Source organism: Hordeum vulgare, chromosome 4H, assembly GCF_904849725.1.
Source record: "Hordeum vulgare subsp. vulgare chromosome 4H, MorexV3_pseudomolecules_assembly, whole genome shotgun sequence".
NCBI classification, from domain to species: domain Eukaryota; kingdom Viridiplantae; phylum Streptophyta; class Magnoliopsida; order Poales; family Poaceae; genus Hordeum; species Hordeum vulgare.
This window is the reverse complement of record NC_058521.1, coordinates 238169137-238241225: the sequence shown is the minus strand read 5'-3', so window position 1 is coordinate 238241225 and position 72089 is coordinate 238169137.

The following is a 72089-nucleotide window of genomic DNA, read 5'->3' as shown; positions in this document are numbered from 1 at the left end:
TCTTTCAAGCGGGATCTCAAGCAAGATGACCATTTCCCCAAATACCATTACTATCATTGCGATGCTAGTTTTTATCGTTTCTATCATTATGTCTCGCTCCCTACCACCTGTTAAATATCAGCCTCCCAACATTGCCATGAAAACCTTCAACCTGTTCACAACCTAGCAAACCACTAATTGGTTATGTTACCGCTTGCTTAACCATGTGTTAGTGTTCCTACTTGCAGGTGCAGTTGCTTCCATGTGATAACATGGGTTCCTTGTTATATCACCATATTATTGCTAATTAATTTATGCACCTATATACTTGGTAAAAGGTGGAAGGCTCGGCCTTTCTAGACTGGTGTTTTGTTCCACCTTTGCCCCCCTTAGTTTCCGCTACCGGTGTTATCTTCCATAACTGAGCGCTCCTAACACGATTGGGGTTGTTATGGGGACCCCCTTGATAATTCGTTTTAGATTAAGACTGGTCTGGCAAGGCACAACTTTGGTTCTATATTTTCCCAACATAATAATTCTGTTAATACTTAAAAGCATAGGGAGTTAGCGCTACCCGAGGAGTAATTTAACATAATACACGGGGGCAGTGCTGATGGTGTTGGTCCCAAATGGAATGCATGCGGGTCCATCACGAGGAAACTCGAGGTTTGGTTCTCGTAGCTTGTTCCATCCGGTTGTGTCCTGAGAACGAGATACGCGGATCCTATCGGGATCGTCGAGACGTCGGGCCGCCTTGCTGGATTAGTTTTACCTTTGACGGAATATCTTGTGCATCCGAATTCCGGTGAAACTTCGGGTAATCTTAGAGTTGAGGTTTTCCACTAAGGAGTCCGACGAGATCGCGAGTTTCATGATCGAGGATTTCTATGCGGTTGTGGTAATTTATGATGGACTAGTTGGAGCACCCCTGCAGGGTTAAATCTTTCGGAAAGCCGTGTCCGCGGTTATATGGCAACATGGAAACTTCGTTTAACACTGGTTCTAGACAACTTGGAGTTAACTTAATTAAAATATGCCAACTGAGTGTGTAACCGTGACTGTCTCTTTCGCGAGCTCCTTCTCCGATCGAGGACACGGTGGGGTTATGTCTGACGTAAGTAGGTGTTCAGGATCATTCTTTTGATCATCAGTAGTTTGCGTCCGCTATGCATAGATCATCCCACTCTTATTTCTTGTACTTGTAAGTTAGCCACCTCACATATGCTTAGTCACTTGTTGCAGCCTCACCACTTAACCATACCTCACCCATATGCTTTGCTAGTCTTGATACCTATGGAAATGAGATTGCTGAGTTCCCTGTGGCTCACAGATTACTACAACACTAGTCGCAGGTACAGGTAAAGGTTACCTGACGCGAGCGCGTTGATTGTGCATTTGGAGTTTCTTCGTCTTCATCATCAATCTAGGATGGGTTCCAGGCCGGCACCCTGGGATAGCAAGGATGGACGTCATTCTTTTCTCGTTTGTTTTCGTCCATAGTTCGACCCTGCTCTTCTTCGTGATATTTATGTATTGTACTGATGTGACTCTGATATAGCTTGTGGCGAGTGTAAGCCAATTCCATATACTATTTTGTTCAGTACATGTACTTGTAACGATATCCATTCTTGCGAAACGACGATATGCGCTTCTATCCCTGTCGAGGCCTTCGTGCCAAAATAAGGATAGGATTGCATCTTGGGCGTTACACTTCAAGACATCAAGAATAATCATGGATCAAAGATAAATGTTGACGAAGATGAAGATCATAGAGTTAACTCAAAGTTTGTCATCACACAAGCACAAATGATGTACCACCTGGGATCTTTTGGTATGGTAAGTAATTGTCAATTACACTTTGTGTACTAACCCATACCATGTGTTGTCTATGTTTATGAGGGTTAGGTAATTCTCATGGGCTCGCATCAAAAGAGATATTCCAATTGTCCATGAGAGGATAACATCAAGTGTTCATGATCATGTTTGACAAGGGCAAGTTCAAGATAACCATCCCTAAGGATTACATGCTTTAAGCTTGTGGACGTTCACATGATGGACAAGTGAAGATGAATACAAAGCAAGACTTTCCACATTATGTATGGGAGAGCTACTTGAAGAGTTCATCAATGTATTGCCTTCATATTGAGCCAAGAATAAACAATAACATCAAGCTCAAGTGAAAGGCTCGAATCAAAGGTATTAGTTACTTTAACGTTAGTGGTGTGGAGTGATGATCACCGAATAAACATATACACTAAAGAACGGATTGTCGATAGCTATGTAGTGTAGCTCTTTTATGATTCTTGAGTTATAGGGACCCCGCACTATTAAGAGGGGATCAAAGGGCTTTGTAATGGACTTGCTCAAGTCAACATCTTCTATACACAATTCCACTCCTATCATATATCCCAAAGTAAAACCGTTAGCTAAAAAGGGTTCCCCAAATTCTATACTCAAACCTTTGCATTTATTGCATCATCAATTTTGTTTGATATTGCGTGGTTCTCTACGTGAGGACCTAGAGCTTTTCAATAACTACAAAACGATCCCAAGATCATGAAAATCGGAGTTTGTATGTAAAAGTTATGCATGTATTACTATATGTATACTTGTTGTTTATTGGGGGCGAAAGTTCCGGGAAGGTTCCGAGGAAAGTCATGGGTTAAACAGAAGGTTTGCGAAAATCTAGCCCAAAGTGAGCCCGGATGTTCTGAGGGGCAGAAGTTCTGGGCAGGTTCCGGGGCAAGTTCTCGGCTAACAAGAAACTTTACATTGTGTGCCTCAATAGGGAGCCCGAAAGTTCTCAGCAAGCCAAGAAGTTTCGGGCTACATTTTTCTGTGCATAACGGGCATATTTGGTGGGGAACTATATAAGGTACCATTCTTCCCCAACGAGTTAGAGCTTTTGGATCTGATATTTCCCCATTGTTCTGAGCTCTCTCCTCCTCCCCAAACCCCAAAACTCCAGTCCATATGGGGGAAAACTATCCCATGGATCTAGGGTTCATTTGTTGACCTCCTCCATTGTTCCACTCCTCTTCCATCCCTCCATATCATTAGTTGCTTTTGGTGGGATTTTATAGAGATTGATTTGAGCGTTCTTGTCGTAAATCTTGAAGCGATTTCTGAGAGTTCTTGAGAGAGATTTCATCCAAGCATACATCACTCCTCCTCTCTCTTTTGACCAAAGCAATTTGTGATTTGGAAAAGTGTTGAGCATTTCCCCTTTGATCTTGTTACTCTTGGAGGTTGGAGACTCCTAGGCGGTAGGTGTGCTTTGGTGAGGAATCAACTTGTGGTTTGTCCCTCGAAAAGTTTGTGAAGGTTTGGAGGTTGTCTCAAGGTCTACCACTAGTGGTTGGGAATCGCCTTCGTGGTGATATCTCAAGGAGAATAGAGTGAGCCTTCGTGGCGTTGGTGTTCCTTCGTGGTAACATCCTCCTCTCTAACAGTGACTAGCTTCCCTCCCAGGAAGTGAACATCGGGATACATCCTCGTCTCCATAACTTCCGTTATCCCTAACCCTAAGTCCTTACTTGTGGTTTACTTTGGTTACTTGGGTGTACGTTCACTACATATTATTGTCCTCATTATATTCTGTTGGCTATTTTCCTGTAAATATTAATTATTTAGGCCTACGCTTTACATCCCGCAATTCATACTTGCTACTATTGATATATCTTGTGTTTAGTGTGAATTGCTAACTTGTGTCATACACTTACATATCTTGTGATATTGCTCAAGTAAGTTTGTGTAACTTACTTGTGCTTGTTAGTAATCTTGTTGTGTTCATCTTAGTAGAACAAGTTGTTGGTGCACTTAGTTGAGCCTGGTATATTTCGGCTTTGTGCTTGAAAAGTATCCTCTTAGTTTATTTCCGCATTAGGATAAAGCCAAATTCGTAGAAGTTTTTAAAGCGCCTATTCACCCCCCCCCTCTAGGCTACATCATGGTCCTTTCAATTGGTATGAGAGCAAGGTCTCTCCTTATTAGGATTCACCGCCTAGAGAGTATTGATGTCGAGTAATGGATTAGTTGTAACAACTAAGATGTGGCCCTTTCCTTATTTGGGGGCGAGGCCTCAAAAGGGGATAGAGGCGCATCTACGCGTTTCGCAAGCGAGATAACCATAACAATACAATAACTAAAAGAGTGACAAGTAGGGCATACAATTGCCATCTGATAAAGAACATAGTCTTACAGTCATACAGTCACACATTATTCAGAACATGGAATGGTCCGGCTACGTACAAGATAAACAGCAAAATCTATGATATCCCGCATGCTGGCCCCACGATCATGACCACGGCCTCTAGTCCTCTGGATAAGTCACGTACAGCCTGCCGCTATCCTCATCGAACTCCCACTTTAGCTGGCTATCATCGGGAACTCCTGCATCAGGGGTACATATACATGTGGGTGTTCGTAGTAAACCATGAGCCACGAGGACTCGGCAATCCTATGACCTTGGTATCGAATCTAACTAAGTTAAATTGGTGAGGAAGGTTAAGTGTATGAGTCTGCAGCAACCTAAGCTTTTATGGTGGCTATCTTACGATGAACAGACTTATCATATGTGGACTATACAAGACGGTCGATAACTAGATTGATCACTAAGTGATCCTGAACACCTACTTACGTCATTCATAGCCCCACCGTGTTCTCGATCAGAGAAGGAGCTCTGAAAGAGACAGTCACGATTATGCACTCAGTTGGCAAGTTTTATTAGCATTACTTTAAGTTGTCTAGAACCGGATGTTAACAAAATATCCAAGTTTTCCACATAACCACGGGCACGGCTTTCCGAAAAGATTAAACCCTGTAGGGGTGCTCCAACTAGTCCATCAAAAATTACCACAGACCGCATAGTAATCCTCTACCATGAAACTCGTGATCTCGTCGGATTCCTTGGAGGAAAACGTCAACTCTGAGAAGACCCAAAATCTCACCAGAATCCCAATGCGCAAGATATATCGCTAAGGTAAGACAAGTCCAGCAAGACCACCGGACGTGTCGACGAACCCGATAGGAGCCGCGTATCTCGTTCTCAGGCACGACGAATGGAACTAGCTACGGGAACCAAACCTCAAGTTTCCCCGCAATGGCCCCGCAGGTAGTCCATTTTGGACCAACACTCATGAGGAGCACTAGCCCGGGTGGTTTATTAATTCCTCGAGATAGCTATTCCCTATGCATTTTATTATTAAGTTATACTAGATTAACAACAAAGTTGGGTCCTGCCAGATAAGTCTTAACACTACACGATTTATCGAGGGGGTCCCCATAACAACCCCGAACGTGTTAGGAGCGTTCAGTTATGGAATAAAACACCGGTAGCCGAAACTAAGGCAGCAACAACGAAAAAATCACCCGGCAAAAGGCTAGGCCATCTGTTATTTACCAAATATATAGGTGCATTAATTAAATAGCAGTTAAACATAATGATATCAATCGCCCATGTTATCACATGGACAAGATCGCACCTGCAACTAGAAACGCTATCAATTAGTGGTTGAGCAAGCCTACTTAGCCAAACAATATTTGCTAGGAGGGGAGGTGTTTGAGGTTTCATGGCAAAGTTTGATGGCCTATATATCATGTGGTAGGCAGCGGAGATGTAATGACGAAACGTAACACTAAGCATAACAAAGCTAGAAATGGTGTCAAGGTCATGATCATCTTGCTTGTGATTTCTTCAGACCGGAACTACTCTTGTTCTTCCTGCACGAACTCTCCGGAATCCACGAACTCGTTCTCCGTTCCCGATGCTACCCAAAGTAAAATAACAGCAAATAAACACCAGAAAAACATAATGCAACAACCAATATGATACATGTCTGATGAAGAGGGCATGCATCACTATTCTAGTCACTTTCATGTGAATTAGTTGAGTTGTTTATAGTCTAGACAGAACCTCATGTTAAGTTATTTTGACATGCATGAACATGGCAGAATCATATGCATCACGAGAAAATGATGCTAAAACCTATAAGGAACGTCGTGAATGTAGTTTCGCTTCAACAGGAAACTACAAAACAAGTTACAAAGGTCTACGAAGTCAAAACAGCAACAAACATAATTATATGGGCACTCGCTGGTGAACCCAGGTTGCCATTGGAACAAGCACCAAATTCCAAGTGGGATGGTGTTAAAGAACACACAAAACCATCAACCATAGCTCACACAAAGCTCAAAACCAGTTTGACACACAATATGTTTTTAACAGCATCATATCACTTTGACCACAAGATCTATAGCAGCTACAGCCCTCTAATTAATTCAAACAAGACATAAAACTGAAGCCAAACAACAACATTACAACCTCTAAAAAGTATCCAAGGCAAAGGGGTCACACATCAAAACATATACAGCTCTAAACTTGGACAAAACATATCAGATTGGGACTTGGTGAAAATTACAGATATCACCAGCTCCTTATGCTCTAAAGCATTCTGGCAACCTCCAAAAGGATATCTACAGGAGGTATCTGGGCATGAAATTTGACCGTGAGCTAGACAAACATACGAGCAAACAAACATTAGTTTGTTGCTTGGGCTAATTCCCAACAGGAAAGCAAATACACTAAACACCACAGGAAGAGAAAATAACATGAGATCACCAAACTTAGTGAAAATTACAGCTTTTCACAATCTGTCATTTTCAACCAAGTGCCCACTTTGACAAGGTGTAAATCTAACATGCAAATTCCTATGAACAAAATTATGGCACCAAGTTGTAGAGGGGTTCACCCACTACCATTCCTTCCATTGGTGCAGCCTCAAAAGAACAACACCTCACTTGGAACCAAGCTCAAAACAGAGCATGAAATATTATCTTCAACACTTAGAAAAAAATATGCTAAGTCTGCACTGAGGAATCGACTGACAATAAATAAAGGTGCGGCACGGGGGGATCGAACCCATGATCAACTGCACTACACGCACACACGCTACCACTATGATATGCCATCGAGACTCAACAGAGGAGGGGGCGTTGCCTTTTTGGACAGGCCCCTCTAACTCTGCATCTACCACGGTGGCCGAAATAGGGGAGGCACACCGGAGACCACTCTGGCGCCTATCCGGCAAACTAACCACCGGCGAGGGATACAGGGTCCCTCGGGGATCCATTCCCGGGGATAACTCAGTGGGAGGTAGCCCACGATGGCGGCGCGACGGGGCTGCTGCGTTGGGCCAAGCAGAGCTTGACGTCGGCGACGAACACGCACAGAGAGGAGATGCTATGTGCGGGGAAGCAAGAGGAGGAGATGGTGCTCACCCTGGGGGGTTTCGGAGACGAGCTTGGGCGCCGAGAAGGGGAAGAAGATACGGGGCAGCCTGCGACGACCTGCTGCTTTGCTCCTGCGATGACGACGTGGAGGACACGTCAGAGCAGAGGATCCAGCTCCCTAGTGGCGGGAACGGATCGAGGGAGGATCCAACATCCTCCCTATCACCTTGGACTCCATGGAGGAGCACCGACGACGAGGGGGGGCGGCGTGACGACCTGCCGCTCTCAACCTAAACCTCACTTTCTCTGAAGCTTACCTATGAGGGAGAGGAAAGAAGGAGGCGAGGGAGAAGTGGTGTCTTCACGAAGGAGGAGGAAGAGAGCAAATGGAGAGGGCTAGGGTTGGAGATGGAGGGGGCTGCTCTTATGGTCCTCGGGATTAGCGCTTGGAGCCACTGGATCGAGGGGGAGAAGGGATCGGTGGTGCTCCTCTGATCGTACACGTGACGACAGCGAGAGGAGGGAGACGATCGCGCGTCGGGCCTGTTGGATGAGGAGATGGGCCACGGGGATGAAACCGGCCCAGAGCCTTTCTCTCTCACACAAAAAAATAGGCAGGCCCTTAAAATATAAATCCAAATCAGCTTGACTTAAAACCAGGAGAAAAGAAAAGATTTTCCCAAGGCATAAATTCATAGACATTTAAAAATGATCCCCCTATTTATAAAAATAGGTGGGGCATTTTTGAGCAAGCAAAATAATTAGGTTTAAGTGAAATTGGCCCTGGTTTAAAAATAAAAACAACGGAAGAATAATTCAAATAGGTGAGTGTTCCCACCCACAAATATTTAAAAGGTTTTATCAAAGATGTTGGACATTTCTAATGGGCCAAAACAGAAACTTAAATTATGCCTCAAGTTAGAAAAGAGCGAGGGGTTTATTTGGTCCATGGTGCAACTAAGATTTTTTGAAGGGCCCTTCTTGCACCCACACCACACTCCACAAGAACATCACAAGACACATGCAACCACATACACCAGGGTGGCACAACACCAAGAACAAAGACTAAGCAAAAGGATCTAGCAAGATATGCATGATTCATGAGATGCACATGAAATGATAAACCACACTTCAGCTCCATAACATTACCTCAGCATGGTTGCCACATATGGAAAATCTTACAGAAGGGGAAAGAAAGCAATTGGGCTGTTACATTAGTGCACAATGACACCTTTGGTTTTGATGGCACAAATTATCACTTGTGGAGAATTCGTATGATTTGTCACCTTCGGGCCATGGGTCCAAATGCTTTAAGAATTGTTCTTGTAGGGATTGCTTTTGCAAAGGATGAACCATCTCCATCTATAGATGACATGTATCTTGATTGTGAAGCCGCTCTTGCCATTCATCAAACTATAAGTCGTGAAGTGTTTAAGTCAATCTCGACTTGCAAGTTGGCTCATGAGGTTTGGACCAAACTAGAAGATATATATGGTGGGTCCAATCTTGATGAAGACAGTATTATGTTGAAGGAGTTGTTTGAGGAGCTCTCCACATTTTTCTATCATGAAGATCCATCCATTGCTTCCACCTCTGATTACTTGCACACTTCAACAACTTCCACTCCACCAACATGTGGCACGCCACAAGGTTATAACATGGTGAGTGAAGAAATATCTTGTGATGATGGTGTTAATCTCATTATTAATGAACTTGCTTGTGTTGATTCTAGTGTTGTATCTTCTATTGACTTGGGCATATCTAGCACCACAAATAGTATAAATTATTGAGTTGATAGTCCATGCACATCACCTAAGTATTCCTTGACAAATGTGTGTGATGATATGCTTGCTCTCCCGTGTTTCCATGATCAAAATGCTTTGGTTTCCTCTAGTTGTTCTATGACTAACCATTTATAGGAAATCAAGAAAAATGAGGCACTCTTGATTTATAAAGAACCTTATTCTCCAAAAGAATCATCATCAACCCCATTTGTCCACATGCGCCTCATGGCAAGAGGTAATGATGAGGTATCATCTTCTCTTAGTGATAACAATGATATTTGTAATGAGGATGATGATGATGACTTTACTAAAAATCTCTATGAGATTAGTAAAATTCTTCATAGAACAAAAAATAATGCTTATAGAAGGTTTCAAGATGTTCTTGCTTACTTTGAAAAATGCAATGATTTATTTATTAACGAGCAAGCTAAAAGTAAACAACTTGAACATGAACTTGATAAGGCCCATCAAACATGTAGAGACTTAAGATCTTCAAAAGGAGAGATTGAAGTTTCTCATGGTAAACTTAAAGAGGATTTTGAGCTCCTTCTCCTTGAATGCAATGATGTCAAGGGAGAGCTCATCAAAATGTCTAAGATTCATGAGGATCTTCAATATACTCATGAGAAGTCTCTAATTGCTACTTGCTCCTCTCATATTGCCGATGATACTTGTGCATCTAACTCTACCTCATGTGAAGCATCAACTTTGAAGGAGAATGTTGAGTCACGTGATCAACTTGATTTGCTAACCAACAACTATGGGAAATTGGAAGAAATTCATCAAAATCTCTGAATCACTCATGAGGATCTTCTAATCTCTCATAATGAGCTAAAGTTAGCACTTGAGACTATGGCCACAAACCTAAAATCTTGTGAGTCTCGTGTGAACATTAGAACATCTGAATGCTTTATTTCCATGTGCTAATCCTTGCAATTCATCCACCTCTCATATTATTACCAATCATGATGAATTGCTCGCATTGTCTTGTTGCTCCAACCATGAAGTTTCTACTTCCACTAGTCCTCTTGTTTCTATAGTTGAAACTAACCATGTACAAGAAATTAATGAGCTCAAGGCCCAAGTCACTAGTTTGAATAAAGACTTGGAAAAGTGTGATGATGGACATAGTTATCACTAGCATAAGAAGAAGTCAAACAAAAATAAAAGGGGACAATACCAAGCCACGAACAAGCCCAACATTTCTTGCTTTAAGTGCAAAAAGGTTGGGCATCACGTGAGATCTTGTCCATTGAAGATAAGGGCTTATAAAGATATGCTACATGGGAAGATGCCTCAAGCTCAATCTCGATCTCAACCTCATGTGCCATAAGGACCACTATTCATGATGAAACATGTTATTTCTTCCCAAGTTGAGAAAGTAAAGAATAAGAAGAGAAAGGGGAGTACATGTTGCTATATCTGTCGAAAGAAGGGGCACATAGCATGAACATGCCCCACTAGTAACATCTCTAAGCCTCCAATTATCAACGATCATTATTCTCTTGGGAAGGATATTTTTTGCAAATTGTTTGCCAAGTATGTTGGTGCCCAAAGTGGTTCGGAAGTGGATAAGATCATTTGGGTTGCCAAGCCTATTGTTACTAACTTCTTAGGACCCAACTTGGTTGGGGACCATAAATCTCAAACTTGATCAATAGGTGTGTGGAGGGCATTGAAGAATTGGCTAGTTCATGAATAAAAATTATTTTCACCATTTATTATAGTTCAAGCCAAGTCAAGAAGATTACCATCATATTTGTCGTTCCAATGCCTCTCCTGGCGGTAACTTGTATATATTCTCTACATTAAAAGCTACTAAGCCCATCTCATGTTTAGGTTTGGTACCTAGCATGTGATTGTATATGGTGTGCCTCCTAGTATGCTAGATTTATGTTATCTAGCATGTGCAGGTTGTTATGCATGTCATATAGTTGTGTGTGTAGTCTTGAGCCTTACTTGCATCTAGGTTGCACCTTATTGGGCTCTTTTGAGATAGTAATGGATCATCACATTATCGGGGAGTGTTATGCTATACGCACAATACAAACCTAAAATGTGTATATATTGGATACCACCTAGAATTTATAGTGCAAGATTATCTATTTACTATGTGGTATGTCAAGTTCATTTGAAGTTCAAATTCTCATCCATTGATCATGTTTAGTTGGATTTCAATTGCTTCTTGTGGAAAATACATGGATTATCACATTATGGGGGAGTGATATGCTTTGTGCATATCACAATCCTTGGTAATATGAACATTTGATGAATGCCACTTAGAATCTATTATTGATATTATTTTATATCTTTTTGGCTTGCTATGCTCAACACGTCTCTATTTGCATAATAATTATTTTGATGTTTCATTCCTTAGATGTGTGTGAGTATTACATTCTACTGCATTTTTATTCATGGCTTATCTTCCAAGTCATACTTAAAAGAAGGGTACATATGATGCAAGCCTTTCCAATTGTTTCTCTACATGATGATATAGCTAATTGGAATGTTAATAATATGGTATCTAAGCATTGTGATTATTGATAAACTCTCATATCATGCGTGCGTGAGTATAAATGACCTTGTGCTTATTTGGAATCTATCACTGAATGGTAAGTCTAAATACCATTATGTTCTCTTAGACATAGTATTCCTTGTATGGTAAAGTTTCATGGTCATCTTTATATCGGCTTTGCTTCTACTTGCATTTTATAACTAGCTGAGAAATTCATTTGCCGCCTGATAATCTCCCATGTTTCTGTTTGAGTTCATATTACTAGTTTTATGGTATTGTGGGAGTTATTATCTTATTACTCGTACTATAATATATCTACTTAAGTGAGATATGCACGTAAGAATATGTGCAATGCATGTCTTATATGCTCATTGGTTTTGCTTGGTTCATGTGTTGAAATTGGTGTTCTATCATATGTTGATTTGTCACTTTGATTTATTTTGGACAACATGAATGATTGGTGAGGTTATTGGAAGTATTAAGAGTTAAGTGTTCATTTGTCCAATTTGTATCTCTTTGGATTTTGGTAGGCTTGTGTAGGCATATTTACAATGTGTAAATTCTCATGCCTTGTTTACTTTAGTTTTGATCCATTGTATATATGGTAAATCCATCATATTCCTAAAAGATAAGATGTGCCTGAAATTGAAATTCATATCTATATGCACATAATTGAGTGGTTTTTGCCCTATATTTTGCAGTTAGACTAACTACTTCTGACCCAATAAGTTTGGGGACCATATTGTAATTAAAAGTGATCTAAGTACATTGGAGAAGCATTGTTGTCTTGTCTTATTCACAAAGAAGGTGGTGTCACCACGAGGAAATTAGAAGCCAAGAGTATATGACTCATTCATTACTACTCCATACCAATGCTTTCTCGGTAACAGGTATTTACTTCATGCATGTATATAAGTACAGTCAACCTTGTGTAGGTTTCGTCATATAGCATGTAATAATACTTATTGTATTTGTGTTTTCCTCCATGTTCTTGAAAACACTCTATTGCAATGGTTAGACAGTTGAGTAGAATCATCTAATGGGGGTCTATAAAATCATATTCAAGATGAATTCCATGTGATGAACAAGATATGATCTATGTGGATTTCGTTGAGGATCTCAGACATTCTTGTGCTTTGTCTTATGGTTTGAACCATGATGGATCAAGATCTTGAGAGAATAACTAAAGAGAATAATTTTACAATGTCTTGAAAATGGGTTCATGATGAGCTCATATGTTGAGCCATTGATAATTATGTCTTGAAGCAAGTAATTCAAGTGAAGAATTTATTGTGCCTGTGAAGAAAGTATGTTGTATCTTGAAGACGAGCAAGGTATAGCCAAAATGAGATTCATGGAGAAACTTGATATGGTCATGGTGAATTGAGATATTGGTAATCATCTCTTAAAGGAATGAAGCCTAATAAGAAATCAATATGACCTTCAAGACATCAAGATTAATCATGGATCAAAGATAAATGTTGAACAATATGAAGATCAAAGAGTTAACTCAAATTAGGTCCTCACACAAGCGCAAATGATGTACCACATGGGATCTTATGGTATGGTAAGTAATTGTCAATTGCACTTTGTGCACTAACCCATACTATGTGTTGTCTATGTTTATGAGGGTTAGGTAATTCTCATGGGATCGCATCAAGACACCGATTCCAAGTGTCCAGGAGAGGAAACCATCAAGTGTTCATGATCATGTTTGACAAGGGCCAGTTCAAGATAACCATCCCTAAGGATTACATGCTTGAAGCTTGTGGATGTTCACATAATGGACGAGTGAAGATGAATACAAAGCAAGGCTGTCCACATTGTGTATGGGCGAGCTACTTGAGGACTTCATCAATGTCTTGCCTTCAGACTGACCCAAGAAAAAACAATAGCATCAATCTCAAGTGAAAGGCTCGACACAAAGGTATTAGTTCCTTTGACATTAGTGATGTGGAGTGATGATCACCGAATAAACGTATACACTCAAGAATGGATTATCGATAGCTATGTAGTGTAGTTATTTTATGATTCTTGATTTATAGGGATCCCTAAACCCTATTAAGAGGTTATTGAAGGGTTTCGTAATGGACTTGCTCAAGTCAACATCTTCTATACACAATTCCACTCATATAACATATCTCAAAGTAAAACTGTTAGCTAAAAAGGGTTCCCCAAATTCCATACTCAAACATTTTCATTGATTTCATCATCCATTTTGTTTGATATTGGGTGGTTATCTATGTGAGGATGTGGAGATTTTCAATAGCTACAAAACGAGCCCAAGATCATCAAAATCTGAGTTTGTATGTAAAAGCTACGCATGTTTTACTATTGGTATGCTCGTTGTTTATTGGAGGGCAGAAGTTTCGGGAAGATTTTGGGGAAAGTTCCGAGCTAAACAGAAAGTTTGCGAAAATCTCGCCCAAAGGGAGCCCGGAAGTTGTGGGCCCTCCCGGAAGTTTCGGGGGCGAGAAGTTCCGGGCAGGTTCCGTGGCAACTTCCGGGCTAACCAGAAACTTTACAGTGTGTGCCTCAATAGGGAGCGTGGAAGTTCCGGGCAAGCCCACAAGTTCCGGGCTCCATTTTTTGTGCATAACGGGTAGGTTTGATGGGGCCCTATATAAGGTACCCTTCTTCCCCAACGAGTTAGAGCTTTTGGATCTGAGATTTCGCCATTGTTTTGAGCTCTCTCCTCCTTCCCGAAGCCTCAAAACTCCAATCCATGTGGGGGGAAACTATCCCATGGATCTAGAGTTCATTTGTTAACCTCCTCCATTATTCCTCTCCTCTTCCATTCCTCCATAGAATTAGTTGCTTTTGGTGGGATTTGAGAGAGAGGGATTTGAGCATTCTTGTGGTAAATCTCGAAGAGATTTCTCAGAGTTCTTGAGAGAGATTTCATCCAAGCATACATCCACTCCTCCTCTCTCTTTTGACCAAAGCAATTTGTGATTTGAGCAAGTCTTGAGCATTTCCCCTTTGATATTTTTACTCTTGGAGGTTGGAGACTCCTAGGTGGTAGGAGTGCTTCGGTGAGGAATCAACTACTGATTTGTCCCTCAAAAAGTTTATGAAGGTTTGGAGGCTGCCTCAAGGTATACCACTAGTGGTTGGGAATCGCCTTCGTGGTGATATCTCAAGGAGAATAGGGTAAGCCTTCGTGGCATTGGTGTGCCTTCATGGTAACATCCAACTCTCTAACAGTGACTAGCTTCCCTCTAAGGAAGTGAACATCGGGATACATCCTCGTCTCCCTGACTTCGGTTATCCCTAACCCTAAGTCCTTACTTGTGGTTTACTTTAGTTACTTCAGCGTACATTCACTGCATATTGTTGTCCTCATTATATTTTGTTGGTTATTTCCCTATAAAGATAAATTATTTAGGCTGACCCTTTATATCCCGCAACTCATACTTGCTACGATTGATATATCTTGTGTTTAGTGTGAATTGCTAACTTCTGTCATACACTTACATATCTTTTGATATTTCTCAAGTAAGTTTGTGTAACTTACTTGTGCTTGTGAGTAATCTTGTTGTGCTCATCTTAGTAGAACAAGTTGTTGGTGCACTTAGTTGAGCCTAGTATATTTAGGATTTGTGCTTGAAAAGTATCCTCTTAGTTTATTTCCGCATTAGGGTAAAGCCAGATTCGTAGAAGTTTTTCAAACGCCTATTCACACCCCCGTCTAGGCTACATTGTGGTCATTTCACTCCTACAGCCGAACAAGATTATCAAATTATCAGCGGAACTTCAATTGAGGAAATGCATTCGGCCCACGAGGTCATGGCAGTAATCGCGCCATGGATCGAACCCTTCCTTGCTTATCTCTTGCGCAAGGAACTCCCCGATGAACGAGAGCGAGGCACACCGTATCGTCCGCCCATCAAAGGCTTACAAGGTTCATGAGGGCGAGCTATATAAAAAGAGCACCACATGAGTCCTCCAATGGTGCATGTCTAAGGAGGAGGGAAGGCAGCTTCTGGCAGAAGTACACGCCTGTATGGGCGGTCACCACCCAATAGCTCGGGCCCTGGTCAGCAAAGCTTTTCGAGCTGGTTTCTTCTGGCCGACAGCTCAAGAGGACGCCCACACGCTCGTTCAGGATTGTGCGGGGTGTCAACTCTTCACGAATCAAAGCCACGTGCCCCCCAACAGCTCTTCGGACAATCCCGATCACGTGGCCCTTTGTGGTCTGGAGTCTAGATATGGTCGGCCCACTTAAAGGGGGGACCAAGAAAAATAAATACCTCCTCGTCATGTTAGACAAGTTTACCAAACGGATTGAAGCAAAGCTTGTTAGCTCCGCCAAAGTCGAGCCAGTAATCGACTTCATTTCCGGTGTCGTACATCGTTATGGTGTCCCGCGTAGCATAATAACATACAATGGATCCAATTTCACCGCCCAGGAGGTAAAAGATTGGTGCGCAGATTTGGGCATCAAACTCGACTATGCCTCCATATACCACCTGCACACCAATGGAAAAGTCAAAAGAGCCAATGGGCTAATAATGAGCGGCATTAAACCTCAGCTATTCTACTCTCTATAAGAATCCGACTACCAATGGGTGGAGGAGCTCGACTCCGTACTATGGGGCTTGCGTATTGCTATCCCAGAGACAACAGCGCCAGAAGTTGACACGTTGACAGAGGTTGGGCTTGCGTTGGTTCCTCCCTTGAAGAGGAAAGGATGATGCAGCACAGGAGCAGTAAGTATTTCCCTCAGTTTGAGAACCAAGGTATCGATCCAGAAGGAGGGTCTCGTCAAGTCGAGAGTACCTGCGCAAACACAAACAATCTTGCACCCAACGCTTCAAAGGGGTTTTCAATCCCTTCAAGATTGTTTGTAAAGTGAGATCTGAAGGCAGAAAGTGCAATGAAGTAAAAAGTGTAAGGCTGAAAATATTGTGTGGAGTAGACCCTGCGGGCCATAGTGTTCACTAGAGGCTTCTCTCAAAATAGCAAGTATCACGGTGGGTGAACAAATTACTGTCGAGCAATTGATAGAACCGCGCAAAGTCATGACGATATCTAAGGCAATGATCATGCATATAAGCATCACGTCCGAAACAAGTAGACCGATACTTTCTCCATCTACTACTATTACTCCACACATCGACCGCTATCCAGCATGCTTCTAGTGTATTGAGTTCATGACGAACAGAGTAACGCTTTAAGCAAGATGACATGATGTAGAGGGATAATCTCAAACCAATGATGAAAACCCCATCTTTTTACCCTTGATGGCAACAACATGATGCGTGCCTCGCTACCCCTTCTGTCACTGGGTGAGGTCACCGCATGGTATGAACCCAAAACCAAGCACTTATCCCATTGCAAGAATCATAGATCTAGTTGGCCAGACAAAACCCACAACTCGGAGAGAATTACAAGGATATGAAATCATGCATAAGAGAGATCAGAAGAGAACTCAAATAAGATTCATAGATAATCTGATCATAAATCCACAATTCATGGGATCTCGACAAACGCACCGCAAAAGAAGATTACATCGGATAGATCTCCATGAAGATCATGGAGAACTTTGTATTGAAGATCCAAGAGAGAGAAGAAGTCATCTAGTTACTAGCTATGGACCCGTAGGTCTATGGTGAACTACTCACGCATCATCGGAGAGGTCATGGTGTTGATGGAGAAGCCCTCTGTGTCTGAATCCCCCCTCCGGCAGGGCACCAGGATGTGCCCCAGATGGGATCTTGCGGAGACAGAAGCTTGCGGCGGCGGAAAAGTGATTTTGATGATCTCTTGATTTTTCTGGAATTTATGGGATTATATAGGCGAAAGACCTAGGTCAGGAGACCTCTAGGGGGCCCACAAGCCTGGATAGCACCCCCCCTGGCCGCAGGGTGGGGGCTTGTGGGGCCCCTGGGTCTCCTCTGCCTTGGCTCCCAAGTTCTCCGATCTTCTTCCGTTCCAAAAAAAATCTTTTTGGGGATTTTCTTCCTTTGGACTCTGTTTCAAAATCTCCTCTGAAAGGGGTCAAAAACATGGAAAAAACAGGAATTGGCACTTGGAAGTGAGTTAATAAGTTAGTCCCAAAAAATATATAAAAGGCATGCAAAACATCCAAAGTTTGACAAGATAATAGCATGAAACCATGAAAAATTATAGATACGTTGGAGACGTATCAAGCATCCCCAAGCTTAACTCCTGCTCGTCCTCGAGTAGGGAAGTGATAAAGAATGAATTTTGATGTGGAATGCTACCTAGCATAGTTGTCCTTTGCAACTTCTTTCACGTGACATGAATGTTCAGATCCATAAGATTCAAAACAATACTTTGCTATTGACATGAAAACAGTAATACTTCAAGCAAACCAGCAAAGTAAACATGAACTTTCAAAATAACAAGGCCAAAGAAAGTTATCCCTACAAAATCATATAGTCTCACTATGCTCCATCATCCTCACACAACTAATGTAAATCATGCACAACTCCAGAATTGGCCAAGTAATTGTTTTTGCACTCTTACTTTCTCAAACCTTGTATAACTATCATGCAATACATGAGCGCGAGCCATGGATATAGCACTATAGGTGGAATAGAGTGTGGTGGTGGTTGTGGGACAAAAAAGAGGAGATGGTCACATTGACTCGGTGTATCAATAGGCTATGGAGATGCCCATTAATAGATATCAATGTGAATGAGTAGGGATTGCCATACAAGAGATGCACTAGAGCTATAAGTATGTGAAAGCTCAAGAGGAGAACTAGTGGGTGTGCATCCAACTTGCTTGCTCACGAAGACCTAGGGCAATTTTGAGGAAGCCCATCACTGGAATACACAAGACAAGTTATATAATGAAGATTCCCACTAGCATATGGTAGTGACAAAGCAAGAAGCTCTCTCAATCATGAAGAACATGGTGCCAACATGAAGCACAAGTGTGGAAAAAGATAGTAGCATTGTCCCTTCTCTCTTTTTCTCTCTTTTTTCATTTGGGCTCTTAGGCCTCTTTTTTCTTTTCTTTTCTTTTCTCTTTTTTTTTGTTTTTGGGCTCTTTGGCCTCTCGGTTTTTTCCTCACATGGGACAATGCTCTAATAATGATGATCATCACACTTTTATTTACTCACAGCTCGAAGATCACAATGATGATGACTCCATAGGAAATGCCTCCAGCAGTGTACCGGGATGTGCAACGATCTAGCATGGCGTATGACATTGAAACATCTCGCTAGCTATCCTACGATCATGCAATGGCAATATGAGAGTGACGGCACAAGTCATGAGACAGAACGGTGGGAGTTGCATGGCAATATATCTCGGAATGGCTATGAAAATGCCATAGTAGGTAGGTATGGTGGCTGTTTTGAGGAAACATTTGGTGGGTTTGTGCACCGGCGAGAATTGCGCGGCACTAGAGAGGCGAGCAATGGTGGAAGGTGAAAATGCATCTATACCATGGGCTCACATTAGTCATGGAGAACTCACATGCTTATTGCGAAAGTTTTTAGTAGTAATCAAAACAAAGTGCTAAACGCATACTCCGAGGGGAAGGGTTGGTAGGTGTAAACCATCGCGCGATCCCGACCTCAACACAAAGGAGGACAATCAATAGATCAATTATGCTCCGACTTCCTAACATAGCGGTTCACCATACGTGCAACCTAGGGGAATCACTAACTTCAACACAAGTATTTCTAGATTCACAACACCCTAGTAACATAACTCTCAATATTACCGAATCCACGTCCCAAAACTAATTGAGAGGAATCGAAACTTATCTTACTACTTAATGCACATGAAGATGGAGGTTTTTGCATCCTCTTTGGGTACCTAGCACATTTGGGACTACTTTCATAGCATAAGCCAACTACCAAGTCACGCACCGCCGTGCTCTAAAGATATAAGTGAAGCACAAGAGCAAAAGTATCTAGCTCAAAAGATATAAGTGAAGCACAAGAGCAAAAGTATCTAGCCCAAAAGATATAAGTGAAGCACTATGAGCATTCTAGCAAAATCACAATGAGTGCATGTCTCTCTCTCTCAAAAAGGTGTGCAGCAAGTATGATTGTGACACAACAAAAGGAAAATACTCCTAAGATACAAGACGCTCCAAGCAAAACACATATCATGTGGTTAATAAAAATATAGCTCCAAGTAATGTTACCGATGGATTGAAGACGAAAGAGGGGATGCCTTCCCGGGGCATCCCCAAGCTTAGGCTTTTTGGTGTCCTTGAATTTGTCTTGGGATGCCTTGGGCATCCCCAATCTTGAGATCTTTCCACTCCTTATCTCTTTGTCCATGAGAACATCACCCAAAAGTTGAAAACTTCACAACACAAAACTTAAACAGAAACTTGTGATAGCATTAGTACAAGAAAACAAACTACCACTTCTTTTGGTACTGTAGAAAACTAGAATTCCATCTATATTGATGATGGGCTACCGTATTGTCACTTTTCCATGGCTAGTACCCCCCGATACTAACCATAGTTTCATCAAAACAAGCAACCAACTCAACAAAACCAGAATCTGTCAAAAACAGACCAGTCTGTAGCAATCTGTATACTTTGTATACTTCTGGTACCTCAACAAATCTGAAATATTACAACGGCCTAGGAAAAAATCATATCAATCAGCAGCAAAAACAATCAACTCAAAATCTCTTTCTGAATAAAAATGAAAAATCATCTCGTGAGCGAAAAGTTTCTGTCTTTTTCCAGCAAGATCAAACAACCATTACCAAGACTAGTCATAAAGGCTTTGCTTGGCTCAAACACAAAAAGAAACACAAAAAACACAATCACAAAAGAATTATGATGGTGTGGACGCAACAAAACAGAAAGAAAAAGATAAATTCATTGGGTTTCCTCCCAACAAGCGCCATTGTTTAACACCCTTAGCTAGGCATAAGGATTTTAATGATGCTCACATAAAAGATAGCAATCGGACACGAAGAGAGCATCACGAAACATGTGACAATCACATCTAAGTCTAACATACTTCCTATGCATAGGCATTTTATAGGAAAACAGATTGTCAAGACAACCAATAGTTGCCATATGCAAGGAAGAAGAAAGAGACAATAGCAATCTCCACATAACGAGAGGTAATTTGGTAACATGAAAGTTTCTACCACAATATTTTCCTCTCTCATAGCAATTACATGTCGGATCATAATCAAATTCAACAAACTAGCTATCACAAAGGATATTCTTTTCATGATCCACATGCATGCAAATTTGACGCTCTTCAAAAATAGTGGGATTATCATCAACTAAAGTCATGACTTCTCCAACCCACTTTCAATAATATTGCAAATATCATATTCATCATGAGGCTTAAACAAATTTTCAAGATCATAAGAAAAATCACCGCCCCACTCATGATCATTGCAACAAGTAGTGGACATAGCAAAACTAGCATCCCCAAGCTTAGGGTTTTGCATATTTTTAGCATGATTGTCACTAATAGAATTTATAGTGAAACCATTGCAATCATGCTTTTCATCCAAGGAGCCCTCGTGAATCACTTCATAAATTTCTTCCTCACAATTTTCAGATTCACGCATCTCAAGCGAAACTCCATAAAGATAGTCAAGCGCACTCAACTCACTAGCAATTGGATCAACATAATTGGATCTCTTAAAGAGATTAGCAAGTGGATGAGGATCCATATCACTAGATTTTCAGCAAGCGAAGATGCAAGCATATTGAAGGCACATGGCACACAAGCGAACAGAAAGCAAGCAAGAGAAAAGGGCGAACAAAAAAGGCAAACGAAAAAAGGCAAAGGAAAAAAGGCAAAGGAAAAAAGGCAAATTGGTGAAGTGGGGGAGAGGAAAACAAGAGGCAACTGGCAGACAAAGTAAATGCAAGAGATGAGTTTGCGACACATACTTGGATGAGTTCTTGACTTGATCCTCCCCGGCAACGGCGCCAGAAATCCTTCTGCTATCCCACAGACAACAGCGCCAGAAGTTGAAACGTTGACACATGCTAGGCTTGTGTTGGTTCTTCCCTTGAAGAGGAAAGGGTGATGCAGCACAGGAGCAGTAAGTATTTCCCTCAGTTTGAGAACCAAGGTATCGATCCAGAAGGAGGGTCTCGTCAAGTCCAAAGTACGTGCGCAAACACAACCAATCTTGCACCCAACGCTTCAAAGGGGTTGTCAATCCATTCAAGATTGTTTGCAAAGTGAGATCTGAAGGCGGAAAGTGCAAGGAAGTAAAAAGTGTAAGACTGAAAATATGGTGGAGTAGACCCTGGGGGCCATAGTGTTCACTAGAGGCTTTTCTCAAAATAGCAAGTATTACGGTGGGTGAACAAAGTACTGTCGAGCAATTGATAGAACCGCGCAAAGTCATGACGATATCTAAGGCAATGATCATGCATATAGGCATCACGTCCGAAACAAGTAGACCGATACTTACTGCATCTACTACTATTACTCCACACATCGACCTCTATCTAGCATGCATCTAGTGTATTGAGTTCATGACGAACAGAGTAACGCTTTAAGCAAGATGACATGATGTAGAGGGATAATCTCAAACCAATGATGAAAACCCCATATTTTTACCGTTGACGGCAACAACACGATGCGTGCCTCGCTACCCCTTCTGTCACTGGGTGAGATCACCGCACGGTATGAACCCAGAACCAAGGACTTCTCCCATGGCAAGAATCATAGATCCAGTTGGCCAGACAAAACCCACAACTCGAAGAGAATTAGAAGTATATGAAATCATGCATAAGAGAGATCAGAAGAAACTCAAATAAGATTCATAGATAATCTGATCATAAATCCACAATTCATTGGATCTCGACAAACGCACAGCGAAAGAAGATTACATTGGATAGATCTCCATGAAGATCATGGAGAACTTTGTATTGAAGATCCAAGAGAGAGAAGAAGCCATCTAGTTACTAGCTATGGACCTGTAGGTCTATGGTGAACTACTCATGCATCATCGGAGAGGTCATGGTGTTGATGGAGAAGCCCTCCGTGTCTGAATCCCCCCTCCAGCAGGGCACCAGGACGTGCCCCAGATGGGATCTTGCGGAGATAGAAGCTTGCGGCGGCGTAAAAGTGATTGCGATGATCTCTTTATTTTTTCTGGAATTGATGGGATTATGTAGGCGAAAGACCTAGGTTAGGGGACCTCCAGGGGCCCACAAGCCTCGACGGCGAGGCCCCCCTGGCCGCGGGGTGTGGGCTAGTGGGGCCCCTCGGGCTCCCCTGCCTTGGCCCCCAAGTTCTCCGATCTTCTTCCGTCCCAAAAAAAATCTTTTCGGGGATTTTCTTCCGTTTGGACTTTGTTTCAAAATCTCCTCTGAAAGGGGTCAAAAACATGGAAAAAACAGGAACTGGCACTTGGCACTGAGTTAATAAGTTAGTCCCAAAAAATATATAAAAGGCATGCAAAACATCCAAAGTTTGACAAGATAATACGATGAAACCATCAAAAATTATAGATACGTTGGAAACGTATCACGTACCACCCCGAATCGTTCCACGGGGTATACACCATTTTTCATGGTGTACGGGGCTGAAGCGGTCCTCCCCTGCGACATTATCCATGATGCACCTCGGGTGCGTACGTACGAGGAAAAAGAGGCCGAGTTGGACCGGAAGACGACTTAGATGCATTAGAAGGTGAGCGCGACATAGCTTGGGCTCGATCTGCTTTCTATCAACAGCAAGCCTGGCGCTATCAGAGTAGGGAAGTTTGGGCAAAGGCATACAACATGGGCGAACTCGTCCTACGCCTCCTAGAGAAGTAGAAGCATAAACTTCATCTAAAGTGGGAGGGCCCTTTTATAATTGATGAAGTCTTAACACGAGGAGCTAGTCGCCTGCGCGACTCTGAGGACAACTGCCTTGAGCCGAACCTGTGGAATGCAATTCAGCATTTCTACAGCTAGAGCCGCGTCATTACCTTCTTTCCACCGTCGTCTTTTTCTTTTTGCCAAAAGTTTTTTATTTTTCTTTTGTAGGGCTTATTAGACGGTCTCACGATGTGTTCGTCTTAACCGAACCACTTCAAGCATTTATCAGAACACTCGTGCTAGATGGAATAATCAAATAGCACCTGGGGGCTTCATCAAGAAACCATTCAATTCATTCGTCACACCTACTTGTTTATATATACACCTTGACTCAACATCAATTCCTGCCATTATATGCATTAATTGGACTTAAGATTCTTGCAATGCTGGTTTGCCTAGCTCCTGTGCTTACTCTCTATGTTCCTGATATGTCCGGCTAGAGGGCAAAGGGAGCACCGTTGCGATTGTTATGACCGGTTCGCCCGGATACGTACCTCAGACGGGTAGAGCCAAAAGCTAGCGTTTCTTAAGAGACAACTTGGTCGGATACGAACAATGTCCATCTAATTGGCACTTTTCGTCACATATAACAGTCGTCCGTATTACATGGAGAAATGGCTACTCGGACTACAGCTTATGTACCAGCCCAGAAAAAGGAACCCATCAAGGAACTTTTTTTTCCGGAAGATGTTTCTTATGTCGCATCGTAATATAACATAATCCCTCGTGTACTCTTTGTCTGTTAGCACCACATGGCCGGATTGCCTGGTTATCGGAAATTAATTCATATTATCAGAAACACTACCCAGTTGCTAACACGGGAGGTGGAAGCCGATGGCCGATTAAAGACAGAGTTTTCAAAACATGAAGGAAAGTGCCTTAGCGCACAAATATAACATCACATATGATCACACGCTTGGCGGCTTGTCGAGATGATCTATTATAGCATCTAAAGCGCACTCCTCTTGCGAGAGGCGTGCAGAGGGCATCACTTGATCATACATAGGTGTAGAGGAATTTCTTTCCCATCTGGCCAAGCCGGCCCAACCAGGGTCATGTGCTCGGGATCTAGATGGGCAAAGCGGGTCTTCACCATCGCCCATGCCTCCCGAGCTCCTTCTTGGCAGGCTGAAATCTTCCACAATTTGAAGCGGCTTCGAGCTCCTTTAAACAGCTCGGCATGCTCGGCCGTCCCTTCCGGAAGTTTTTGGTTTGGCCATAAAACTCGGACCATACTCCGCATAGCCTTTCAAGCCCGCTCATGCACGGAAAGATCCTTGAGCAGGTCCCCCCCCCAAATGAACCGGTTTCCTCTTCAGGGCGACCAGTTAAGAGACCTAATCAAAAGAGGCGCATATTTTTCACGATCAGTGCAATAAAACCATGATCCCTTACAGGTCGGAGTTTTACTTACAGAATATGTCGCCCTTCAATTTCTGATTCTCTTCGCGGTTCTGCGCCAATTGAGCTTTCAAACCCCCAATTTTATCAGCTTGTTTCTTATTCTCTTCTTTAAGGTTATTATTTTCTTCGCGGCATCGCTTCAATATGTAGTGACCGGCCTCAAGCTGATATTCAGCATACCGTTGAGAATCTCGAGATGCATCTCAATCCTTTTGCATTTGGCCTATTGATTCGCGTGCTATAATGAAATTCTAGATTATTAAATCCAACTGAAATTTAGGATGTGACAAATAAATTCCCTTACTATGTGCTTCTGTGGTGAATTTTTTCACATCCTCCAGTTTGGCCCTGCTGGCTTGAAGATCGGCTTAGCATAGCTGAAAATATTTGGATAATTTTTTGTTTGCCTACTTTAAAACCTGCAGATAGGCAGGATGTCAAGTCAATCCTTAATTCAGTCGTCCCACCCAAATTGAGGCTCAGGGGCTACTAAGTCCGAACTTTTGTTTGGATACGGAGACACCGGTGAATCACCTGCACATGGGTAGACATTTGCCTTGCCACTTTGTTAAGACCGGCCCGTGCATCCCCAAGGTATGCATCAACTGAGTTCAGAGCGTTTAACTCTTGCTCAGAAAATGCAGGGTGACATAGTGTCTGTTTCCGTTGCCGATGATTCATCATGCTTTCATATTCGGAGTTAGTCACCGACAACCCTTCAGAACCTTCACAGAGTGGGCCCGTGTTCGGGACTCCTGCGTCGGCCAAAGATCTTTGATTTTGTTGACTACCCAATAATTCGACGTCGTCCTTCGACGGGGAAGGTTGCGCACGTCTCCTGAATTTGTTGGCTAAGGGTCATGAACATTTAAGAAGACAGTTACTACCATAAGGAATAAGGATTGATCTGTGTACCTCTTGGCCGAAGGGACATCTCACGTATTTTCCGCCACTACCTCTTGTTCGGGGGTTTTGTTCTCATTAGATGGGATCCCGGCTGGTACAGCCCGCGAAGCAGTTCGGCGCGTACTCCGACGACCCCTGGGCATGGTCCCTCATTGGGTAGTTGTCTTCCTCTTGCTCCCCGGAGATGGAAGGGACCGGGGGTTGTCGGCTTGAAGGGCCACCTTCTGTTCGGCAATGCTCTCTTGATAAATCACCCCGTGTTCAAAGACAATCGAAATTTCTGGGTCCTCATGTAATCGAGGGTCATCGTCACGGGCGAAGTCTTTGGGCTCGGGTGCAAGAGAGTTTACCGTCTTGATCCAATGCCTCCAAGTCTATGGATGGGGAGGAGGGGTTATTGATTAACAGTAACAGACATAAATATCCAAGCTGTGGGAAGACCCCACTGAACTGGTTCGAACAGGGGAACATCCTCGATATAAAACCACTACGAGGGCCACTCGTTGGTCTCCTTCTTTGGTATCCCGGTCGGGTATCGTGTGGAAGCTATACGACATACCTAAGCTCCACCCACTTCCCGAATTGTCGTTCCCCTAGTTTGGGGAACGATATAGAAGTACTTTCTCCATAAATCACAATGGGGCTCGTAGCCTAGGCACATCTCCCATAAGGCCACAAAACGTGAGATGTGGAGGATGGAGCCTGGTTGAGATTGTGGAGCTATAGCCCGTAGAACTCCAATAAACCCCTTAGGAAAAGGTGAACGGGGAATCCCACCCTTCACAATAGGAAGGAAATGAAGCAGACTCTTTCTCCCCTTTGAGGGGAAGGGAAGTTTTCAGCGAAGGCCTCGCCATTGGCGGAAACTAGTGCGACGCGGGTGGGCGCAAGGTCTCATAGAGGAAGATATCCTTGAGTTTCGAGTTTGCACAAACGAAGGAGAGAAATGGAGCAACTCACCCAGTCCCATGGTAGGGGGTCGAGGAGGCGTGAGGAGGAACCTGCCATGGCTCCGGGGTGATGGACCCTAGCGTTTCTTGGTGACTCTCGGAAGACGATGGAATCTCAGAACGGATTTGATTTGTTTATAAAGGGTGTTGCCTCCGATGGATATAGGGAGTGGTTCCGTCATGGACACCCAAAAGCGTTTGCCTTTATAAAAGCACGCGGAAAACGAGAATTATTATTAATCTTTGTGCATAGTTAAAAGTTGTGGGGCCCGTGACGCTTCGATAACTGTGAGTCGGCCAGGTAGTGAATCATCATTCCTTGATCGGAGGAAGCAGGGGAACTCGCCTTGCAAGCTGAATACTCTGGGTGCAAGCATCCGAATACCTCACACATCGACATTCAAGGCTAGTTCAGGGGCTATTGAGGGAGTTCAAGATTAAGGCGTCCTCAAGTAGCCGGCTTGCTAGGTAAAGGCCAACCAAATGGGCCACATTAATTGGCGACCGAGCTGTGTGGTCGTCCCGTATTCAAGGAGGAAAGAACCCAAGACTAGTGTGGTGTCCAAGTAAAGTAGACTAAGTCGGCCCCACCGCCGTCAGTAGGAGATCAGTTGTATGTAACCCTAGGTCATGTGGTATCTATATAAACTAGGGGTACTCATCCATGGAGACAAGTTATCTCATCTAGGGTTTATCTTATACGATCTCGAGGTAGATCAACTCTGTAATTACCATCCACATCAATATAATCAAGCGGGACTTAGGGTTTTACCTCCTCAAGAGGGCCCGAACCTAGGTAAATACCGTCTCCCCTTCTCATCCTGCAACCCATCGATCCAAGGTCCATAGTGCGGGACCCCCTATGCGAGATCTACTGGTTTTGACACCGACAACCATGGCGTGGTGCAAGACTACTATGAGTGAAGTAGCAAGGCCAGGGTGTGGCTTGACACGGTGCGGCGATGAGAGCCAACGATATGTGATGTTGGCACTACGCCCTTGCTGCATGCAAGAGCCACGTGAGCAAAACCAACATAAAAACCACTTACCAAGGCGTCGGGGGTGTTTTTTCTAGTATTATAAAGTTTGAGCAATTAAGTAAGGGGACTGCTAAGCGTCCACCGATGGATCCATAGAAAATATCCACCACCCGAATAGTCGTCCGATATACGTTCACGCAACCATCTAATGTACCAGTTGGGTTGTCTCCCTCGACCAAATAGAACGTGAAACAACGGCTCAGTTTCAGAAACAAGCTGCTTGTCCCCGCATCGACAGATCTGCGCCCAGCGCGGCGGCACCCGCAACCACCGCGAAAAACGGCTGCCGTCGGTGTGGCGATCCTCCATGGCGCACCACATCGCGTGGCAGATGGTAGGACCGAACGCGAACCTAGCTGACCGAGGACCCCTGCTTGAAGAATGGGCCCGACCATCTTTCTCTGCTCCAAGCACCGCCAGGGGACTTCTGCCGTGAGTTGGATCTTCTAGTTGGTTTACAAATCCCTCGTTCGAGTTTCCTGAAGCTCCATCGAGCAGATCCCGTCAACAGTCTTCGATGAGATCCCCTGTTTCTGAAACTCCATCTCTCATCCACTCTAAAACATGAAAACATGTGTGAAAAACAGAGCAATGAGCCTCTTAAAATTTAGTTGCACATGAGCCTTCATAAATTCCTGAAACAATTGTTGTGCTCAACATGTCTTGTTATTGGCCTGCTCCCAAAGTGTGATTTTATTGTGCATGTTGCATGTTCATGGGAACACTAAACACGACTTGTCTCTGTTGTAGAATTCTTGTTTCTTGATTTTGTTGCATGTTTCTGTTGATTGTTAAAAATATTAGGTGATTTTGGAAATATTAGGCGATTGTTGAAATATGAAGTGACTGCTGCACAAGAAGAATTTATGAAGTGACTGTTGCACAACAATATGAAGTGATTGTTGAAAAATATGGATTTTTGTTCAAGGGACCACTGAATTTATGAAACAAAATCTTTTTTTGTTGATTGCATGGAAAATATGAATTGACTATTGCACAACAACTGGGTTGTAGGAACATGGAACTGAAGGTCAAGGAAGCTATGTCCAAGGCAATTTTGCTATTCGTGATGGTGAAGATTCAGAAGGTTTGTTGTTTGCTGAAGATGCAAACCAAGATGATTCAGATGATGGAGTTGTTTCATCGCAGCTACTGCCGCCCTATGTTGGGATGGTGTATGACACAATCAATGATGCTCGGAAATTCTAAAACGACTATGCCTTCAAGTTGGGGTTTGGGACACATATATCTACTTCAAAATTCACCCAGAAGAGAGGTGAGAAGAAAGAGGAAGCAAACCTGATAAAGAGGGTCTTTGGGTGTATGCACGCTAGAAAGCCCATTAAAACAGACACGACCAGAATGTCAGAGAGCATTGCAACTAGAAACAACAACTCTAGTAGGCAGCCTACTGAAGGGATGGATGTTACAAGAAAACGTCAAAAAATAGAATGTTCCATCATGATTGTAAGGCGCATATGATTTTTGGGCTAAGGGAGGGGAGATGGACAGTGACTTGCTTTGTTGCGGAGCATACACATCCGATGATGGAATAGTCAGAGCGTGTTAGGTACTACCGCTCGCACCGCAGCATACCAACGAGGATTAACAACCGTTGTTGGTGTTGCATGATGTGAACCTCTTGAATTCAAAATGCATGAGCGTCCTTGGTAGGATTCATGGAGGTGACACTAGGATACAACTGTATGTGAAGAGAGATGTTACAAATTAACGTGCAATTCTCAGGAGAGGGTTAACATTCCGAGACATGGATATGACACTAAAGTACTTTGAGAGGAGGAAGGCTGACAATCCAAAGTTTTTTCTTTGCGAAGCAACAAGATCCCGCAACAAACTCAAGGGCTGTCGTGTTTTGGGTTGATGGGATAACAAGGGCATTGTACCCGAAATACAAAGATTGTGTATTCTTCGATACAACCTTCTACACCAATAGATACAACATGCCATTTGCTCCTATAGTTGGTGTAAACAACCACCTCCAGACAATTGTACTCAGATGTGCCCTGTTATCGGATGAAACTATTGACACATTTAAGTGGGTGTTTTTGTAGTGGATTGTTGCGATGGATAATGAGCATCCTACCAACATCATGACTGACCAGGACCAAGCGATTGTTGGGGAATGTCACATGGGAAAAAATATCCTACACGCACGAAGACCTATCATGGTGATGTCCATCTATGAGAGAAGATTTGGATCTACGTACCCTTGTAGATCGCACAGCAGGAAGCGTTAAGAAACACGGTTGATGTAGTGGAACGTCCTCACGTCCCTCGATCCGCCCCGCGAACCGTCCCACGAACTGTCCCGCGATCCGTCCCACGAACCGTCCCGCGTTCCATCCCACGATCCGCTTCGATCTAGTGCCGAACGGACGGCACCTCCGCATTCAGCACACGTACAGCTAGATGGTGATCTTAGCCTTCTTGATCCAACAAGCAAGATAGAGAAGTAGATGAGTTCTCCGACAGCATGACGGCGCTCCGGTGGTGGTCAAGGATCTACTCCTGTAGTGCTCCGCCCGAGCTCCGCAGAAATACGATCTAGAGGTAAAACTATGGTGTCTAGATCTGTGTTGCAGGTGGCAAAAGTTGTCTCAAATCACCCTAAATCACTACTATACATAGGAGGGAGGGGGAGGAGGCTTTCCTTGAGGGCCAAGACCTCAAGGGTGCGCCGGCTAGGGAGGAGGAGGAGTCCTACTCCAATCCTAGTCCAACTAGGATTGGAAAGTGGAGTCCTTCTCTTCCTTCCCACCTTTCTTTTTTTTCTTTTTCTTTCGTTTTTCTTTCTTGGTGCATAAGCCCTCTTGGGATGTCCAACCAGCCCACTAAGGGCTGTTGAGCCACCCCTAGGTCCTTTAGGATTCCCCCAGGTGGGTTGCCCCCCTCCCAGTGAACATCCGGAACCCATTCATCATTCCCGATACATTCCCGGTAATGCCCGAAAACCTTCCGGTAACCAAATGAAGTCATCCTATATATCAATCTTCGTCTCCGGACCATTTCGGAAACCCTCGTGGCATCCGTGATATCATCCGGGACTTCGAACAACATTCAGTAACCACACATCTAACTCAACTATACTAAAACATTGCCAAACCTTAAGTGTGCACACCATGCGGGTTCGAGAACTATGTAGACATGCCCCGAGGTACTCCTCGGTCAATATCCAATAGCAGGACCTGGATGCCCATATTGGATCCTACATATTCTTCGAAGATCTTATCGGTTGAACCTTAGTGTCAAGGATTCATATAATCCCGTATGTCATTCCCTTTGTCCTTCGGTATGTTACTTGCCCGAGATTCGATCGTCGGTATCCGCATACCTAGTTCAATCTCGTTACTGGAAAGTCTGTTTACTCGTTCCATAATACAAGATCCCGTGACTTACACTTTAGTCACATTGCTTGCAAGGCTTGTGCATGATGTTGTATTACCGAGTGGGCCCCGAGATACCTCTTCGTCACACAGAGTGACAAATCCCACTCTTGATCCATACTAACTCAAGGGAGACCTTTGGAGATACCTATAGAGCACCTTTATAGTCACCCAGTTATGTTGTGACGTTTGATGCACACAAGGTATTCCTCCGGTTCCAGTGAGTTATATGATCTCATGGTCACAAGAACAAATACTTGACACGCAGAAAACTATAGCAATAAAACGACACGATCAATATGCTACGTTCATAGTTTGGGTCTAGTCCATCACATGATTCTCCTAATGATGTGATCCAGTTATCAAGCAACAACACTTTGCACATAGTCAGAAAACCTTGACTATCCTTGATCAACTGGCTAGCCAACTAGAGGCTTGCTAGGGACATTGCTTTGTCTATGTATCCACACATGTATCTATGTTTTCATTCAATACAATTATAGCATGGATAATAAACGATTATCTTTAAACAGGAAATATAATAATAACTATTTATCATTGCCTCTAGGGAATATTTCCAAAAGTCACCCACTTGCACTAGAGTCAATAATCTAGTCCTCACATCGCCATGCGATTTACATTGTAATAAATCGAACACCCATACAGTTCTGGTGTTGATCATGTTTTTCCCGTGGAAGAGGTTTAGTCAGCAGGTCTGCTACATTCAGATCTGTGTGCACTTTGCAAATATTCACGTCCTCTCCTTCGATGTAGTCGCGGATGAGGTTGAAGCGTCGTTTGATGTGTCTGGTCTTCTTGTGAAACCTTGGTTCCTTTGCTAAAGCAATGGTACCAGTGTTGTCACATAACAGAGTTAATGGATCTAGTGCGCTCGGCACAACTCCAAGATCTGTCATGAACTGCTTCATCCAGACACCCTCCTTTGCTGCCTCCGAGGCAGCCATGTACTCCGCTTCACATGTAGAATCAGCTACGACGCTCTGCTTGGAACTGCACCAGCTTACCGCACACCCATTAAGAATAAATATGTATCTTGTTTGTGACTTAGAGTCATCCGGATCAGTGTCAAAACTTGCGTCGACGTAACCTTTTACGACGAGCTCTTTGTCACCTCCATACACGAGAAACATCTCCTTAGTCCTTTTCAGGTACTTCAGAATATTCTTGACCGCCGTCTAGTGATCCACTCCTGGATTGCTCTGAAACCTGCCTGCCATACTTATGGCCAAGCTGACGTATGGTCTAGTGCATAGCATTGCATACATGATAGAACCTACGGCTGAAGCATAGGGGACGGAACTCATTTGTTATCTATCTTCCGCAGTTGCTGGGCACTGAGTCTTACTCAATTTTATACCTTGTAATACTGGCAAGAACCCTTTCTTGGACTGATCCATTTTGAACTTCTTCAAAACTTTATTAAGGTATGTGCTTTGTGAAAGTCCTATCAGGCGTTTTGATCTATCCCTATAGATCTTAATGCCTAGAATGTAAGCAGCTTCTCCTAGGTCCTTCATAGAGAAACTTTTATTCAAGTAATCCTTTATGCTCCCCAAAAGCTCCACATCGTTTCCAATCAGCAATATGTCATCGACATATAATATTAGAAACGCCATAGAGCTCCCACTCACTTTCTTGTAAATACAAGATTCTCCAACCACTTGTATAAACCCAAATGCTTTGATCACCTCATCAAAGCGCTTATTCCAACTCCGAGATGCTTGCACCAGTCCATAAATGGATCGCTGGAGCTTGCATACTTTGTTTGCATTCTTTGGATCGACAAAACCTTCGGGTTGCATCATATACAACTCTTCCTTAACAAAACGGTTAAGGAACGCCGTTTTGACATCCATCTGCCAGATTTCATAATCGTAAAAGGCACCTATTGCTAACATGATTCGGAGGGACTTAAGCATTGCTACCGGAGAGAAAGTCTCATCATAGTCAACTCCTTGAACTTTTGATAAACCCTTTGCCACAAGTCGACCTTTATAAACGGTCACATTACCGTTTGCGTCCGTCTTCTTCTTAAAGATCCATTTGTTCTGAATAGCCTTGCGTCTTCAGGTAGTACTTCCAAAGTCCACACTTTGTTCTCGTACATTGATCCTATCTCAGACTTCATGGCCTCCAGCCATTTGTTGCAATCCGGGCCCACCATTGCTTCTTCATAATTCGCAGGTTCATTGTTGTCCAACAACATAATCGTTAAGACAGGATTATCGTACCACTCAGGAGCAGTACGTGATCTTGTTAACCTGCAAGGTCCGATAGTAACTTGATCTGAAGTTTCATGATCATCATCAACAACTTGCTCCTCAACCGGCGCCGCAGCAACACGGGTTTCCCCTTGCCCTGCGCCACCATCTAGAGGAATTAGAGGTTCGACAACCTCATCAAGTTCTATCTTCCTCCCACCCAATTCTTTCGAGAGAAACTCCTTCTCAAGAAAAGCTATGTTTTTAGCAACAAACACTTTGCCCTCGGATTTGAGATAGAAGGTATACCCAACTTTCTCTTTTGGGTAACCTATGAAGACGCACTTTTCTGCTTTGGGTTCCAGCTTTTCAGGCTGAAGCTTTTTGATATAAGCATCACATCCCCAAACTTTAAGAAAATGACAACTTTGGTCTTTTGCAATACCAAAGTTCGTATGGTGTCGTCTCAACGGATCTTGATGGTGCCCTATTTAAAGTGAATGTAGCTGTCTCTAATGCATAACCCCAAAACGATAACGGAAAATCGGTAAGAGACATCATAGATCGCACCATCTCTAATAACATACGATTACGACGTTCGGACACACCATTACACTATGGTGTTATAGGCGGTGTCAACTGTGAAACAATTCCACATTGTCTTAAGTGAGCACCAAACTCGAAACTCGGATATTCACCCCCACGATCAGACCGTACGAACTTGATCTTCTTGTTACGATGATTTTCAACTTCACTCTGAAATTGCTTGAACTTCTCAAATGATTCACACTTGTGCTTCATCAAGTAGACATAACCATATCTACTCAAATCGCCAGTAACGGTGAGAAAATAACGATATCCGCCGCGCGCCTCCACACTCATCGGACCGCATACATCGGTATGTATGATTTCCAACAAGTCACCTGCACGCTCCATTGTTCCGGAGAACGGGGTCTTAGTCATCTTGCCCATGAGGCATGGTTCGCACGTGTCAAGTGAATCAAAGTCAAGTGACTCCAAAAGTCCATCGGAATGGAGTTTCTTCATGCGCTTTACACCAATATGACATAACCGGCAGTGCCATAAAAACATAGTGCTATCATTGTTAACTCTAACTCTTTTGGTCTCAATGTCATGTATATGTGTATTATCGCTATCAAGATTCAATGTGAACAATCCTCTCACATTGGGTGCATGACCATAAAAGATATTACTCATAGAAATAGAACAACCATTATTCTCTGACTTCAACGAGTAACCGTCTCGTAATAAACAAGATCCAGATATAATATTCATGCTTAACGCATGCACTAAATAACAATTATTTAAGTTCATAACTAATCCTGACGGTAACTGAAGTGAAACTGTGCCGACGTCGATTGCATCAACCTTGGAACCATTTCCCATGCACATCGTCACTTCATCCTTTGCCAGCCTTCGCTTATTCTGCAGTTCCTGTTTCGAGTTGCAAATATGAGCAACAGAGCCGGTATCGAATACCCAGGCACTACTACGAGAGCTGGTTAAGTAGACATGAGTAACATGTATATCGAATATACCTGATTTTTCCTTGGCCGCCTTCTTATCAGCCAGATACTTGGGGCAGTTGCGCTTCCAGTGACCCAGACCCTTGCAATAGTAACACTCCGTTTCAGGCTTAAGTCCAGCTTTGGGTTTCTTCATCGGATAGACAACAGGCTTGCCGCTCTTCTTTGAATTACCCTTCTTTCCTTTGTCGTTTCTCTTGAAACTAGTGGTCTTATTCACCATCAACACTTGATGATCTTTACGGAATTCTGACTCTGCGACTTTCACCATCGTGAATAACTCGCTGGGTGACTTGTTCATCCCTTGCATGTTATAGTTCAACACAAAGCTCTTGTAGCTTGGTGGCGGTGATTGAAGAATTCTATCAGTGATAGCCTCTTGTGGGAGTTCAATCCCCAGCTCAGCTAGACGGTTTGAGTACCCAGACATTTTGAGCACATGTTAACTGACAGACGAATTCTCCTCCATCTTGCAAGCATAGAATTTATCGGAGGTCTCATACCTCTCGATCTGGGCGTTCTTCTGAAAGATAAACTTCAACTCCTGGAACATCTCAAATGCTCCATGATGCTCAAAGTGACGTAAAGTCCCAGCTCTAAGCCATACAAGACTGCACATTGAACTACTGAGTAGTCCTCCTTGCATGCTAACCAAGCGTTCTTAGCATCTTGGTCAGCCGCGGCGGGTGGTTCATCTCCTAGCGCAGCATTAAGGACATAATCCTTCTTCTCAGTTTGCAGGAGCAACTTAAGATTATGAGCCCAGTCTACAAAGTTGCTTCCATCATCTTTCAACTTAGCTTTCTCTAGGAACGTATTAAAATTCAGGGTGAGTGTCGCGTGAGCCATTGATCTACAACACAAATATTTTCAAAGTGGACTTAGACTATGTTCAAGATAACTTAGAGTTTAACTAATCAAATTACTTGCTAAACTCCCACTCAAAAAGTACATCTCTCCAGTCATTTGAGTGGTACATGATCCAAATTCACTAACTCAAGTCCGATCATCACGTGAGTTGAGGATAGTTTCAGTGGTAAGCATCTCTATGCTAATCATATCAACTATACGATTCATGCTCGACCTTTCGGTCTCATGTGTTCCGAGGCCATGTCTGCACATGCTAGGCTCGTCAAGCTTAACCCGAGTGTTCCGCGTGTGCAACTGTTTTGCACCCGTTGTATGTGAACGTTGAGTCTATCACACCCGATCATCACGTGGTGTCTTGAAACGACGAATTGTAGCAATGGTGCACAATCGGGGAGAACAAAATTTCGTCTTGAAATTTTAGTGAGAGATCACCTCATAATGCTACCATCGTTCTAAGCAAAATAAGGTGCATAAAAGGATTAACATCACATGCAATTCATAAGTGACATGATATGGCCATCATCATGTGCTTCTTGATCTCCATCACCAAAGCACTGGCACGATCTTCTTGTCACCGGTGCCACACCATGATCTCCATCAACGTGTCGCCATCGGGGTTGTCGTGCTACTTATGCTATTACTACTAAAGCTATGTCCTAGCAATATAGTAAATGCATCTGCAAACACAAACATTAGTTTAAAGACAACCATATGGCTCGTGCCGGTTGCCGTACCATCGACGTGCAAGTCGATATTAACTATTACAACATATCTCATACATCCAATATATCACATCACGTCATTGGCCATATCATATCACAAGCATACCCTGCAAAAACAAGTTAGACATCCTCTAATTGTTGTTGCATGTTTTACGTGGCTGCTATGGGTATCTAGTAGATCGCATCTTTCTTACGCAAAAACAACAATGGAGATGTGCAAATTGCTATTTAACCTCTCCAAGGACTGCCTCGGTCAAAACCAATTCAACTAAAGTTGAAGAAACCGACACCCGCCAGTCATCTTTATGCAACGAGGTTGCATGTCAAACGATGAAACCAGTCCTTCGTAAGCGTACGAATAATGTCGGTCCGGGCCGCTTCAATCCAACAATACCGCCGAATCGACAAAAGACTAAGGAGGGCAGCAAATCGAACATCAGCGTTCACAAAACCCTTTGTGTTCTACTCGAGATTACATCTACGCATGAACCTAGCTCATGATGCCACTGTTGGGGAACGTCGCATGGGAAACAAAAAAATTCCTACGCGCACGAAGACCTATCATGGTGATGTCCATCTACGAGAGGCGATTTGGATCTACGTACCCTTGTAGATCGCACAGCATGAAACGTTAAGAAACGGGGTTGATGTAGTGGAACGTCCTCACGTCCCTCAATCCGCCCCGCCAACCGTCCCACGAACCGTCCCGCAATCCGTCCCACGAACCGTCCCGCGATACGTCCCACGATCCGCTCCGATCTAGTGCCGAACGGACGGCACCTCCGCGTTCAGCACACGCACAGCTCGACGATGATCTCGGCCTTCTTGATCCAGCAACCAAGACGGAGAAGTAGATGAGTAGTCCGACAGCGTGACGATGCTCCGGTGGTGGTGAAGGATCTACTCCTGTAGGGCTCCTCCCGAGCTCCATAGAAATACGATCTAGAGGTAAAACTATGGTGTCTCGATCTGAGTTGCACGTGGCAAAAGTTGTCACAAATCAGCCCTAAATCACCACTATATATAGGAGGAAGGGGGAGGAGGCTTGCCTTGAGGGCCAAGCCCTCAAGGGTGCGCAGGCTAGGGAGGAGGAGGAGTCCTACTCCAATCCTAGTCCAACTAGGATTGGAAAGTGGAGTCCTTCTCTTCCTTCCCACCTTTCTTTTTTTTCTTTTTCTTTGGTTTTTCTTTATTGGCGCATAGGCGCTCTTGGGCTGTCCCACCAGCCCACTAAGGGCTGGTGCGCCACCCCTAGGGCCTTTGGGCTTCCCCCGGGTTGGTTGCCCCCCTCCCGGTGAACATCCGAAACCGATTCGTCATTCCCGGTACATTCCCGGTAATGCCCGAAAACATTCCGATAACCAAATGAAGTCATCCTATATATCAATATTTGCATCTGGACCATTCCAGAAACCCTCGTGATGTCCGTGATCTCATCTGGGACTCCGAACAATATTCGGTAACCACACATATAACTCAACTATACTAAAACATTGTCGAACCTTAAGTGTGCACACCCTGCGGGTTCGAGAACTATGTAGACATGCCCCGAGGTACTCCTTGGTCAATATCCAGTAGCGGGACCTGGATACCCATCTTGGATCCTACATATTCTCCGAAGATCTTATCGGTTGAACCTCAGTGTCAAGGATTCATATAATCCCGTATGTCATTGCCTTTGTCCTTCGGTATGTTACTTGCCCGAGATCCGATCGTCGGTATCCGCATACCTATTTCAATCTCGTTACCGGCAAGTATCTTTAATCGTTCCGTAATACAAGATCCCATGACTTACACTTAGTCACATTGCTTTGAAGGCTTGTGTGTGATGTTGTATTACCGAGTGGGCCCCGAGATACCTCTCCGTCACACGGAGTGACAAATCCCAGTCTTGATCCATACTAACTCAACGGACACCTTCGGAGATACGTGTAGTGCACCTTTATAGTCACCCAGTTACGTTGTGACGTTTGATGCACACAAGGTATTCCTCTGGTGCCAGTGAGTTAGATGATCGCATGGCCATAGGAACAAATACTTGACACGCAGAAAACTATAGCAATAAAACGACACGATCAATATGCTACGTTCATAGTTTGGGTCTAGTCCATCACTTGATTCTCCTAATGATGTGATCCAGTTATCAAGCAACAACACTTTGCACATAGTCAGAGAACCTTGACTATCCTTGATCAACTGGCTAGCCAACTAGAGGCTTGCTAGGGACATTGTTTTGTCTATGTATCCACACATGTATCTATGTTCTCATTCAATACAATTATAGTATGGATAATAAACGATTATCTTTAAATAGGAAATATAACAATAACTATTTATCATTGCATCTAGGGCATATTTCCAACAGCGAAGGCAACAACCATTGATCAGGTGTTCCCAAACACTTGCCATAGATGTTGCAAGTTTCATGTGCTTAGCAATGCACGGTCCAAGTTGGGAAGGCTGTTGAGCAAAGACGAGGCTTTTGCGGATGTGCTTTACACTTGTATCAACCAATCTGAAACTATTGAGGATTCTGAGGAAACATCGCAGCACATGTTGCATTGTTTTGAAGTTGCCGAGAACAAACATCTCAAGAATATGTGGCAAACAAGGCACATGTGGGCTCCAACATATTTCAAGAACAAAATCTTCCCGATCACGAGCAAAACAGGCAGCTTTGAGGGGCCCAACTCATATTTCAAGACCCTGATTTGACCAACTGATTCCGTTTGGAGGTTTGTGCGGCAATATGAAATATGTCAAGAAACTACGCTTGATCGTGAGGACAATGCTGGATTCACTGGTGAAACAACACCTCCGCCACTATACTCTTTGTACACATACTTTTGAGCTTTACCAAAAAATCAAAAACAAACAAAAAAGGTTGTTGTTGGGCCTAGACTTTGTGTGATTTGGTTCATGTCCTATTTCGTTTGATGTTGTTGTGGGTACAACATTGAGCACCAAGCTGCTGCTTACTACACCTGCAGTGCCTTTGGTAAGTTTCAGAAATAGGTGACAACATCTACTGGCTTCATTATCAACCAAGACACTAACTACCAAGGGAAGGCCTCGTGTGTGAGCTGAAAGCAACCTCCTATGATAACCCAAAGCCATATTTTGTGGATAGCTCCCACTAATTTGAGATGAATGGGCTGATTTGTGTGCACATAATAAGGGCGATGGTTCATCTCAGTGCCCAAGTAATTCTGCAGCAATACTTAACTGAGAGGTGGTATGAAGCAGCCACAACAAACATGGGTAGGACTCATAGGTTGCTTGACTTTGGGTACCCCACACTGAAATACAACTCCTTGTGTCAAAGGTTGACATGGCTTGCCTCTAATGCATGTTGCAATGATGATGCCTATAGAACATTGGATGATGCAATTAAATTTCTTGAGCCTGTCATAGCAGCAACCAAGAGAGGAGCCCTGCCTGATCAACAAGCAGCGCAATAGAGTGAACCCCCAACACCACCCGCTGTAGCAACAGTAATATTGAATGCTGACATGCTACAACATCAAAGCTCTGATATGCTACAAAACTGTAACGCCCAAGATGCGACCCTATCCTTATTTTGGCGCGAGGGCCTCGACAGGGATAGAAGCGCATCTCGTCATTTTGCAAGAATGGATATCGTTACAAGTACATGTACAGAATAAATGAGTATGTGGAATGGCTTACACTCGCCACAAGCTACATCAAGTTCACATCAATACAAACATATACAGTCGTCATGAAGAAGAGTAGGATCCGACTACGGACGAAAAAAACGATAAAAGAACGACGTCCATCCTTGCTATCCCAGGTTGTCGGCCTAGACCCAACCTAGATCGATGAAGAAGAAGAAGAAGAAGAAAAGTCGAAATAGCACAATCATCGTGCTCGCTTCTTAATATCACAACTGGTGTTGTAGTAATCTGTGAGCCAGAGGGACTCAACAATCTCATTTCCAAAGGAAACAATACTAGCAAAGCTTAATGGGTGAGGTATGGTTAAGTGGTGAGGCTGCAGCAAGCGACTAAGCATTTATTTGAGGTGGATAACTTACGAGTACAAGATCAGAAGAGGGGGTATGATCTACGCATAACGGACGTGAATTAATGATGATCAAATGAATGATCATGAAAACCTACTTACATCATACATAACCCCATCGTGTCCTCAGTCGGGGAAGGAGCTCACGAAAGAGACAGTCATGGTTACGCACACAGTTGGCATATTTTAATTAAGCTTAGTCAAAGTTATCTAGAACCGGATGTTAAACAAAGTTTCCACATTACCACATAACCGCGGGCACGGCTTTCCGAAAGATTTAACCCTGCAGGGGTCCTCCAACTAGTCCATCACAAATTACCACAAGTCGCATAAAAAGCCTCGATCACGAAACTCGTGCTATCCTCGGATTTATTAGTGGAAAACCTCAACTCTGAGATAACCCAAAGAATCACCGGAATCCCGATGCACAAGATATTTCGTAAAAGGTAAAACAAGTCTAGCAAGGCCACCCGACGTGTCGACGAACCCGATAGGAGCTGCGTATCTCGCTCTCAAGACACAACGGATCAGCACGTGTACGGTGGTCAGATAGAAATCACCCAAGTTGGCCTGGGTTAGTCCCCCACAATGCTCTAGTTTGGACCAATACTCATGAGGAGCGCCGGTGTCATGCCCAAGACACGGTCTATCCTTATTTTGGCGTGAGGGCCTCGACAGGGATAGAAACGCATCTCGTCATTTCGCAAGAATGGATATCGTTACAAGTACATGTACTGAGAAGATGAGTATATGGAATTGGCTTACACTCGCCACAGCTACATCAAAGTCACATCAGTACAATACATACAATCATCATGAAGAAGAGTAGGGTCCGTCTACGGACGAAAACAAACGATAAAATAACGATGTCCATCCTTGCTATCCCACGCTGCCGGCCTAGAACCCATCCTAGATTGATGAGGAAGAAGAAGAAGAAAATCCAAATAGCACAATCAGTGCGCTCACGTCAAAGTAACCCTTTACATGTACCTGCAACTGGTGTTGTACTAATATGTGATCCACAGGGGCTTAGCAATCTCATTTCCAAAGGTACCAAGACTAGCAAAGCTTAATGGGTGAGGTATAGTTAAGTGGTGAGGCTCGAGCAAGCGACTAGCATTTATTTGAGGTGGCTGACTTACGAGTACAAGAATAAGATGGGTATGATCTACGCATACCGGATGTGAACTAGTGATGATTAAATGAATGATCATAAACACGTACTTACGTCATACATAACCCCACCATGTCCTCGATCGGAGAAGGAGCTCATGAAAGAGACAGTCACGGTTACACAGTCAGTTGGCATATTTTAATTAAGCTTACTTCAAGTTATCTAGAACATGATGTTAAACAAAGTTTCCACGTTGCCACATAACTGCGGGCATCGCTTTCCGAAAGATTTAACCCTGCAGGGGTGCTCCAACTAGTCCATCACAAACTACCACACGTTGCGACGGAATGACCTCGATCAGGGAAACCCGTGATATCCTTGGGTTCCTATTGGAAAACATCAACCTCGAGGTAACCCAAAGCATCCTCGGAATCCCTCGCACAAGACGCTCGAGGAAGGTAAAACAAGTCCAGCAAGGCCACCCGACGTGTCGACAATCCCGACAGGAGTCGCATATCTTGTTCTTAGGACACGACGGATAAGCATAGCGTACGGTGGCATGATAGTCATCACCCGAGTTGCCCCGGGTTGGCCCCGCAAACGGCTCTAGTTTGGACGAGCACCATCAGCACTAGCCCCCCTGTATTATGTTGAATTAATCCTCGGGTAGCTCTAACTCCCTAAGTTTTCAGTATTAACAGTATTATTATGATGGGCAAATATAGTACCAATGTCGGGCCTTGCGAGACGAGCTTTATCCCAAAACAAGAATCTAGGGGGTCCCCATAACAACCCCAAGCATGTTCGCTGCGCTCATTTATGGAACATAACACCGGTAGCCGAAACTAAGGCGGCAAAGGTGGAACAAAACACCGAGCTAGAAATGTCGAGCCTTCCACCTTTTACCAAGTATATATGTGCATTAAATTAAATAGCATTAATAGGGTGATATAACAAGGAACCCATGTTTGCACATGGAAGCAACTGCACCTGCAACTAGCAACGATATCCAATGGTTAAGCAAGCGGTAACATAGCCAAGGAGTGGTTTGCTAGGTTGTAGACAGGCTGAAGGTTTTCATGGCAATGTTGGGAGGCTGATATTTAACAGGTGGCAGGAAGCGGGACATAATGAGAGAAATGAAACAACTAGCATGGCAATGATAGTAATGGTATCTAGGGAAATGATCATCTTGCCTGAGATCCCGCTTGGAAGAAGAACGACTCCGTGAAGGAGAAGAACCGACGTAGTCGAACGGGTCCTCACATTCCGACACACTTGCGAAACTCTATAGAGACGAAGCAAACCGAAAACAAGAATAAACAAACGATATTCACCATGGCACATGTAAGACATGATGCACACCCTAATATGTGATACGTCCATTTTGCATCATGTTTTCATGTTGATATTTATCGCTTCTTGGGTTGTTATTTCACTTCACGGTACAATACTTATGCCTTTTCTCTCTTATTTTGCAAGGTTTACATGAAGAGGGAGAATGCCGGCAGCTGGAATTCTGGCCTGAAAAAGGAGCAAAGTTCACATACCTATTCTGCGCAACTCCAAACACCGTAAAAATCAACGAGGATTTTTTCCGAATTTATAAAAAATACTGGGCCGAAGAAGTGCCAGAGGGGCGCCAGCAGGTGGCCACAAGCCTGCATGGCGCGGCCACCCCCCCAGGCCTCGCCAAGGGGGCTTGTGGGCAGCCTGCTGGCCCACTGGCCCCCCTCTTCTGCTATATGAAGGGTTTCGTCCAAAAAAATCAGAGAGGAGCTTTTTCGTGGATTCGCCACCGCCACGAGGCAGAACTTGAGCATAACCAATCTAGAGCTCCGGCAGGACGATCCTACCAGGGAAACTTCCCTGCCGGAGGGGGAAATTGTCGCCATCGTCATCACCAACACTCCTCTCATCGGAGGGGACTCGTCACCATCAACATCTTCATCACCACCATCTCATCTCCAAACCCTAGTTCATCTCTTGTAACCAATATCCGTCTCGCGACTCCGATTGGTACTTGTAAGGTTGCTAGTTGTGTTGATTACTCTTTGTAGTTGATTCTAGTTGGATTACTTGGTGGAAGAGTTTATGTTCAGATCCTTGATGCTACTCATTACCTCTCTGGTCATTAATATGATTATGCTTTGTGAGTAGTTACTTTGGTTCCTCGGGACATGGGATAAGTCATGCTAATAGTAGTCATGTGAATTTGGTATTCGTTCGGAAATTTGATATGTTGTATGTTGTTTTTCCTCTAGTGGTGTTATGTGAATGTCGACTACATAACACTTCACCATTATTTGGGCCTAGAGGAAGGCATTGGGAAGTAGTAAGTAGATGATGGGTTCCTAGAGTGACAGAAGCTTAAACCCTAGTTTATGTGTTGCTTCGTAAGGGGCTGATTTGAATCCACTAGTTTAATGTTATGGTTAGACTTTGTCTTAGTTCTTCTTTGTAATTGCGGATGCTTGCGAGAGGGGTTAATCATAAATGGGATGCTTGTCGAAGTAAGGGCAGTACCCAAGTGCCGGTCCACCCACATATCAAATATCAAAGTAACGAACGCGAATCATATGAACATGATGAAAACTAGCATGACAGAAATTCCCGTGTGTCCTCGGGAGCGTTTTTCCTCCTATAAGACTTTGTCCAGGCTTGTCCCTTGATACAAAAGGGATTGGTACACTTTGCTGCACCGTTGCTACTTTTGTTACTTGTTGCTTGCTACGAATCATCTCACCACACAATCACTTGTTACCGATAATTTCAGTGCTTGCAGATATTTCCTTGCTGAAAATCACATGTCAGATCCTTCTGCTCCTCGTTGGGTTCGACACTCTTACTTATCGAAAGGACTACGATTGATCCCCTATACTTGTGGGTCATCAACACTCTTTTCTGGCGCCGTTGCCAGGGGAGTGAAGCGCCTTTGGTAAGTGGAACTTGGTAAGGAAACATTCATATAGTGTGCTGAAATTTATTATCACTTGTCACTATGGATACTAATCCTTTGAGGGGCTTGTTCGGGGTATCTTCACCTCGAACGGAAGCACAAAGAGTTGCTCCTCAACCTGCTGCACCTACTAAAAATATTTGCTTTGAATTTCCTTCGGGTATGCTTGAGAAACTGCTGGCTAATCCTTTTATAGGAGATGGAACATCACATCCAGACTTGCATCTAATCTATGTAGATGAAGTTTGTGGTTTATTTAAGCTTGCAGGTTTGCCCGAGGATGAGGTCAAGAAGAAGGTCTTTCCTTTATCTTTGAAGGATAAGGCGTTGACATGGTATAGGATATGTGATGACACTGGATCATGGGACTACAATCGGTTGAAATTGGAATTTCATCAAAAGGTTTATCCTATGCATTTAGTACATTGTGATCGGAATTATATTTATAATTTTTGGCCTCGTGACAGAGAAAGCGTCGCTCAAGCTTGGGGGAGGCTTAAATAAATGTTATATTCATGCCCCAATCATGAGCTCTCGAGAGAAATTATCATTCAGAACTTCTATGCTCGGCTTTCTCATGATGATCTCACCATGCTTGACACTTCTTGTACCGATTCTTTCATGAAGAGAGATATTGACTTCAAATGGAATTTATTGGAGAGAATTAAACGCAACTCTGAAGATTGGGATCTTGAAGAAGGTAAAGAGTCAGGTATGAATTTCACGTTTGATTGCGTTAAATCCTTTGTTGAGACAAATACTTTTTGTGACTTGAGCACCAAGTATGGACTTGACTCTGAGATAGTAGCTTCATTGTGTGAATCCTTTGCTGCTCATATTGATCTCCCCAAAGAGAGGTGGTTTAAATAGCATCCTCCTTTAGAAGTCAATGTAGTTAAACCCACTCCAGTTGAAGAGAAAGTCATTGCCTATAATGATCTTGTGGTTCCCTGTGCTTACATTGAGAAACCACCTTTCCCTGTTAGGATAAAGAATCATTATAAAGCTTCAACTGTGATCCATAGAGGGTATATTAGAACACCTACACCCCCTGAGCAAATTAGAGTTCAACCTAGCATTGCTATTATCAAAGATCTTCTGTACAACGATGTTGAGGGACATAATATTCACTTCTGTGAAGATGCTGCTAGAATTGCTAAACCTCATGCTAGAGACAAACATAGGCCTGTTGTTGGCATGCCTGTGGTTTCTGTTAATATAGGAGATCATTGTTATCATGGTTTATGTGACGTGGGTGCTAGTGTTAGTGCAATACCTCAATCCTTATACGATGAAATCAAACATGAGATTGCACCTGTTGAGATAGAGCCTATTGAGGTCACCATTCAGCTTGCCAATAGAGATAATATCTGCCTTGTGGGAATTGTTAGGGATGTTGAAGTCTTGTGTGGTAAAACGAAGTATCCTGCTGATTTCCTCGTTCTTGCTACCGCACAAGATAGCTTTTGTCCCATCATATTTTGTAGACCTTTTCTCAATATCGTCAATGCTCATATTGATTGTGAGAAGCAAACTGTCACTGTTGGCTTTGAAGGTGTGTCACGTGAGTTCAATTTCTCCAAGTTTGTAAGCAACCTCACGAAAAGGAATTGCCTAGTAAAGATGAAACAATTGCCTTAGCTTCTATTGTCGTGCCTCCTACTGATCCCTTAGAGCAATACTTGCTTGAGCATGAAAATGATATGCATATGAATGAAAGGGATGAGATAGATAGAGTTGTCTTAGAACAATATCCTATTCTTAAGAATAACTTGCGTGTTGAACTTCTTGGGGATCCACCCCCACCAAAGGTGATCCTGTGTTCGAGCTTAAATAGTTGCCTGATACTCTTAAGTATGCTTATCTTGATGAAAAGGAGATATATCATGTTATTATTAGTGCTAGCCTCTCAGAGCATGAAGAAAAGAAGTTGCTAAAAACTCTGGGGAAGCACCGTGCTGCTATAGGATATACTCTTGATGATCTTAAGGGCATTAGTCCTACTCTATGCCAGCACAAGATTAAAAGTGATCCTGATTCCAAGCCAATTGTTGATCATCAAAGGAGATTAAATCTTAAGATGAAAGAGGTAGTAAGAAAAGAAATACTAAAGCTTCTGGAAGCGGGTATTATCTATCTTGTTGCTCATAGCGATTGGGTGAGTCCGGTGCACTGCGTCCCTAAGAAGGGAGGCATTACCGTTGTCCCTAATGATAAGGATGATTTGATCCCACTAAGGATTATTACTAGCTATAGGATGGTGATCGATTTTAGGAAATTGAATAAAGACACTAGGAAAGATCATTACCCTCTGCCTTTTATCGACCAAATGCTAGAAAGTCTGTCTAAACACACACACTTTAGCTTTCTAGACGGTTATTCTGGTTTCTCCCAAATACCAGTTGCACAATCTGATCAGGAGAAAACCACTTTCACCTGCCCTTTCGGTACCTTTGCTTATAGACGTATTCCTTTTGGCTTATGTAATGCACCTGTCAAAGATGGATGATGGCTATATTCTCTGAATTTTGTGAAAAGATTGTTGAGGTTTTCATCGATGACTTCTCCGTTTATGGGTCTTCCTTTGATGATTGCCTCAGCAACCTTGATCGAGTCTTACGGAGATGTAAAGACACCAATCTTGTCTTGAACTGGGAGAAGTGCCACTTTATGGTTAATGAAGGCATCGTCTTGGGACATCAAATTTTTGAAAGAGGTATTGAAGTCGATAAGGCTAAGGTTGATGCAATCGATAAAATGCCATACCCCACAGATATCAAAGGTATAAGAAGTTTCCTTGGTCATGCTGGTTTTTATAGAAGGTTCATTAAAGACTTCTCTAAGATTTCTAGGCCTCTTACCAATCTGTTGCAAAAGGATATTCCTTTCGTTTTTGACGATGATTTTGAGGAAGCCTTCGAAATACTTAAGAGGGCTTTGATAACTGCACCTATTGTTCAACCACCTGATTGGAACTTGCCTTTTGAAATCATGTGTGATGCTAGTGATTATGTTGTTGGTGTTGTTCTAGGGCAAAGGGTCGATAAGAAGTTCAATGTTATTCTCTATGCTAGTAAAACTCTAGACAGTGCCCAGAGAAACTATGCTACTACGGAGAAGGAATTTTTAGCAGTCGTGTTTGCATGTGAAAAGTTCAGGTCTTACATAGTTGCCTCCAAAGTCACTATTCACACTGATCATGTTGTTATTAAGTACCTTATGGAGAAGAAAGACGCTAAACCTAGACTTATCAGATGGGTTCTCTTGCTACAAGAATTTGATTTGCACGTTGTCGACAGAAAGGGTGATGATAACCCCGTAGCAGATAACTTGTCTAGGTTGGAGAACGTTCTTGATGACCCAGAACCTATTGATGATAGCTTTCTTGATGAGCAATTGAATGTCATCAATGCTTCACATAGTGCACCGTGGTATGCTGATTATGCAAACTATATTGTTGCCAAATATATACCACCTAGTTTCACATACCAGCAAAAGAAGAAATTCTTCTTTGACTTGAGACACTACTTTTGGGATGAACCTCACCTTTATAAGGAAGGAGTAGATGGTGTTATTAGACGTTGTGTACCTGAACATGAACAGGGACAGATCCTACAGAAGTGTCACTCGGAGGCCTACGGAGGACACCATGCGGGAGATAGAACTGCACACAAGGTATTGCAATCAGGTTTCTATTGGCCCACTCTCTTCAAGGATGCCCATAAGTTTGTCTTGTCTTGTGACGAATGTCAAAGAATAGGTAATATTAGCAAACATCGGGAAATGCCTATGAACTATTCACTTGTCATTGAACCATTTGATGTTTGGGGCTTTGATTATATGGGACCTTTTCCAAAATCCAACGGGTATACTCATATCCTAGTTGTTGTTGATTACGTCACTAAGTGGGTAGAAGTTATCCCCACTAGTAGTGTTGATCACAACACCTCTCTCAGGATGCTTAAAGAAGTTATTTTCCCTAGATTTGGAGTCCCTAGATATCTAATGACCGACGGTGGTTCACACTTCATTCATGGTGCTTTCCGTAAAATGCTTGCTAAGTACGATGTCAACCATAGAATTGCGTCTCCCTATCACCCTCAGTCCAGTGGTCAAGTAGAGCAAAGCAACAGAGAGATTAAACTAATTCTGCAAAAGACTGTCAACGGGTCTAGAAAGAATTGGTCTAAGAAGCTCGATTATGCATTGTGGGCTTATAGAACTGCTTATAAGAATCCCATGGGCATGTCTTCGTACAAAATGGTGTACGGTAAAGCATGTCATTTACCTCTTGAGCTAGAGCATAAAGCTTATTGGGCAATCAAAGAGCTCAAATTTGATTTCAAACTTGCCGGTGAGAAGAGGTTATTTGATATTAGCTCGCTTGATGAATGGAGAACTCAGGCATATGAGAATGCCAAGTTGTTCAAAGAGAAGGTTAAAAGGTGGCATGATAAGAGGATACAAAAGTGTGAGTTTAATGTAGGTGATTATGTCTTTCTATAAACCTCCCGTTTAAGATTCTTTGCAGGCAAGCTTCTCTCTAAATGGGAAGGTCCCTATGTTGTTGAGGAAGTATATCATTCCGGTGCTATCAAGATCAACAACACGAAAGGTAATTGTCCGAGAGTTGTAAATGGGCAGAGAATCAAGCATTGTATCTCAGGTACTCCCATAAATGTTGAAAGCAATATTATCAATACCATAACTCCGTAAGAATACCTAAGGGACATTTATCAGCCTGTTTCAGACTCCGAAAACGAAGAGGTATGTGATTCGGTAAGAAAACAGAGTCCAAAACTTTTCTAGTAAGAAATTTTCTCCGTTTTGGAATATTTGAAAAAAAATACAAAAATTGGAAGTAGTCTCGAAAGTGCGCGAGGAGGCGACAAGCCTGCCCGGCGCGGGCCCACCCCCTGGCCCCGCCGGGAGGGCTTGTGGCCACCTCGTGCGCCTCCCGGACTCCCTTTTCGTGCAGAGTACTCCTTCTGGTTTGAAAAAAATCATTATATATACATCCGTTTGGTCTGACCCCTGCATCACGCAGATTTCCTCTGTTTTTCGTTTCGAGCCTGTTTTCTGCCACAGATTTAGAGCAAGATGTCTTCTCAAGATTTAGAGGGGGAGCTATGTAGCAGATTACCTTGCTAACCCCAAGGTCTATGGGGACTTGGATCCATATGGCTGGACCACTGATGAGGAAGAAGACTATGATCCCAAGGGGAAAGAACAAACAAGTTCCGATGAAGAGGAGGCTCCTCTAGCTCAACCTGGACACACGCATGTGGAGTTCAAGAAGTCGAGCCTCCCTGACTCAAGGAATAAGCCTAGGCCTTTGTTTATCCCTTCTCGTTTCTTGCAGGAGTTTAAGCAGGAATTATGGCAAAGGGTGTTGAAGCTTGAAGAGGAAAATGATGATCTGAGGGGGCAGAATTTTATGCTCAAGGGGAAATTAAACAAGCTCAAGACCAGTTCAACAACTCCACCACCATCACCTCCAAAGGAAGACAACTGAGCATTGGTATGGGCAATCCCCTTGGCTTGTGCCAAGCTTGGGGGAGTTGCCCCGGTATCATATCACCATCACATATTTTGCCTTTTCCTTTGTTTTAGTTTGTTCCTTTTCAGTTTTCTCTTTCTCTAGTAGATTTAAAAGTCTTAGTGTTTTAGTCTTGAGTTTTTCTTTGTGTCACCCCTGATGTATTCCAGGTCGTGAGCCATATAATAAAGAGTGTCTTAGTTGAAGGGTTTTGCCTCTTGCCATGATCAAAAGAGTGAGAATAGAACAAAAGCATGAAAGATCATGTAATGATATTATGGGAAGTGATGGCTTCACATATAAAAAGAATGATGATTGAAACTTGTTGAGGGTAGGCAAACGTAGACCTTGGTCATGGTTGCAATTAATAGGAAGTGATAAACAAGGAGAGGTTCTGTCACATCCCTAGAACCCTAACCAAAGTATAGCATTGTGCTCATATCTTCTTTGCATTGCATCCTAGAAAATTGCAACAAGATCAAAGCAAGTGGTGAAGCAAAACTCAAAAACCCTAGCCACTTCTCAAATCCAAAGAAATTCCAAACTTGTTAAAAACAATGAACCCAAAATGGCCTCAACAAAAGTTCAACTTTTCTGATAATTCATAAAACAAATAATCAGGGAAGAAAACTATTTTTTGAAACAGATTTCGAATTTTATTTAAATTCAAAAAGCTACTTAATTGGTCAGAAACCGGAGAGAGGCAACTCTTTGGCCCGGATATGATCCAGGATGCAGAAGAGCAGGTTCGCATTATTCGTGAAAATTTGAAAACAGCCCAGTCTCGTCAAAAGAGCCAATATGATCGTCATCATAAGGCTGTGACCTTTGAAGTTGACGAGAAGGCTTACCTTCGGGTTACACCTTTGAAGGGTACCCGTCGATTCGGTATCAAGGGCAAATTGGCTCCTCGTTACATTGGTCCTTTTCGCATTCTTGCCAAACAAGGAGAAGTTGCCTACCAGTTGGAACTTCCTCTGCATCTTTCCAAGGTTCATGATGTCTTCCACGTTTCGCAACTCAGGCGTTGCTTTTCGGATCCTCTCCGTGCAGTGGACAATGAAACACTTGATCTCCAAGATAACCTTTCATACCGAGAATACCCTGTGCATATTCTTGATCAAGCTGAGCGTACCACTCGATGTCGAAACCTCAAGTTTCTTAAAGTTCAATGGTCAAATCATTCTGAAAAGGAGGCAGCATGGGAAAGAGAGGATCGTTTCCGAATTGAGTATCCCGCATTATTCCCGACGACTTTTAAATCTCGGGACGAGATTCTTTTGAGTGGGGGTGAGTTGTCACATCCTTGGAACCCTAACCAAAGTATAGCATTGTGCTCATATCTTCTTTGCATTGCATCCAAGAAAATTGCAACAAGATCAAAGCAAGTGGTGAAGCAAAACTCAAAAACCCTAGCCACTTCTCAAATCCAAAGAAATTCCAAACTTGTTAAAAAAAATGAACCCAAAATGGCCTCAAGAAAAGTTCAACTTTTCTGATAATTCATGAATACAAGTAATCAGGGAAGAAAACTATTTTTGAAACAGATTTGGAATTTTATTTAAATTCAAAAAGCTACTGAATTCAAGTTTAAATTTGAATTCAAAAACTTTAAGTTTTCAAAAATGTTGAAAACTTCTGGAATGGTTGGAAATATTCCAATTATTATTCTAGTGTGTTCAAAATATTTTTATAATCTATTTTAGAGCTGAAATAAATATAAATTCAAAATAGTTAGCAAATCAGAAAGCAAAACAGAAAAAAATGCAAAATACTTACCTGTCGCTTACCTGGCCCAGCCGAGCTCCTCCTGTCGTCTTCCTCCTCGCCAGTGGGCAGCAGGAGGTGGCCGCTGTGACGCCCGGCGCCTCCACGCAGCTCCCTACCTGCCTGGACGTCTCGGTGCGCTAGCAAGGCGAGGATAACCTCCCCGTAGTCGACCCTATCCATCCCCGCGATCCATTCCTCCCCTCTCCTCTCGGTTGCTTCATTCCCCACTGCCGCCATTGACACGAGCTCGAGCTCGAGCTGCCCGAGCCTCTGGCCACACGTTCTTCCCCCCGAGTGCTCCATTCGCTCCGCCTCGACAAGCTGCCGTCCCTACCCAAGAAGAAGGTCCCACGAGCCCTGCAACGCCCTCGGCACCGTCGTCTTCAACCTTCGGCCGCCGGCGATCTTCGTTGGACTCATCGCCCACAATGCCTCCCCGAGCCGTCTGAGCCTTCCCCTGCACTCACTGTGAGCTTGCGCTCATTTCCCCTCTTCTGCCCCTCGGTTTCGTGCACCCTAGCCCCTAGACCGACGAGCCCGAGTTCCGGCCGTCGCCTCCGCTCGTCGCCGGTGACCTCCGGTCCTCCCCAGTCCTCCCTAAGGCCAGTACTGGATGAGGCCAAGCCTGGGGATCCTCCCAGTGCTCTCGGCCCTCGATCCCGAGCACCACAGCTAACTCCGACGACTCTCCGGCACAGATCCGCCGCGGATCTGGTCACCGCCGGTCAGTTCCGGTAGGATCTGACGTGGCCTCGCTCATCTGTCGGTTTAACTCTAAGCAATCACTGACCCGTGGGCCCCAGGCACAAGTCAAACGCAATCAGGGGCTGGTCAGCGCGGGGTTATCCCTATGAGGCTGACCAGTGGTCCCCCCTGTCGGGTTTGACCTGACCAGGTCAGCCGACGGCTGACGCCATGCTCACGCGATAAGTAGTTTTTTGATTTAAAAGAATTCCAGAAATTTCCCAAAACTTCTAAAAATCATAGAAATTAATCTGTAACTCCAATGAAAATAATTTATATATGAAAAAGTATCATAAAAATCCAAGGAATCTGAGTATGTCATTTTCAAACATGTTTGAAAATGTTACTAGACCGAACATGTAGAATAATGAATAGGTTAAATTTAATAAATGCTTTGGAGTTGGAATTTGAAAATCATTTGAACTCCACTTCAAATGCTATGATCAAACATTGTTCAAACACAACCAGCAACTTAACATATCATTCACATGCATGTTAAAAGCAAGTTGATCTAAGCATCAGGTCGAATCAATTAAAATGGTATTCGAGAATACCTCGTTTGAAGTGATATTTGAATCTGATTCAAATCAACTTCAAACTTAATAAATGATAGCTACATTAGCATACCACCTTGCATCTTCATGCCATGCTCATGCATCATTTTGTTGCATATGATTGATATTGATTGATGTCATTTCTATCAGTAGGCTCCGCTCCTCCGGATTCCACCGAATATCCGAATGACGGATATTGTCCCTCTACTGAGCAACAAGGCAAGCAACCATTTTGATGATCCCGATAAATCCCATGTTCTCGCTCCTGCACTTACTTATTGCATTAGGATCAAATGCTTCAAATGCTTTTGCCATGTTAGTTGAACCCACTTCCTTTGCATCACCTGTCTTTGTCACAGTAAATAGCTGAACCTTGCAACCTAGCATACCTGATAGATGCTTGAGCCGTGATGTGCCTTATCCTGCTATGCATGCTATGCTTAGAGTTGTGTATGGTCTGTCATCTGGGAGATGAACAGAGTTGTGAGAATGTGTTCAGTAAGTAAAGGTTGTGAGTTGAACCTGATTTGGTAAAGGTACCGGTGAAAGGCTATGTAGGAGTACATGGCGGGTTGTTTCATTGGAACCGTCCTTAGGAACTGAGTTCCGTGTATGTAATCCAAGACGAGATACTACCACATGCTGGGCCCTGGAATATGACCCCGCTCGACTTATTAATCGCCTAGTACTCGGTCTAGGAGTTGCAAGTAGTTTCTGGTGTTTATAGTCTTGCTGGAGGCCGTGCATAGCGCTGACCTGAGAGGTGGGCTGTGATGCGGTAGGCAGTGGCACGGTGTACCAAGTGGCACCCGGATGGTGGGCTTGGGAACCATGCGCACATCGTTTGGGGCCGTGGCGGAAACCTCGGTCGGACTTCCGTGCGGGTTACCCTCAGATAGGCGATAGACCTGGACTAAGTATTAGCGTGGTTAACGGTCGTGGCTGACTCCCACGCTGGACTTCCGCTTGAAGGTTGCCGAGGTGCATGACGTGCACATGGCGATAAGTGGCGAGAGTGTGTGTGAAGAAGTACACCCCTGCAGGGTTATGATCTATTCGAATAGCCGCGTTCGCGGATATGGACTACTTGGAGACATATGTTGTTCATAGATAACTTTAATGGCTACTCATAAAATTGTCAAGATACACGTGAGTGTCGTGGACGGCATTTTCGTATGGAGATGGAATGATTCCACGATGGAGTATTGTTGTGGTGTTAGTGTACTCGTGTGCGAGAAATCAAGTTGTCAAAAATCATTTAAAAATGCAAGTTGTCTAGCCACGAGTCAAATGCTGGCTTTCCGCATGAAACCCCACAATTCCTTATTGATAAATTGCATGAGTAGATAGTTATCCTAAAGTCTTGCTGAGTACCCCTGTACTCACGTTTGCTTTGTGACTTGTTGCAGAGGTTGTTAATGACCCTAATGGAGGGTTCTACCTAGACATCGACGACGACGAGTAGCTGGTATCCCAGCTACGATCTGGCCCTAGGGTGGGTCTGTAGTATAGTCAGGCCATGTGCCTTCTAGTTTCATCTGTCTGTACTCAGACAGTTCATCTACTTCTGCTGGCTTGTAACTTGAATGACTGTTATGATGGGTCGTGAGACCCCTACTGTGTAATATTATGTGTGAGGCTCTTCCGAGCCTTTTAAATAAAGCTTGTATGTTTATGGTTATGTTGTGATGCCATCGATGTATCTATACATATCAGTATGCCATGCGTACGTGTGTCATACTTGATATGTATGGGGTTCGATTACCTAGCCGTAGGCTTTAGTAGCATTCCTTACAGGGAAATGCCCCTTTGTGATCCAATGAGCCATGGTAGTTCGCTACTGCTCCAGACACATTGGTTGACCGGCATGTGTCCTTCTTAGCTGTTGTGTCTGTCCCCGTTGGCGAAATGTCACGCGATGTAATGTAGTCCTTGTAGCTTGCTATGACTCGTCTACATTCGCTGGTGACCGACACCTGCTTTGCTAGGTCATGTATGCATGTCCCTGTGCGGAACTGCCACTTTGGTCTATGACTAGCCATGTCGATCCGGGTTCTTTGTCATTGGATTGCTAGCGACACAATTGCATACGCGAGTCAAAAGGCGCAAACGGTCCCGGCTATGGTAAGGCTGCAGCCGTGGGGATAACCGTGCGTGAGACCGCAAAGAGATGCGATGTGTTACAGGTTGGATTCCTATGGCTTAGGATCGGGGTCCCGACAGGTTCACATATAAATATATCATCTCTGACACCATCTATAATTGTGAACACTCGCTAAACTATTGCATGCCTAGAAGTAGATGTTGGACAAGGAAGACAACATAATGAATTGTGTTTGCTTGGTTCTGAACAATGTTATATGATTAGAGATCACTTAGAATGTGACGATTGCTTCCACCTCATATTAGCCAAAACTCCCGCACCAAGTAGAGATACTACTTGTGCATCCATAAACCTTCAAACCAGTTTTGCCATGAGTGTCCACCATACCTACCTATGGATTGAATAAGATCCCTCAAGTAAGTTGTCATCGGTGCAAGCAATAAAAATTTCTCTCTAATATGTATGATCTATTAGTGTGTGGAAAATAAGCTTTGTACGAACCTGTGATGAGGAAGACATAAAAGCGACAGATTGCATAATAAAGTTCTTTATGACAGGAGGCAATATAAAGTGACGTTCCTCCGCACTAAGAGGACACCTATCCAAACCTCAAAAGCGCATGACAACCTCTGCTTCCATCTGCGAAGGGCCTATCTTGTACCTTTACTTTTTGCCCTTGAAAGAGTCATGGTGATCTCCACCAATTCCTTGTTTCGCCTTTCTCTTGGCTAACGTCACATGTTAGGGAAAGATCTATATTCATATGTCAACTTGGAGGTAAGTATTCATGAATTATTATTGTTGACATTACCCTTGAGGTAAGTAGTTGGGAGGCAAAACTGTAAGCCCCTATCTTTCTTTGTGTCCAGCTGAAACTTTGATCTCATGAGTACCACGTGAGTTGTAGCAATTGTAGAGAACGAAATAATGATTGAGTATGTGGATTTGCTTTACAAGCTCTTATTTGACTCTTTCTGATGTTGTGATAAATTGCAATTGCTTCAATGACTAAAGGCTATCAGTTGTTACTTCTCGTTAAGGTTCTTGATCCATGCTTTACTTTGTGAAGGAATTATCACTTTAGCATGAGAGATTATATGTTGGTATTGCTATTCTGATCATGATCATGATGCATGCATGTTCGTATCTTGTTTTGTCGACACCTCTCTCCCTAAACATGTGGACATATTTATTGAGCTAGGCTTTCGCTTGAGGACAAGCGAAGTCTAAGCTTGGAGGAGTCGATACACAAACCTAATGACATTTTATGTTTGTTAAATGGTGAAACAAAGTTGATCACATGATTCTACTCATCGTTCTGGTCCATTTACATATATGGCTCATCTCCAACGGAGCTACGGTTAAATAACTACGAACTAAACCCTTCCTATCACATCGACACATAAACCGATGCAACCAGCACAGCTAACAGCTCTAAATATGCATCAGACTTGGAAAATAATAATCTACATGAAATTCTAGCCAAGTTACATATATAACTTGCTGCGATCCAACGCACGGATTTAAAACTATGGGCATTTGAAAATATGCTATTTTTCTGAAATTAAATAAATTCGCCAGAACCTAAAAAAACTAACGGGTCGAATCTGTTTACTATTGGGTTCAACAGGGCGGCACAAGATAACTAAATCCTGCCCAGGCGCAATATAGAGGGGGTTGCGAGGGCTCACCTTCGGGCCTCATGGGTCGGATCTGGTGGAGCGCTGGACTAGGGTGGATGCAAAGGAGGCTGGCACGCTGGTTCAGCTTGGCCGGAACTGGGCCACGGAGGAGTGCAAGCTGGGCTGCGGGAGGAGCTGGCTAGCTGGGCCGGCTCTGGCTGCTAGGCCACGAACAGGGCGAGGCAGCCCACGCGAGCGACACGGGAGGGCTTCATCCTCCTCGCTCCCATGGTCGCGACCAGGCAGGAACGGGACGCTCGAACTCCGGTATGCCTCGAGCAGCAGGAGTCGGGGATGGGGCCGAAGACGAGTTGGGGCGGTCGGATCTGGTGGTCGGGGCTGAGATCCGGGCGGTGGTGCACGACGCGGGACCGCGACTCGGTGGTTGGCCCGGTGGCCGGCGGCTGCGGCAGCACGACGCTTGGGGCCGGCGGGGCTCGGCCGGGGAGGTGGTTGCGGACGGCGATGTCTTCGGCCGCCGAGGAGGCGCGGTGGAGCTCCGGCGCGGGCTCATGGCTGTGAGAGGCGGTTTCCGCGATCCGATCTGCATCAGGCACTGCGGGAGGCTCGGGGTGCCTGTGGTTTCCCACACATGTCCGAGTTGGCCACGTATATGTCCAGTAGGTGGGGTTTGGGGCGATTTTGGGCCATTTGATGAGGATCCAATGGTCCAGATTTGACCTAGAGATGGATTTTGGGAGAGAGAGGAGGTGGAGCTAGCAGGTGGGGTTTTCTAAGGGGGTGGATGTAAAAATTGCTAGGGGAAACCCTAGTGAAGTTAGAGAGCTCTCTCCACGGGGTGGCTCTTATATAGGGTTGGGTTATGGTGGGGTGGACCTTGTCCGTCCGATCGTGATCCGACGACCACGAACGGAGGAAGTGGCTAGATGGGTTTAATGGGTTGTGTAGTTGGGCTATGACGGGATGAGAGAGAAATGGTGCGGCCCGTGACAGAGTTTTAAACACCGAACGTCCAACAATTAAACCGGCTATAGTACCACCATATAATAAACGGTACGTGTATCAAACGAGCTCTGATTGCGACGAAAATTGGCAGGAGGCCTACCTACACTAAATTAAGACCACACGCCAAGTTCCAACCCAATCCGAGAATATTTTCTACGCACTTTAAAAACAATATTTTATCGATGCCGTGGGCGCGTGCGTGTGTGCTTGGTCTCGAAACGGTCAACGACGAAAACAGAGAGAGCCGGCAACTAATAACGGATGGAAGTTTTGAAACTGTCGGCAACGGAGTGTCGATGCAATGAAGATGATGCGATGATGAATGCAGCAAACAAATAACTAACACTGCGACAACGGAATAAGAGGGGAATCTCTCGAGCGTCGATCTCGGGTTGTCACAACTGGCCCGGGGGTTGATTAATTATCCACGGGGCGATCAAACCCCATGCGGTTCTTTAGTTAATTAGGCAAATATAGTACCAAATTTGGGCCTTGCCAGACCAGTTTTAATCTAAGACGAATTATCAAGGACGTCCCCATAACAACCCTGATCGTGTTAGGAGCACTCAATTATGGAATATAACAACAGTAGCTGAGACTAGGGCGGCAAAGATGGAACAAAATACCAGGCTAGAAAGGACGAGCCTTTCACCTTTTACCAAGTATATAGGTGCATTAAATTAAATATCATTAATATGGTGATATAACGAGGAACCCATGCTATCACATGGAAGCAACTGCACCTGCAACTAGCAATGCTATAAGAAGGCTAAGCAAGCGGTAACATAGCCAAACAGTGGTTTGTTGGGTTGTGAAAAAGGTTAGAGGTTTTCATGGCAATGTTGGAAGGCTGACATTTAACAGGTGGTAGGTAGCGAGAGATATCGAAAGAAACGAGACGACTAGCATGGCATTGATAGTAATGGTATCTAGGGGAATGGTTATCTTGCATGTGATCCCGCATGGAAGAAGATCGACTCCGTGAAGCAGACGAACCGACGTAGTCGAACGAATCCTCACACTCCGAAGCGGTTCGGAACACTATCGAGAAGAAACAACCCGGAACAACAATCAACACATGATAACACCATACATATTCAAGACATGATGCACAACACATATGATGCATGTCCAGTTTAATTCAAGGCACGGCACGGCAATTCATAACAATCAAAACACTACACATTAAGTGAAGCTCAATATGCAACAAGTTGCATATTAGCGAAACTCCACATTTGAATTACTTAGTTCACTCCCGTTTAGGTACACGTCAATATTAAATGTCTTTAAGCATGACAAGAGGTGAAGCATAATTAAACTACCTATCTAGGCATTTTAAATGAGTCTGGAAACAACTTATACCATCTCCAAGATGACCCCATATGTTAAATTATAGATCTGTCCAGATCTGAACTAACATGTTTTAATATTTGTTAAAAAGCAGAATAAAGGGTTTCACATGATTCTACGCGTCGTTCTAGTCGATTTACATATAGAGATCATTGCGAACGGAGCTACGGTTCAAAAGATATGATCACCGCAAGATATGATGCCATGAATGCAATATGTATGAAATGACAGCCACAAGCATTCCAAACCATGAAGTCAGCAAGATATAACGAAACTACACGAGATTTTAAGCAAGTTTCATATATGACACGTTCCAAACGGAGCAACGGTTCAACAATTACAAACAAAACAAGAAATAGCTACAATCTGCCAAAAACAGCAACATGGCATTTTATACACCCCAAAACAACAAGCTACATAATTATAAAATGCTCAAACAAGACATGAGGTAGTAGTAGTCAAGATGCACAATAACCTTCTACCAAAGACAAGTAGCGTGGAAGCATGGATCACTAGGGAAAGAACTCACAAAATGGCAAGTTGCACACAGTTTCAGACTTAGTGAAAATAACAGTTTTGACAATGTAGTTTTTAACCACAAGGCATATTAGCAGCAAGAAAACTATAAGGTACAGGGCATATAATGGCATGAAAATTTACAGCATGCTAGAGAATCTTAATCACTACAAATAACTCCATTGCACCAACCCCAAAGGAGTTGTAAATCGCTAGCAAAATACATGGCAAAACAGCAATAAAATATTACACATTTCAGACTTAAAAATATTTCAGCATCTCAAATCAACACTATTTTCTAGCATGTTGGCAACACCAAAACAACACCTAAACATGGATTTCTAGCAACTAAAATTACTAGGGGCTAACATACATGTCCAAGGGCATGTGTCATGTTCACAAGTAATTCATATCATGCATGGAATAAATCACACAAAATAAATAAAAGGCAACATGGCAAAATATCATGCACGCTAACTTGCTCGAAAGGCAAAACTAAATGCACAAATAAATTTCATGGATTTTTCTACCCCAAAAACATGTATAATATGTATGGTTTTAAATAAAACTAATGCCACCACATAAATGCGAGAATATGACATAAACCGGTCTTAGGAAACTATTTATAACGCCTACATGAAAACAATGAGATGACTATTTTTACCATGCATTGAAATGCATTGCAAACAACATGAACATTTTACATACTAGGTTTCAGCAAATTGAATGCACGCTTAAATAGTTACGGAATAAATCACCTTAACGTGGTTGTGTCATCCCCGGATTATGCTACAGTAATCCCTGCATTTTTGCTACAATAAACTCTCCTTAATGTGCCATGTCATCGAGTTAACTAGGCCAAGTTCCACTTGATAAAAATCAAAGCCATTTTCAAATTTAAAAATAAAGTCAAATTGTTATTACATCAAACATAAAAACAAAAATGTTCATAATGTTGTAAATAAACCATAGTTAATTATGGTGGAGTATCCAACATTTTATAAAGTATTTTTGTGCCTCTAAAACAATAATATCAAGGTCCAAAACAATAATCTAAATATTATTTTTGTTTAAAAAGTTTCAGTCTACTTTAAATAAATTCCAAACTTTTTGTGACAGTGCCAACTATTGCATTGTAATAATGGGCAAGATTCCATATTTTTACACACCCTTTTTGTTGTTTAAATAAATGCAACACAAGGTAAATAAAAAAGAAAAGGTACAAAAATAAAAAGGTAGAACAAAATAAAAATAAAAAACCCCACCCTCCGCCTGGCCGGCCAGCTGGGCGTTGGCCTTTCGGCCACCTAAAAGGTCGTCCCACCTCCCCTCCACCGGCCCACCTCGGGGGCTATGTCCTCCCCACCCGCAACCCTAACCCTCCGCACGCCATACACACCCCATGTTCTCTCCGTCCTTCCCCAATTCCCCACCCGACCGGCGGCTCCCCTGCCTCCTCCCTCGACCCGAGCCCCGCATCGCACTGGCAGTGCCGCACCGCCCCGCCGGCTCTTTGCCGGCACCGCCGCACCATCTCCCCGCCACGACCTCCTCGCCTCGCCCCCCGGGCCACGTCACCGCCCCGGTCGCCCCCACCGGTGCCATCCGCCCGCTCTCACCAGCCTCCCCACCCCACGAGCTCTGGCGCCTACTCACCTCACCGAGCGCCTCCACAAGCCCCGTGTGAAGCCCTCCTCCATCTCCCTCTTCCCCGCTGTCGTTTCCATCACTATTAAGCAACCCCTGTGCTCGGATGCCGTGACTGAAGCTCTACTTCTCGTACGCACGCACTCCCGCCTCCGAGCGCTCATGAATCTGCATGTGCGCGGTCCGCTCCCTCCCGCTGCTGCTTGCGACGCGTCGCACCCAGCCGCGCTCGTTGCTGCTCGTCCCTATGTTGCCCGTTGTTGCTCTCGCGGCACCTGGCACTGTCGTCGGCGTTTGTGCCGCCCCCGCCGTGACCAGCCGTTCTCCTGGCTCGCTGTTGCGCCAGCCCGACGGCCTCACCGTGCCCTGGCCCGACCGGTGGCTGCGTGTGTACCGCACTGTCGTGGCCACAACCGACCGACTCTCTCCCACTAACCCCCATCACTCCTAATTAGATTACAGGCTAATCTCCCCCCCCCCACTAACCCCCTGGCCCTATGAGAGGTGGGGCCACCCCCTCTAAACATTTTTACAAGAAAATAAAAATAACGATTAAAATAATAATTAAGTTAATTAGTTAAATAATTAACCCATGACTTAATTAACCTCTCAGATTACTGTTTAAATAATTAGGTTAACTAAAACTTATCTCTTTAATTGAATCTATTAATAGATATGCGGGGTATGACATGTGGGACCAACCCCTATTAAAACTAATGAAAGTTCTTTAAATAAACCTGCTAATTAGTTTAGTTTAATTAGTGTAGGACAGGTGGGTCCCATGCCCCTTTAAATTAATCTGTTAATAACTAATAAAAATTATTTAAACTGTGAGTATGACGTATGGTACCCACGGGTCAGAGTTGACCAGTCAATATGACTGTTGAGTGGCGATGCCACATTGACATCATGCTGATAAAATAATTCTAATAAATGAATTTAAATAATCTGTTTTAAATTATGAATATTAATAAAGATTTAAAAATTAATATAAAATAAACCGTAATCCGGATGAAAAGGTTTTGGACATGAAAGTTGATCAAAGAAACGAGACGAACCCGGATACGCTATCTGTGCGTCTGTCACGCGTCCCTAGTATAGCGGATGTGGAACTTTTCCATCCGTTTCGCGTGTCCGGTAGTAGCCACAGACCCGGGAAATATCATCTGATGTTTTCCCGATCCGTCTATGATGGATGATACTGCGTTAGTGCATGCCTAGCTCTGCATATTGCCATGTGATGCATTCAATTGCACCTGTTGTTGTTATTTATTGTTTCTCCCCCCCCCCCCCTCTTCTTACCGGTAGACCTCGAGACTGACGATGCTGCCACGCACGACTACCCACCTAACAACCAGCCCTTTACCGCAAAGCAACAAGGCAAGAAACCTCCCCCCCTTGATCATCCCTATATCGCCTATTTCTTTCTCCCTCATGCTTGCATTAGAATTTTGCTAATGTTGCAGATAGATCCTATTCTGATGCATAGCCTGTTTTTGATGAACGGATACTTTACTGTATCGCAATCTAAACTGTTTAGTACAGGTGGAGCAGTCATCCCCTCTGACCCTTAGTCCAGTTGCCCCCGCCTTATCGTCAAGTCTCGATCAACTGATTGACGAGCCAAGACCCGACACAGCACTCACACCCCCTTAGTTGTACGACACTACAGAGCTACTATCGAGTACCGAGGGTGACACCTCGCTACCTACTCTGATGTTAGCGTTGTAGTGTAGTTGATCGGCGGTGGTTCTCGGAGTGTGATTCCTCGTTCACCACTTCCGATAACGACTCTATCGTACAACCCATCTAGTGTGGCCCATCTAGGGTGATTCCTCCCTGGCCACTTTAACGGTTACATCGTTCGGAATCCAACGAGGGTGATACCTTAGATCCCCCTGATGTTACAACCACACGGTTACTTGATCGTGTTAGTGGGAGCATTGACGAATAAATGTTTGGTGGGTGGATTCCCGCGTGGATGTGTCAATGAGTTAATTAAAATGTTAATGGATTTGGGTATTTGATCTGGGTTGGTTGGAGACCCTATTCGAACTAACCAACTATGTGGGAGAAGTTATGGGTACTCGACGTCGTGGTATCAGCTGAATCTCTTCAGACGTCAGCAATGGAGCGGCGCGCGCTCGAGTGGTCTGGATTATCACCGTTCTTGTATAAGAGGTGCGAGGATTGATATCAACCACCCACGCAACATGCAGGAGTGCAAAGGGTGATGGGCCCATGACCCCTGCGCACTTAGGATTTAGACCAGCGGGCTGGCCTCTCTGTTGAGTCTAGGTGCGGCTACGATGTGTCGATGTTCCGAGGTCGAGCATGACCCAAGAAAGTGTGTCCGCCAGAGTTTATAAAGCATGACGGGAAACTTGGTGCACCCCTGCAGGGATGAAAAATAACTATTCGGATAGCCGTGTCCACGGTTACACGACGACTTGGAGTTTTGCCCCGATCTTATACAAGTACAACTATTACTTAACTTGAATGTTTGCTCCAGGATTGCTTCCTCGCACGGAGTCGAGGGAGAATGTCTGGGCGTGACTTTAATTAATATTGTTGCAACAATATGACTATTAATTGTGTTAGATGTTCTACTCTCGTCTATTGTTGCAAGACTCCCGAATATGCTAGTCTTTGATAGGACTAGGCCTTCTCTCTCTATTCTCGCATTGATGTAATCAGTCCACATAAACCCTTTTTCTTTGATACTGATGCATACTTAGCATAGTCTGATGTCAGTCTTGTGAGTACTTTGGATGAGTACTCAGCATTGCTTTGCTCCCCATTTTCCCCTTGATTCGTTGCTGCGACCAGATGATGCAGCCCAGGAGATGGCGTATCCCGCCGCCGACGACTGCTACTGCCATGGTGCCTACTACTATGTGGAGGCCGCTGAAGACCAGGAGTAGTTAGGAGGCTCTCAGGCAGGAGGCCTCGCCTCGTTCGATCGTTGTATCTTTTGTGTTAGCCTTCTTTAAGGCACCTCATGTTCCATGTTTGTACTCAGATATTTGTTGCTTCCGCTGACTTGTGTGTTTATCAAGCTTCTGTATTCTAGCCCTTGAGGCCCCTGGCTTGTAGTATGAAGCTTGTATGTTTTTATTTGTGTCTAGAGTTGTGTTGTTGTATCTTCTCGTGAGTCCTTCAGCTTGGTCGTACGCATTTACATCTATGATTAGCGTACGTTAAAATCGAGGGCATCACGGTGTAAGCACACAAATCTATGCAAACAGCAGGTTAAACAGCTTTAAATATGCATGCAAGTGAGAAAATAAAAATCTACATGAATTTCTACATGTTTTACATATATAACTTGTTGCGATCCGATGCACGGTTTAAAAGTTGTGGCCTTTTTAAATATGCATGTTTTTCTGAAAGAAGGTAAATCGCAGGTTAATAGAAAAAAACACTACATGGCGAATCTGGTGCAACTGGGCCAAAACAGAGCATGGCGCAATTTATCTAAGCGCCGCTTAGGGCGAGGAATAGGTGAAGGGAGGCCTCATCAGAGACCTTGGGCCGGATCGACGACGGGCTTGGGGAGGAGGCTGCAGAAATGGAGAGGTGGGCCGGTCACTGGGCCTCGGCAGGGAGGCCGACCCAGGAGCGGATGAGGCGGTCAACGGGAGGCGTCGTCCTCCCGATCTGGATCTGGATCGGGGCTGCGGCGACGACCCGGTGCTTTAGCGACGGCGGGAGGCGGCGGCGGGCGGCGCTAGTCAGTGGGAACGATAGAGGGGCGGCGCAGGGAGGCTGGTGGAGCTGCGCTGCGGGAGGAGCCGGGGCAGCGGGCTGAGGCAGCGGATCTGGCACGCGGTGAGGGTCGCAATCGATGGCGGGTCTCGGGCATGGCGGGGGGTGCTGGGGCTACGGCCGGTGGGGGCTACGGTGACCGGCGGCCGGGGCTGCGCGGGATCCGATGAGGAGCCGGGAGGGCTCGGGAGCAGAGCTCCTCGGGGGCACGAGAGGAGAGGTAGGCATGGGATGACTCGGGCCCTGGCTCGGCCTGGGGGACGGCTGGTGAGAGGTGGAAGGCGGGCGATGGGGCACGTGGCAGCGCCGGGGTTGGACGAGCGGAATTTGAGGAAGAGAGTTGGAGGAGCCAGATTTGGAAGGTGTGGCCTTCCTTATATATGCAGGGATCTAGGGTTAGGGGTTTTGGGGGGGGGGTCAACCCTTCCGATCGTGATCGGATGATCCGATCGGAGAGGTGGCTTAGGGTTAGCTTAGGTGGGCTAGTTGGGCCATGTTAGAGAGGCTATGTGGGGAAGACAGGGAATGTTAGCGGCCCGTGACACGTGTTTTAAAACGCCAAAAATGTCCGACAAATAAATCAAAGACGATGCCGCTATGATCGACCGTTCGGGTATCAAACGAACTCCAATTGCGACGAAAATTCGCAGGCGGTCTACCTACATCAAAATAAGACCGCACGACAAGTTTTAAACCAATCCGAGAATATTTTATATGCCCCTTTATAAACAATATTTAATCAATGCCGCGGGCGCGTGCGAGTGTGGTTGGCCTCGAAACGATCAACGATGAAAACGGAGAGAACCCGCAACTAATAACGGATGCATGTTTTGAAAACTGGCAGCAGCAAAGTATCGATGCAATGCAGATGATGCGCATGATTGATACGTCCCAAACGTATCTATAATTTATGCTTGTTCCATGATCTTTTGGGTGACATTGTTATATGTTTCGCTACACTTTCATATCTTTTTACACATATTTGGACTAACCTACTAACTCAGTGCAGCCAGTGCCAGTTTCTGTTTGTTGATGTCTTTTTTGCCTGGACTTTTACCCCAATTTACAGAGTCCCAAAAATCCTGAGAAAAATATATAAAAAGTAGCGTGACGGAAGCTTCCCGAGCACCAAAGGTGGGCCAGAGGGGAGCCAGGGCCTACCCAGGCGGCCTCCCTACATGGCCTACCCCCTGGTCGCGCCACCAGGTCGCCTGGGTGGGGGCCACCTCCTCTGGTGCCATCCTTTGTCCTATATTTACCTCTTCGATAGAAACCCTTGGAGGAGATCCAGAATTGCAAATTTCTCCATCGTTCCGCCGCCGCAACGCTTCCGATATCGGGAGTGTCAGAAGACCTCTTCCCGGCAGCCTGCCGGAGGGAGGATTGACCTCCGGGAGCTTCTCCACCGCCATGGACGCTTCCCGAACGTGCCATGAGTAGTCCTCCTTGGACCATGAGTCCATGACCAGTAGCTTTTGTGATGTCTTCTCTCCAATCTTGTGCTTCAATGATTAGCCCTTGTGAGCTACCCTACATGATCAAGGCATCTATGTAATTTTCCTACTATTGCTATGCTCGGTTTGCTGGGATCCGATGGATTATGAGATTATGTTCAGATTGTGATGAGTTATATATTTGGTTATCCTTTTATATTATGTTCTTTAGTGATTCATGCATGTTCTCCGTTGCTCTTTATTGCTTTGGCCGAGTAGTAGATTGTACCTCCAAGAGGGAGCGTTATCCATGATTGTGGGTTCATGCCCCGTGATGTCTAGCTTGAGTGACAGAAACATGAGACTAGGGGATGAGTTGTTGCCACCAGGGATAAAACAATGGTGCTTGTGACCACGGTTACAAGGATTGTTTACCTTATGCAAAGTTTGTTAATGCAGTTGTCCGTTGCTTTGAGTTTACACGTTGGGTCGGCCTCAGAACTTAATACCAGCGAGATGTTCTGGATAGATATCTCAAGGTGGATGATTAGTAAGTAGATGGTGATGAATAAATGTTCTACTTGTCTTGGTGTACTGTCCATTACTTTTGAGCCTCTAACTTTCTAGTAGGATAATTAGCATTGCAATGTGTTTATAATTCTGTCAATTGCCCAGCTGTAATTTGTTTACCCATGCATAGTTGTTTATCGTATTTTGAGAGAGAGACATTACTAGTGAACATCATGTGACTCGGGTCCATATTACCACCATTGCTTACACCTCCACCATTTACTGCTTTTATTTACTTTTCCGTTGCAATCACTATTACTGTTCCCGCTTGTGTTTTGATCCTTTGCAAACTACAAGGCCGGAGAGATTGACAATCTCTCTATACTCGTTGGGAGCAAAGTTATTTGTTATGTGTGCAGGTCCACGTCTTTTTCTAGCGGAGAGCAGCGGAAACCTACTTGTTGATCCTCAGAGTCCTCCTGGTTCGATAAACCTTACAGTCCCCGTGTAAGGGAAATATGCTGCTGACTACATCTCCACCTTCCAATTGGGGTAACCAACGAGGGGCGAGAAGTATATACATCAACTCGTCATCAATTATGCAAGATGAATGTTGTTAGAGCATATATCTCCATATGTGGTTTTGGTAATTGATGACAATTCCTATGGACTAATGGTTGCCTTAAGTTACATTTATAGGATTTGTCCATAGGCACTTCTTGAAGTCCATCTTTTGGGTTCAAGGAGTTTATATGATGACCAAGATGGTATTCAAGGTATTATCTAAAGAATGGTCATAGAGACACATGGTTGATCAAGATCTCAGACAAAGAGTAAATCAAGATGATCAACACACAAAGCGTACAAGATGTATCGAGAGGGATCAAGTGATCCCATGGTATGGTAAGCATTGTCCATTACGTATTTGTGTACTAACCCATGGTCTTCGTGAGAGTTCTTTGTGGGGTTTAGGTGTGTTTCCATGGGCTTGCGTCAAAGGGAAGATCTCATACAACCCATGAGCAAATCAAGATGATCAACACACAAAGCGTACAAGATGTACCGAGAGGGATCAAGTGATCCCATGGTATGGTAAGCATTGTCCATTACGTATTTGTGTACTAACCCATGGTCTTCGTGAGAGTTCTATGTGGGGGTTAGGTGTGTTTCCATGGGCTTGCGTCAAAGGGAAGATCTCATACAACCCATGAAGTATGACGTCAAGTTGTGATCATCATCAAGATTGCGATGTGCAAGTTCAAGTGGATCAGCACGAAGATATCATGCTTGAAGCTTGCCATCCATTGTGGTGGCAATGGACTTGTGAAGATATGCTGAAGAGTGGCTCACCCATAGTGAGTATGGGGGAGCAATCAACTAGGGAAGATCTCATACAACCCATGAAGTATGACGTCAAGTTGTGATCGTCATCAAGATTGCGATGTGCAAGTTCAAGTGGATCAGCACGAAGATATCATGCTTGAAGCTTGCCGTCCATTGTGGTGGCAATGGACTTGTGAAGATATGCTGAAGAGTGGCTCACCCATAGTGAGTATGGGTTTGCCCTTGATAGGTTTTCTGTTTAGGATAGATTGTTGTACTATCAAGGGGGCTCTCAAGTGAGTAGCTTGATCGTATCATTCGTTGCAAGCTCAAACCATTTGCATCCTTGCATCATACTTCTTGGTTCTTGTTTGGTGTTTCTCTTTGTGAGTTTTAGAGCTTATGGTCATCTTCGTGACAAGCTCGAGTTCATCGAAAACGGAGTCCATATGCATCTACTATGATGTTTTCGATGTTGGAGTTTTTGCCGGTTCTTCATTCATAGAGGACTCACATCTCTATATCTTTGGCATATTCATAACCGCATGGTCTTAAGATTTCCAAAAATCCCCAAAAAATCCAAAACCACGAGAGAGATCCACGAAAATACTTTTCCGCCGCCGCAAGCTTCTGTCTCTGCAAGATCCCATCTGGGGCACGTTCTGGTGCCCTGTCGGAGGGGGATTCGGATACGAAGGGCTTCTTCATCAACACCATTGCCTCTCTGATGATGCGTGAGTAGTTCACCATAGACCTTCGGGTCCATAGCTAGTAGCTAGATGGCTTCTTCTCTCTCTTGGATCTTCAATATAAAGTTCTCCATGATCTTCATGGAGATCTATCCGATGTAATCTTCTTTTGCCGTGTGTTTGTCGAGATTCGATGAATTGTGGATTTATGATAAGATTATCTATGAATATTATTTGAGTTTCTTCTTATCTCTTATGTGCATGATTTCATATCCTTGTAATTCTCTTCGAGTTGTGGGTTTTGTTTGGCCAACTTAATCTATGACTCTTGCAATGGGAGAAGTGCTTGGTTTTGGGTTCATACCGTGCTGTGACCTCAGCCAGTGACAGAAGGGGTAGCGAGGCACGTATCGTGTTGTTTCCATCAAGGGTAAAATGATGGGGTTTACATCATTGGTTTGAGTTTATCCCTCTACATCATGTCATCTTGCTTAAGGCGTTACTCTGTTCGTCGTTGTTTGGATAGCCCTTGTCGTCCTGAATCCAACAAGCTTGGCTTTGCTCGATTCGGAGCTCGTATGCGAAATTTATGGCTGTTTCAGTGGCGAGCGGTAGTACCGCTGGACCAAGGGGTAGTACCGCTGGCCCTAGCGGTAGTACCGCTGGCTGGCGGTAGTAGCGCCCATGGTCAGCGGTAGTACCGCTCCAGGAGCTTAGTACCGCTTGCCTAGCGGTTGTTCGTGGACGGACCTTTTTGCGAAGACTTTCTTGGCGGTGGTAGTGCCGTTGCACTACGAGGGGCCCAGCGGTAGTACCGCTGGAGTGCCAGCGGTAGTACCGCTGCAGCCAGCGGTAGTACCGATAGCTGGCGGTAGTACCGCTGGAGTGCCAGCTCGGGCAGAAAGTGGGGGTAACGGTCTGATTCCTTCCCCCACTATATAAAGGGGGTCTTCTTCCCCCTTGGTCTTATCCATCCGTTGAGCTCTTGTTCTACCTCCATTGTTGACATTCTTAGAGCTTGATTACTCTCTATCCCTCCAATGATTCTTGCCAAAGATTCTTGCTTGTTCTTGAGGGAAAAGAGAGAGGAGATCTAGATCCACATCTCCACCAATCACTTTCTCCTCTATGTGAGGGGAACCCCTTGGATCTTGATCTTGGAGTTCTTTGTGAGCTCCTTGTTCTTCCTCTCATATTTCTCCATAGCTTTTGTTGTTGTTGAGGGATTTGAGTGTGAGGGACTTGACCACTTCGTGTGTTCTTGCCATCGCATTAGTTGCATCGGTTTGAGTTCCCCACGGTGATACGTGGAAGTGAGAAGTTGAGAAGCTTACTACCTTTGGTACTTAGTACCCTTGATATTGTTCTTCGTGGATGCTTTGGCGTCCTAGAAGCTTGGTGGTGTCTTAGAGCTCAATCATTGTGGTGTGAAGCTCCGGGAAGCGTCGGGGTCTCCAATTAGGTTGTGGAGATTGCCCCGAGCAATTTGTACGCGTACCGGTAACAGCCCCCAAGGGTTGCCACGTGTACGGGTTCGGTGACCGCCCCAAAAGTATTTTTACTTGACAAAAACTCTTTTCTTTTCCCCTAGCTTTAAATCCCAAAGTTGGTTGTGTTTTATTTTTTAAAGAAAAACCTAGTTTATTAATGAGAGGGAGTGAGAGAGTAGGATGGGCTCCTGTTCCATCTTCTTTCTTCTCGTCGTAGCCTAGCCGCCCCTGGCTACCCTAGCGACAGGGGAGAGCGCTGTGATCCCCCTCGCTCTCCCTCTCGTTCCTTGCCCCGCCGCCACTGACGAGAGATCGAGGCTAGGCCTCGATCCTCGCTCTCCTCCCGATCCCCTCGCCCCCTCCTCAACTCCCATCGCCTCCTACGTGGCGTCCGATGTCCCCAGCCCAAGTCACTGCGAGGCCCTCCATGCCTCGCCTCCTCCCGCCATGTTCTGCCCCGTGCTCGAGCGCAGTGTCGCCCGACCCCCAGTTGCCCCGCAGCCCCTTGGCGCCGCCGTTCCCGTCCTCCTCCGGCGACCTGCCACGCTGAGTCAACCCGCCGTCATGTCAGTAGCCTCGCGAAGCTTCTTTGCCCAAGCCGACCCTCGTCTACCTGCCAGCAACCTCGACCCGGCCGTCGCCTCGCGCCCTCCGCCCGCTGCGGTGCGTTTCGCCGACCCTTGCAGGCCTGCATCGGTGTCGCCGCCTCGATCCTTGCGTAGTGTTCCCCCGCCATGGCTTCACGTTCCTGGCTGAGGCATGCCATTCCACCCATGCAGTAGCCCCAGCACCGTCTCACGCTCGTCCTCGCAGCGCCGTGCTTCCGCGCCCGCTCGCCTCCCAACCGTCGCAAGGAGCAGCAACCAGCGCCGCTGCCAAGCCCTCTCTATGGCGAGCCCGACCCCGTCCCTAGCCAACAGTCGCGCCTCCATGTTTCAGATGCCGTTGCAGGCTATGGTCGTTGCTGCCTTTTTCCTGCCACCTGCAGTATCTCCGTAGCCTTTGACCAACCAGGCTGCTGAGGGGTTTTGAATGGCTGCCCGCGCAGTGTCTCGTTGCCCTGCCTTGCTATTTTTTTGTGTTGCCAAGACCACCGGTACGTTGGTTCATCAAGACCCTCAAGTCCGGCCTCGAACCATCGACCATTCAAGGCTGCCTCAACCATGTACGACTACCATCACCATGGAACCGACAAGATCATCGAGTACCAATACTTCCACGACGTCCTCGACGACCCCGAACATCTACGGAACCGTGGACGACTACCATTGGTGAAGACTCGTGTACCACTACTTCAACTACCGTCGTGGGAATTGATACGTCTTCAACGTATCTATAATTTTTTATGGTTCCATGCTATTATCTTGTCAAACTTTGGATGTTTTGTATGCCTTTTATTTTTTTTGGGACTAACTTATTAACTCAATGCCAAGTGCTAGTTCTTGTTTTTCCGTGTTTTTGACCCTTTTCAGAGGAGAATATTAAACGGAATCCAAACGGAATAAAACTTCCGAAAA